General features: G+C 40.0%; 2 protein-coding genes across 2 annotated transcripts in view; both read right to left on the minus strand.

Moving 5' to 3' along the window:
* The window catches only part of LOC109021543, a 2,626-nt gene extending 1,910 nt beyond the window's left edge, over positions 1–716 (minus strand). The window contains exon 1 of the mRNA XM_019004196.2: positions 495–716. Coding sequence (XP_018859741.1) covers positions 495–596 — 102 coding nt within the window. The 5' untranslated portion in view covers positions 597–716. The remainder of the gene's footprint in view (positions 1–494) is intronic.
* A 37,206-nt stretch (positions 717–37,922) lies between these two features.
* LOC109021534 (50S ribosomal protein L15, chloroplastic) lies at positions 37,923–50,375 on the minus strand. The gene is made up of 4 exons (XM_019004187.2): positions 50,243–50,375; positions 49,814–50,162; positions 42,073–42,224; positions 37,923–38,411 (listed from the first exon to the last, which is right to left on the minus strand). The coding sequence occupies exons 1-4, from the start codon at positions 50,291–50,293 to the stop codon at positions 38,187–38,189; spliced, it is 777 nt and encodes a 258-aa protein (XP_018859732.2). The 5' UTR covers positions 50,294–50,375; the 3' UTR covers positions 37,923–38,186.
* Between the last annotated feature and the right edge of the window lie 10,573 nt (positions 50,376–60,948).

A 60,948-nucleotide genomic window follows, 5' to 3' on the forward strand; every position in this document is an offset into this window, starting at 1 on the left:
CCAACATAATAAAAGAGGTTAAAACCAATGGGTTTACATATCAGCAATTTGATATCATCCCTAGTAAAAACCAATGTGGGACATAATCACTTAGCCAACCACACCAAAAAACACGGCAATCTTCATGTTTTGAGCTGACAGGTCACCCCAAAATCTAAGAACAATGATTAAAAAGAAGTCAGAGAGCAACACGTCAAAAAGAAATGCTACTTTTTCCCAGTGAAGAATATAGGAATTCTTACAGAAAAATGATACACAAAACCCTTGAGCAGATACAACAATAAACCCACACCTAAACAAGCAGATCTCTGTTATATAGTAAACAAATCTCGGAAACGAAAAACAAACAATAAGAAAAAACAAACCATTAACGGAAAAAAAAAAAAATCTAATATGCTGAGAAAGAGATCATACAAGAAATGAGAAGAAACCTACTGCAATTAGAGCACAGAAAGAGTAAAGCTTGATAAGTAAAAGGTGAGGAAGTGGCTTACTACGCTTCTTCGTCTCTCAGCAGCAATGGCGAACCCGAAGGCCACTAAGCATAGAACAACCACCAGAAGGTGCACCAGGGTCGAACCCTTTCCTTCTCCCATCTCTTCCCCAAAGAGAGAGAAAGCAGAATATCAGAGAGAGAGAGAGAGAGAGAGAGATCTAAGCAACTCAGCAGGTATAAAGCCACTGAGGAGTGATAAAAAGCGTGAGACAGTGAGGGAACTTTACTAAACTTTGTGGGCAGGCGACAAGAAAAGCAGTGAATGTTGCTGTGTTGAAAAAGCAGCCGAATCTTAGACCCACGCGCATGGAGGGACCGTTGAGACAAGCCATAAGAGAACCTTATCTTGGTTGGGTGGGTGAGCGCGAGTTACGCCACGACAGGACCATGTGAGTGGGTGTTTCAACTTGAAGAACTTGTCTAGTGTGAAATGCCTTCCCATACAGTCGTCTTGACGATGATTATCGTGAAAACTTTTTCTTCTTTTTCTATTATTTGATTCGACATAACTAATTTCTATAGAATCCATCTTGATGAATTTAATTTTAAAATTATTGTATTAAATTTATCATATTTTCAATTCATCTTTAAATTTAAAAACTTACTATTCATTGCTATCTTTTTTTTTTTTTTTTTATATTTAAAAAAAAGCCGGTAGCCATATGGAAGTCGCCCCGTCCCAAATTTATTAATAAACCCTCACTTATAGCGGAAGAATACCGTGGTTACAAGCCAAGTGTGAGGGGGTTTACAGAAAAGAGAAAACAAAAACCTCTCAAATACAAAACCAACCTAAGAACCAAAACAGCAAGAAAAAAATAACAAATAAAACAAAAACTAACAGGCCTATAAAAAAGCCTAAAAAAGAAACACGAAAATGAAACTAAACAGGCCTATAACAAAACAATAAAACATTTAAACAAGCCTAACAAATAAAAACAAAAAAACCAGAAAACACCAAAAACAAACCTGGACCTCAGATTAACAACGCAAGTACGAAATGCCAAGAAAATCCAGCCGTACAATACCTTTTAAATACCTGGGAAAATCTTGATTGCCGTTATACGTGACATTCAAACCCATTTCACATTCTCTAGCAAGAAAATCCGCTGCACTGTTATCTTCCCGCAATTGATGAACCACAACAAAATTAAGCCTCTCAAGTTCCTTGCGCAAAACCTCCCAAAAATCCCAAAGATACCACACAAAGCATTTACCCTTACAAAGCCAATCAACAACAATTTGAGAATCACTTTCAATAATCACATTAATCATATGGAGCCGTTTACACAATCTAATACCATCCAGAATTGCTTTCATTTCAGCGCCATTATTCGTACCCACCCCATAATGGGCAGAAAAAGCCCCTTTTACCAGACCATTCCAATCTCTAATAATGCCGGCCCCTCCTGAATTACCCGGATTACCTCTACAACTCCCGTCGCAATTAAGCTTCACCCAGCCCGAAGGAGGCCTGGACCATTTAACAATTTTACTAGGTCGCATAGAAATGCGAGGCCTCTCTAAATTAAAATCTTCCAAAATCTTCAAGTCGTGCATGGATAAATGACTAACAGAGTTAATATTATTCGCCAAAGATTTAATCCACACCCGAACACTTCTCCAAACAATCACAGCCGAATCATACTTGCCATCCATTCTAGCCTTACAACGTCTCTTCCAAAGGCACCAAGTGATGATACAAGGAATTAAACCAACAAGAGTACCTTTAAAAGAGGATTTTTTTGCATAAGAAAACCAGCCAGCTACTCTATTTTTCCACAGAAGATTGCGTCTACAAGGGATACCCAAAACAGTACTGGCGTACAACCAGACCTCAAAAGCCACTGCCCCCATAGAAAAAATATGGTCAATATCTTCCATACACCTCCTATCACAACAGTCACACGCAGAGGCAAGAGACACACATTTACTTTGAACCTGAATGTCCACAGGCAGACAATCCAACCAAATTTTCCACAAACATATAGAAATTCGCTTAGGAAGAAGCTGGTGCCAAAACCAATCATGCCAAGGTAATTCCTGTCCTCTCTTTCTCACCACCTCCCAAGCTGTACGAGTAGAAAACTTGCCATCAGTAGAAGGCTTCCACACAAACAAATCCGGACCATGAGTAACATTAATAGGCATCTGAATAATATCCTCGACAACCTCCTCACTAACCAGCTCCCTAAGTAAGTCCTCATCCCAAAAATTATTGGACCAACAATCTTGAAGACGCAGCCTGTTATTAGTAATCTCTTCCACCCGTATGGAAAGGGGACCTGAAGCCAACCATCTATCAAACCAAAAAGAAGCATTACCACCACGCACAAGGACCTTCACATTGTCCATAACTTCCGGAAGTATCTTTACAATCGATCTCCAGAATCTAGAATCAGTTGGCTTCACCTTGTAAGTAGAAGAATGGCTATGACGAATATATTTGGCACGAAAAAAATCAGACCAAAGATTGTTAGAAGACAAAATACGGAAAGCAAACTTCAAATGGAGAGATTTTGAACCTCTTTAAGATCTTTCATGCCCAAACCACCTTCTCTGGTAGGCAAACAAATATGCCTCCACGACCTCCAATGATATTTCCTTTTACTATCATTCTCACCCCAAAAAAAATTAGCTAACAAAGCATGAATACGAGACAAAGATATGGAAGGCACACACATAACAGATAATAAGTGGATAGGCATACTATTTAAAACATGCTTAATTAAAATCAATCTCCCACCCGAGGATAACAATTTAAACTTCCAACCGGCAACTTTTTTCCTGATTTTATCAATTAACGGCTCAAAAACCCGGGTTGTCAATCTACCAGAAACCAACGGCACACCCAAATAAATAGTAGGAAACTTACCTTCCTTAAAGCCCGTAAGACTCAACAAGCTCCTCTTACGTAAATTAGAAATAAGCTTAGAAAGAAAAAGAGTAGATTTATCCCTGTTGATTTTTTGACCGGACCACCTCTCATAAGTATCAAGAGTATGCAGTAAATTTTTAATAGACATCTTACTCCCATTAGTAAAAATAAGGATATCATCAGCATAAAGTAAATGAGAAACCAAAGGGGCACCAATTGGGTGGCTAAATTTGCCAATCCGACCATCCTGAAAATTACTCCTGAGCAACCGAGACAAAACTTCTTCCATGAGGATGAAAAGGTAGGGAGAAAGAGGATCCCCTTGACGAAGACCCCTGGCAAACTGGAAAAAACCTTTTAAGGTACCATTCATCATGACAGAAAACCATTAAGACTGCACACAGTTAGCAATAATCTGACAAACAGTATCAGAAAAACCAAAAGCACGGATCACATGCAATAAAAAATTCCAATTCACCCTATCATAAGCCTTAGCCATATCAAGTTTAATCAAAACATTACTACCAACAGATTTTTTATGAAGCGACTAAACCATCGCCTGAGCAAGGGTAATATTTTCAAAAATACTACGCCCAGGAATAAACGCACCTTGTTCATGAGAGACCAAAACATCAAGAACAGAATTAAGACGATTCACAAAAATCTTTGAAAAATTTTTATAAGCCACAGAGCACAAACTAATAGGACGGAATTTATCAAAACCAGAAGGCTCAGGCACTTTTGGGATAAGAACAATAAAAGAGGAAGAATAAAACCTGGATAGGGGAACACCCCTGAAGAAATCTCCAGCAGCTGCTACCACATCCTCTTTGATAATATCCCAGCAAGACATATAAAAGCCCGAACCAAAACCATCAGGCCCCGGGCTACTATTCTTAGGAATAGAAAAAACAGCTTGTTTCACTTCCAATTCAGAAGGAACCGCGCATAACCAAAGATTTTCTTCATTTGAAATTTTCTTTTCAATAAGCCTCGACAAGTCGCAGTGTTCCACCGTAGAGACATCAGAAAGGAAGTTACGGAAATAATCCACGGCCTCCTCATGAACCGCTTCAGCAGTACACAAAACTCTCCCATCGGCAAGGACCATTTTACTAATATGCCCCTTATTGCGCCTCTGGTTAATAACTGAATGAAAAAACTTGAAATTTTGATCTCCCTCAGTCAACCATTTCTTTTTAGCAATTTGGCCAAGACGAGAAGCTTCCATTTTCTCCCATATTTCAATCTCGGTCTTAGTAGCCACAAAATCATCCTCAATCTCCTCAGAAAAACCAGATTGAAGTTGGCTATCTAAAAAATCTAACCTCTCTTCCAGCGCACGAATATTCACATCCACCCTACCAAAAACATTTTTATTCTAGGCACGAAGCGCTATCTTTGTTCTTTTCAGACGAATAGAGAGCTTAAGAAGACCAGACGCCGTATCCTGCTGGTTCCAAGCTTCCTTCACACACATAAGAAAACCATCATGTGAGCACCACATATTCAAAAAACGAAAAGGAGAGGGGCCATAGGACAAAGCTGGATGATCCGAGTATACAACCATCGGGCAATGATCAGAAGATTTACGGCTCAAATAATTGAAATGAACAGAAGGAAAGAGACTGGCAAAAAAATTATTCATGAGCACTCTGTCTAATTTTGCCCAACTTCTGGACACTCCCCCATGTCCATTACACCACGACATGCGCTGGCCAGAACTAGAAACCTCTAACAGACCACAACGATCAATACAATCGTTGAATTCTAACATCGAGATAAAAGGCCGAGGATTCCCACCAACTCTTTCCGAGTCCCTGTGAATAACATTAAAATCACCCAAAACTAACCAAGGCTGATCCAAATCGGTCCACTCCTCTAAATCATGCCAAAGTTCTATTCTATCAACATATGAACACTTAGCATAGACAAAAGTAACAAAAACACGGTGAGCATCCCACTTGAACCAACCAGACACGGATTGGGTCGTACAAAGCACAATCTCAAAAATGTTAGGAATATTCCAGAACACCCATAACTTACCACCCTGATTAGCATTAGAAGCATAATAATTAAAATCCAAAAAACACCCAAGAGAAGCCATACGAGAATCATCAACAAAAGGTTCCGAGATAGCAAATAAAGAAACCTTGAATTTAAAAAGCAGCTTCTTCAAAATACCTCTAGAACTGCCCAGCCCTCTAATATTCCAGAAAAAATGTTATCAGTCATAAATTCAATTTTTGGGAGCGGGTATGAACCCGTTGTGATTTTCTCAATGCCTTATCCTCCTTCATATTTAATTTCTCATTAGCCGTGATATGATCCGCATCCGAGTCATAACATTTTTCTTTTCCCATCACAGCAGGTAGAGCACCCTCTTCATTTTCAGAGTCATAAAACCGCTCCCTCTCCCCATGGAAAATCAGCTTTTTCGAACTCTGCAAGTCTTCCTGCACCTTTTCACCATCAGCCTGCACTTGCGGAACATTGTCACACCAAACTTCCTCACAATCATCTTCACTATCTTGGGCGCTAATATCCTTCAATTGCTGGCCATCATCCATATGAGTAACAGCAGTAGCATGCTTGCCGAACTTCCCAGCCGCAAAGTCCTCCAACGAAAGATTAATACCAGGTTCCTGCTGGGCAACGCACACGGCAAGATGGTTTTCCATCAAATCCGATGGCTGGATATTCTCGTCAGAGCAAAGAGGAGATGATGCCCCCAGCCCACTAACACACACCCCTTCTTTGCTGCCCGTCACAAGAGACTTGATAACCTTAACAGAAAACTCTGCACCCTCCTCTGTTTTTTCCCCTGCATTATTTGATTCTGGTTTATCAGGTTTTAGCTCAAGATTAATTTTCGCATGGTCATCTTCTTTGGTTATCACCATGGCAGAGTTCTTCCGACCCAATTCCTTCCATATCTTTCCATCATCCTTGTTCCCTTCCCCGTTTCTGGACTGTTTCCCGACATGCACACGGCTTGCACGCTGTCCCATTCTACAAGCCACCTCCGTATGGCCTTGCCTATAACATTTATTGCAATAAAACCCTGGTTTCTCATAGACCACCGACTGCCAAATCTGATGCGAACCAAACATCACAGGAAATCCTTTAATTTGCTCGTCTCTGAGATCAACCGCAACACACAACCGTGCCCCTGTGGCTCGGGTTCTATAAACTGTAGCATTGTCCGTTCCGAAAAACTTCCCAAAACGTGTGGCAAAGCTTTGAAGACAATCCAACCTATACAAATGCAAAGGTAAACCAGGCAAAAAAAATCCGTTGAGGAGCAATGGATGGTTCTCTTTTCAGATCGAAACCCACGGACCAGTTGAACAAACGGAACGGAACGCCTGCCACCACCCTGCCTTCACGTGCCCATGCATGTAAGTAGTCTTTTTCATTTGCAAGGTGTAAAAGAACATGGAAATCATCCATAAAACTGATCATCGTCACCTCACTAAACCCCCAAGTTTTGATAATATTCTTCCGTAAAACATCAATGGAAGGTCTGGAGGATAAAAACTTAAGGACCAAAGCAAATTTTAAATCTTCGGCTACCTTTTCCATCTCAAGATCTGAGAAGATGAAACCAAGCTCACCATTAATTACCTCAGGACGCCGGACTGGAAGTTTGAATTTTGGAGGAGGGATAGGCCGCTGCAACGCCTCCGCAAATGTACGCCTCTCGCCGTTCTCGTTACCGGCTGAAAACTCCAACCCCACCAGAGGGGCCCCTACCGGAATCTTGTCCAGCCCGCCGGTCCCAGAGGCCACCGGAGGGCCGTCCATCACTGCCCACGAAGACTAGCGCCGCGCAATAAACCCTAGCAGAGCATGCAGCGGACGTTCACGTAAGGAAACTTTTTTGTGTCTTCATTGCTATCCTTTTTATTTTATTAGAGCATTAACATTAGATTGACCATCATATTCTTCAAATTTTGATTAATATATAGCTTTTTCACATTTAACTAATAATTCAAAACTTAAAGTTTATATTGGATTAGTCATCATACTCTCTATAAAAATAAAATATTATTATTTTTTATTTATATTTTTTTAATTAATTTATATTTTATTTTCATAATCTTCAATAACCTTCAACAAATTATATTCATTTTTATTTTCATAATCTAATAATTTATAATATAATAATCTCATATATATATAGATGGTAAAATCTCACATGAATAAAAATCTCATATCTATAATATAATAATTTCAAAAAATAATTTTAGAATTGCTATAGTTCTATTCATATTTGAAAAGAAGAATAGATTTACTATAGCTTATAGTTTGGATGAAAACAATTTAGCTAATTCAATGTAGAACAAATATATATGATATTTGCTAAATTTGAAGATGAAAAGACATTTGGCTACCAATGCTCTTAGCAAAATCATCACATTTCGTCCATGAATTCGTTTCTTTCTCCCCCTTTCTCTTCGTCTGCCTTTCTACCCTCCCAATAGTTCGAAATCCCCAGATTCTCTTTCTTCCTCTCCGTTTCTTCCCTTCGTTTCCTCTCCATTTTTTCTGCCAAGCTATCCATTCCCTTTGCCGTGAGTCACCAGTTCATCTTCGTCTGACGAAATTAAATCTCCATTAATTGTTGAAGAATCAAACCTCTGGTATGTATGGTCTTGATCGATTTCAACTACTGAAGCCATCTTGGTAGTCGTTGAAAATGACCCCGATGGTGGCGAGGCTACGAACGCAACATTGTTATGCCCCCATGGAATAAACTGAGAAATTCGTGAGGAGAATCATCACATACACCATCAGAGTGGGAGTATGAGAAAAGACCTGCAGAAATAGCCACACAAACAATTTGCTCCACATTGAATTTTTCCTTGGACTGATCTAAGCTTATCATTTCAGTTTTCAACATTGACTTCTGCTCAACCAAACTGTTTGTGATAGGCTAGGAAGAATGAGGAAGAGGAATTCAACAATGGGCCACTCTCTATTCTAATGATGAGTGTTAAAACAACACACAAGTAAAATTTAAGATTAACAGCCTTTTATATAAGTTGCTCACACTTTATTATTAAATTTAGCCGTAAAAAATAAATTGATTGTTTGATTGTAAAGGAAGGCTTGTGTAATGGGTTAAGTACGATGTTATTGGTAAGGGGGTTTTTGGTAAACCCAAAAATTTGGTGGGCTGGGAGCTGACTAGATTGGAGTGCACATTGTTTGCTTAGTAAAGGTGAGTTGATTATCAGTATAGCCTGGTTTGAAAATTTAGGCATCAGGTGCATTTTTAAAATCATTATTCTGTTGGTTTTCACTAGAACTGGATAGTATTATGCAAGTGACCCTGGTCCCAGGTGCATTTTTTTGAAATGGATGATTGTATTTTGGAATTGTGACTTGATTTTGGAAAGGTTAACTTTTTGTGGGCTGATTGATTGTATTGTGAATTGTGACTTGATTTTAGATGGCATCAACTTCAGTTCAGAATGTTGGCTATATTGATCTGAATGTTGTGACTTGATGCTGAGACTTCAGTGTATTGTGAATTGTGACTTGATTTTAATTTGAATGTTGGATATATTTAGATGCTTGTTATTTATTTTGTGTGCATTTTTAACTTGAAGCTATTTTTAACTTGAATTTTAGTGGCATAGGGTATGATGAAAACAACTCCAAGTTATGTGCTTGTTTTTAACTTGAATTTTAGTGGCACAGGGTACCAGATAAAAGATCTTAATAGAATGGCATATCATTATGTTTGGGAGTTAAGTGGGCTTTTGAAATGAGGCTAAATTAGGTAGAATATTTGTATTTCATAGAAAATTAGATAAGTTGAGCTCAGTTAAGTGAGCTTAAATTCTTTCTTTTATATTTTAGATGGTTGGGTTGGGAATTGATTTAGGTAGTATTAGGACATCCTGATTCAAGTGGTTATTGCACATATTGAAGGGGGGAAAAAGAGTTGAGTTAGAGATAGTTTATTGAGAGAAAAATGTTAGTGCCTAGATCAAGTGGAAAAAAGAGGTAATTTGTTGAATTTTTTAGAAGCACTTGGTGGAAGTTCTCTCGCAAAAAATGGAATTTGTTTTGTTTCCTGTACAAGACCTTTGATTTTTGAACTTATATGACTAATGAGACTTGTTTCTCAATTGAATTTTCATGCTTGCTTTGGTTGCCATGATTACGAAAGTTTGGCACTTTGCATCTTTTCATTATCGGTGGTGCGGCAAAACTGAGACCTTTGTTCAATAAAACGTGCTATAAATGTTCAGACTAGTTGGTCTAAATGAGAGAATGCCTTTAGAATCTGTTTGTCAATTAGAACATGTTCCATGTAACCCAAGCCATTTTTCTTGTCTAAATATGAAAGAGAACCAATTCCTGCGCAAAAGAAGTCAATTGTGGCAATGGTACTAGCTCGATCCTTGAATATCAAATGTCTTTTTGTTTATTTGTTGATGTCTAATAGAAAAGAGTGATTCACAAGCTCTGCCATCAGTATAAACACATTCATTATTAGTTCGATTGTTCTGCATAAAAAAGATTCCTACCAGTTACAACAATATTTTCCATTTGCTTTTTCTTATTCAAATTGGTCTTTCATGGTGGTGTTGAAATAGGATGTTACAAGAGCATAACTATGAGGAATTAGAAGAGGAAGAGGACAATGACCTGGTTTTTTGTTCTGGCTGATGAATGGAGGGAGTTCTTTGTTTCATTTGTTATCTATGTTGGAAGCAATTGCTGCTCATGAACGAATGAAAATACTGCAAATTTGTATTGATTTACTGATTTACTACTCCAACATGAGTAACTAATATTTATATGTTTGAGCATCTTCTGTGATTGATACACTCGAAAGTAGAATCCAGTTTGTTGTGATGAGACAATTTGGCTACTGCAATCCACTCATTTTTTAAGTAGGCAATTTGGAGGAGCCTTTACTTTAATTTCTATACAATATCATAACATTTTCTCCAAATTTTCATGCCTGACATTTTGCAAATATTTACCTGTTCTATTACTGCAATGACTATGGTTACTTTAATTAACATATGGTTAGTGTAATTGTAAAATATGAAAAAGAATTAAAAAATTATTATTAAAAAATAATATTATATTATTATTTTGATGAATCTAATGGCTAATCCAATTTGGAGTTATGGATAGGGACGTTTTGGATTTATAAAAAACATGTACTTTTTTATCAAATTTTGAAAATTGATTAGATGAAACCAATGCGAATACTCTAATAATACAAGTGGTTTGGTGTAACAAACTGCATATCGACGTTGACATGGTTTTTCTTTTTATTAAAAATAAATAAAAGAAGGAAAATCTTGAGAGAAGAAGAAGGTTCTCTATCTCACAAAAATTATTTCCGTCTCAATTTGTATTGCTTCATTAAATAGATGCTTTACATGTCAGAATTGGTGCGCAGTTTGATGCGTGAACTTGCTTGCAAGAAGTCTTTTCCCTAATATGTCATGTGACAAGATTTAAAAAAAAAAATATTATGTGTATGTTTTAAATTTTTTTAATGTTAGACTGCATAAGATGACAATTGTTGTCTTTTGATTCATCATGACGATCATAACCATAACCATAAGTTAACAAAGTCTTGATAGAAGGATTTCTTGAAGAGAAGTGCTACATACATAAATGGAGTATACAAAAATAAACCTACAAATTTATGTGGTTTCATGTGATCTGTTAGATCTATTTTATAATAAAAGTAACTTTACAATCTGACGTACTACATCAGTTTATGAGTTTACTTTTGTGTAATCTCTTTGTAGCTAAAGAATTCTTTTTTAAAAAAAACTTGAAAACATTCACACACTCACTGGTGGATGGCCCTCTAGACTATCTTGTGAGTGGCAAAATTGCGCTAATTAAGGTAAGCCATTATTGTCAAGAGCTTAATAGTTTAATGACATATGATCCGATTTTCCAAATGAAGAATTTGAGTTCGAAACTTTCCACCCCTTTATATATATATATATATATATATATATATATATATAAGTTAATCATAATTAAGACTGTTAATTTAGGCTAGATTTTTTCCAATTTGTTTCCGAACTAGAGAAACAATCCAAATAACCGAGCTCACATGGATGGTTACTTGGACCGACAACCGGATTCCCATTCATCCAATACCCAAAATCCAAAGACAAATGCAGGTAAAGAATGCGGGTACCAGATAAAAACCCCATACTCGAAACCCGATTTCTATTTTTAAAATAACTCCACCTTAAACATGAAACAAAGCCTTCAATATGCAGGGCTTCAAGTCTTGTGTGGGGTTGGGTGGTAGTATCATCTTCCCCTAGTTAAGTTGTATTTGAGATGGTTGAGATATGTTCATCTTTCCCTCGTTTGTGCCTTTCCATCTTCACCCATTTTTTCTTTCTCATTAATGATTCCTTCTGTCTGATCCAGTTTTTGCCAATGTTGCACATATTTACACTCGAATTTGGACAACCATGTAAAGTCCTAATTAGCTTTCCTGTCTTCGTTACAAGATTTGCTTTTAAAGAAATACTTTAGATACAGAGAAATTATATAACAATAAACTCACAAGATAACGAGGCTTGATGTGGTATGCTATATTATAAAGTTAATTTTTTCTATACTCGTTAGTATCTCAACCTAATATCTATACTAGTCCCGGTCACCATTAAACATAGAGGCAACTATTTCCTTGTTAATGGATATGAATGCTTCTTGCTGAAGTGTTAAAAATACTAACTTCTCTTGCTTGTATATTAAACAGACTCCTAGTTCCTTTTAATTCTAGGATGCTCACTTATATAAATGCCCTTTAAAAGTTAATACACACACACACACACACACACACACACACACACACACGAAGCTCATAAAATATATATAGGTTTTATCTAAACTCGCTATGTGGTTACAATTTGGGTAATCGGATAATTAACTGAGGTTTTATACCTGGGTATGACCAAGTACGCGCTTGGACATAAAATCGGACTATCCGAACGGCTACCCGAACCACATATGTATGCCCGGATGTGGATCTGGGTATAACCGGGTATACAAAACTGCATCTGGGTGAACAACCTGAGCCATAATAGGGTAGTCATGATCGGACTATCCATGGAGTATCCAAATGGTATTTACGATTTGGTCATCTGTACTCCTCAAGAGTCGTCAATGCATTACTGTCCAAGTTTCAACTTCTTGTTCAAGTCTAATAAAGTGAATGGTGTTTGTTCCTACTACCAAGCTACCATAATTCATCAATTTTAGTGTTTCCGAATTAAGTGTCAGGTTCTCGATTTTCTTTAGATCTTGTGTATGCCACTGTTTAGTGTCCATCTCCTACTATTTTTTTTTTTTATTTTTTTCAATATTTTATTTCTTTTATAGAGTATTTTATTCGTTATACATGACTTTATCCCATTGCTAATAACTCTGATGTCTTGTTCATTCTCTCAAATTTTGTTAACATTGAGAAATATTCAAACCTTCATTCACATAACTTGATTTTTACAATGATGAATGTTACATATATATAGCCATAGAAGGCTAACTTTTATGGAAACTTTGTATGTAAGGGAATTATTTTCTAATTACAAAAATTATGGAACTAATTACAAGGATCAGACTAAGTATGGAAACATTTATCAAAGGTAAGTAGACTAATTATACAAATTAGACAGGTTCCTAGAATTAAGGTGACTGAATTTCTGGAGATGAAGAATCTGAAAAATATGGCATTGTCAATATATGGCAATTGTCAATACTTCCCCTCAAGTTGGCGCATGAAGATCTGTAATGCCCAACGTGCATGAAAAATGATGAAAAAGTTCCCAGCCTAAGGCTTTGGTGAAGATATCGACAACTTGTTCAGTGGAAGAAGTGTGAACAGTTGTAAGGAGGCCCGAGCGAATTTTATCACGAACATTGTGACAATCAATCTCAATGTGTTTGGCACACTCTTGGAACATGGGGTTGTGCACAATGTAGAGAGCGGATTGGTTGTCACAATGTTAGGTGAAGGACTCGAGATGAGAAATTCCAAGATCAGTGAGAAGTTGTTCAACCAGGTGAGTTCACAGGTGGTGAAGGCCATATCTCGATATTCTGCTTCAGTGAAAGACCTTGCTACTGTAGTCTGTTTCTTTTTATGCCATGAGATTGGACTAGTCCCTAACTGAATGAAATATCCGGTGGTGGAATGGTGAGTGGTGGGACAGCTAGCCCAATTAGAATTAGTGTATGCTGTGACATGCATACTGCTAGAGGAAGAGAAGAAAATACCTTGGCCTAGATTGCCTTTGATGTAACGAAGAACACGAGTACATGCAGTCATGTGAGGAACCTGAGGAGCATGTACGAACTGACTAAGAATATTGATTGCATAGATAATGTCAGGTCGGGTGATGGTCAAATAGATGAGTCAGCCAACTAGGTGTGTGTAAGTGCAAGGATCAGGGAGGAGATCGCCATCTTCAGTGCTGAGTTTCAAGTGTTGCTCCATAGGAAAAGGGGCAGTGCGGGCATCGAGTTGTCCACTGTCGAAAAGAATATCAAGAGCATATTTGTGCTGATTGAGAAAGATACATTTGTGAGAGTGAGCAACTTCAAGTCTGAAAACATATTTCAAAAAACCAAGATCTTTGGTTTTGCAATGGGTGGAGAGGAGTCTTTTGAAAACCTTGATTTGAGAGATATCGTTACTAGCAACTAAGATATCATCAATATAAACAAGAGCAAGAGTAATGTTGGTAGAGGTGACAAGAGTAAATAAAGAATGATCTGCTTGAGATTGATGGAAACCTGCATCAAGAATCACATATGTTAGTTTAAAAAACCAGTTACGAGAGGTTTGTTTGAGGCCATAGAGAGATTTTTGGAGCCGATAGACACATGTCTCCCTTTTTATGCAATATTCGGGAAGTGGTGTCATGTAGACTTCTTCATCAAGGTCACTGTGTAAGAATGCATTGTTGACGTCGAGTTGATGAATGACCCAATGTTTGGCGGCAGTGACCGCCAATAAGCAACGAATAGTGGTCATTTTGGCAACCGATGCAAATGTCTCATGATAGTCAGGGCCTTCAACCTGAGTGCAACCCTTGGCAACCAGTCGAACTTTGTACCTTTCAATGGAGCCATCGGCCTTGAGCTTAGTTTTGAAAACCCATTTACAACCAATGGGTTTCTTACCGGGGGGTAGTGTCTCAAGAGTCCGAGTGGAGTTATCGTCTAAAGCATGAATTTCAGCAGACATTGCTTCATGCCAATGAGATTGGCGGATAGCATCAGAATTACAGGAGGGATCAACACAAGTGGTTAGAGCAGTTAAAAAAGTGAGATGATATGGAGAAAAACGAGAATATGAAAGAAAAGCAGATAGAGGGTGAGCAATACCTGAGGCCTGTGTAGCAGGTGAAGATGTTGTGGGCTCCGTGTGGAGTGTAGGACAAACATAGTCATGAAGATAGGCAGGCCAAGTGAAGGATCAAAAGGGATGACAGATAGGAGGAGACGGAGGTGAGGATTGAGGAGGCAACAGTGAGTCGGGAGAAGGAGTTTTTGGAGATGGTATAGGAGTTTCAGGGACATGTAGTGAAAGGACATGATGAGAAGGAGAGGAAGCAGAAATATGTTGGAAAGGGAAGTGGTGTTCATGGAAGGTGACATCACGAGAATAAAAAATGGAATGAGTGTCGAGATTGTAGAGTATGTAAGCTTTACAAGTGTTGGCATAGGGGGAAAATTTGTCGCGGTGAGCACTAAGGGTTTGTGCATAGCAAAGACACCCGAATACGCGAAGATGATCATAGCTGAGTGTTTTATTGAAAAGAATTTCAAAAAGTGACTTATTTTGGAGAATGCGACTGGGGATACAATTAATGAGATATGCAGCGGTGAGTACACAATCTTCCCAAAATTTTAAAGGAAGATGTGCTTGAAAACGAAGACTACGGGCAACATTTAGAAGGTGCCTATGTTTACGTTTTGCAAAACCATTTTGTTGTGGAGTTTCAACACAAGTACGTTCATGAATGATGCCATGATTTTGAAGATAAGTTTGAAATTACTGAGAAAGAAATTCTTGTCCATTATTAGTATTAATAATTTTAACAGTAGTACTAAATTGATTTTGGACAAGAGCAAAAAAATGTGTTAAATGAGTAAAAGCTTCAGATTTAAAACGTTAGGTAGATCCAAGTAGTGCGTGAAAAATCATCAACAATGGTGAGGAAATAGTGAGCCCCACTTAGAGAAGAAGAATGATAGCCACCTCAAATATCACAAAAAATGCGATTAAAAGGAGAAACACTTTTATTTGCATTAATAGAAAAAGATAATCGGGTGTGCTTAGATCGAGCACAAACATCACAATCAGAGAGAATGCATGGAGAATTAAAAAGACTGGGAATAATAAAATGGGAAGGGTGACCTAGACGTTGATGCCATAAGGTCTGATTGACAGTAGATTGGGTAGCTAAAGCAAGAGAAGATTCAAGCCGGTACACGTAGAGCCCATTGCAAAGATCACCCGCTCCAATCGGCCTCATCGATTCCAAGTCCTAAAATAAACAAGTTTTAGATGAGAATAAAATGACACGAGTTATGAAGGGTAATTTGGGGAACTGACAAAAGGTTAAAAGAGAAATTAGGGATAAAATAGACATTATGTAATATGAGATAGGGAGAGAGAACACAGGTTCCCATCCCTTCAACGGGAATAACTTGGCCTTTAGGGAGTTGTATGTTGTGCTAGGAGACAATACTCCTCAAGTCGGCGAAGGCATCACTCCGGTGGCACATATGGTGGCTTGCACCACTCTCCACCACCCAGTAGTGGTGCTGATCGTAGGAAAAACTAGAGGAGAAAGTGTGTTCCTGACGAAATGGGTTGAAGGATTCGAGGAGGTGGTGGAGGATGACGGTGCGAGCAAGGAGTTGGCCATATTGGCAAGAGGTAGGGATTGATTAGGCTGATACCATGTTAAAATTGAGAAATATTCAAACTTTCATTCACATAACTTGATTTTTACAATGAGGAACGTTACATATATATAGTCTCAAAAGGCTAACTTTGTATGGAAACTTTGTATGTAAGGGAATGATTTTCTAATTAAAAAAATTATGGAACTAATTTCAAGGATTAGGCTAAGTATGGAAACATGTATCAAAGGTAAGTAGACTAATTATAAAAATTAGACAGATTCTTAGAATTAAGGTAACTGATTTTCTGGAGATGGATAATCTGAAAAATATGGCAACTGTCAATATATGGCAATTGTCAATAAATCTTGTGCTCATGTTGAACGTTTATTTTTATGTAAAATCAAATTTCTGCGAACCGATAAGGGTGGTGAATTTCGTAAATAATTTTTCTTTTCATTATAAACCATCTTGTCATTGGCCATTGTCTACTATGTCAGGATACACATCAACAAAATGGCATGGTTGAGCGTAAATGCATGCATCTCATTGAGCATAAACACATGGCATAGTTGGCCATTGTCTAATATGTCAGGATACTCATCAATAAAATGGCACGGTTGAGAGTAAACACATGGCATAGTTGGCCATTTTCTTGCATTGCTACATCATTATTCTATTTCTAAGAAATTATGAGATGAAAACTTCCTATTTTCCTGTTATTTAATTAAAAAGGATATTGCCTACGCATGTTTTCTATGAATTTATTTTGCACAAACCCCAAATTATTCTTTTCTATAGATTTTTGATTGTTGGCCTCACAATGCGCATAAAATTGATTTTCGAGGCACAAATGTTTGCATCATCCCTCACAATGTAGTTCTATTTTTAGAAATGTACGTGGTTTTCAAAGAAGATAGGTGTAAAGGACGTGTTTCACACCACCAATCGTATGGATAGTCCTGTGTAAGCTCTGATGCTTAAGTCAGTAACAATATAAGAATAAGTGTATATAAAAATGAAGATGAAAATGTTTGTTACCTCTAACAATTTACTTATAGAAGGATGAGGTGTGATGGCGACTAACTCTGATCACCAGTCTCGTGTACCTATCCTTCGTGATCCCTTAGTAGCTGGAGAAGATACCTCCTGTTTCGTAGGAGTTATCTTACTCATAGATAATTGGGTCCAACTATGGGCCTTATCTCTAGATCTTCGGAATTATCTTATCTCATGACTGTGGTTACGAGCCCCCTGTTCGTGGGGCTCCTAACCTTAAACATCTAGTTAGCCTTCTTAGCCTTAGTGATGGGCATAGCCTTGGAGATGGGCTTTAAGCCTAGGAGTCCAAATGTCCCCTCCAGTTACCCTGTTAATTTCTTTTATGCTAGCACATGGGAAATTAAACAGTTCTTTTACTTATTGCCTACCCCGCTAGTCTATAAGCATTTATTCACACTTTTTCTTCTTTTGGCTATAGTTCATGCTAGGTGGCATGTACGAGCCCTCACCCTTTCTTTTTTGGGGAAGACGTGGCTTGCGTTAACCATAACTGTTCCTGCTAATTTAATGGTTTTCAAAAAGAAGTGTAACTGCCGGCGCATCCAACCTTTCAATTTCCCAAGATCATCATGATTACCTTCTTTGGATTCGCTCACATGCCATTCACTCCCGGGATCCCTCTCGTCACACTTCTTTCGTCTTACCCACATTTCTTTGCACTTCTTTCTTCTTTCGTCTCCCTCGCATTTCTTCTTTTTATTCTCTTTGTCTTCCTTCCATTTCTTCTTCAAGATATTTGCAATGGCAGGTCACGGTTCTTCCAAGATTTCCCCTAATCAAAGGCCAAATCTTCCCTTGCCCGTCACCCCACTTCTTTCGATGGGTACTCGTGGCGTTCGGTCCTCAATGTGGAAAACCTTGTTGAACTGAGGGAGTCATTCCGCATCCTCGAGTCAGTGGATATGAATGTTCCAAAAAGGGGGTGTATTGATGAAGAGGGCTACGGTGGGGATGTAGCCTTAACAGTTTGTGCCATAACCCACGGGCTGCGTCTCCCTTTCATTCACCCAGTGCGTGATGTTTTACATTTCTTGAAACTCGCTCCTACCCAGCTTCACAGTAAGGCATGGCGTGTGCTGATGTGAGCTTGCGTGGTTTACCGTAGCGTCTTGGAGCCTCTCAGGGAGAGGTGCCCTGACCTCACGGCGAAGGCATTTCTCTCTTTCTACTAGGTGGTGTCCCTGTTGGGGAACATTTGCAGCTTCCGCATGAGTGGGCATCGTGTGGCGTCCTTTGAAAGGTGTTATTCCAACACCAAGCAGTGGACTAGTAAGTTTTTTCTAATTTCTGGTAGTGGCTGGGAGTATCCTGCAGATGAGATGCTTATAAGGGATTACCCCGTTTCTGCCAACTGGGGGCATGTCCCTGATGATAAACACCTACTGTTGGAGTTGAATGAGAGTAAAAAAAATCGTGTGAACCTTGTCATTGAATGGGCGAAGGACCACAATCTCTATGGTCTGCGGTCATAGGACCTTCTTTTTGCTTCTACTATTGATAGATTCTTGACTGTGCCTAGTTGCGCCCATGTCAGGAGGAAAAAACTCAAATTGGTTCCCCTTCCAACGAAAAGAATTGCTCCCCAGAATGGGGGGCCTAAAATGAAGCGCCCTTGTAGCGATGGTGCAACGCCTGCTAGTGTTTATGGTTCCCCTGAGAAATTAGCGTAGGGGGTGGATGTGGATGTGGTTGTTCCTAGGGAGGCTATGTCGGCGGCGTGCCCTGTTAAAGCCTCCCCATCAGCGAGCCCAGGTCTTGACGACCTAGGTGTTTTGATGAAGCAGGCTATCAAGGACCTCCCTTAGCCTATGATTTTGGACTCCCTTCAGGGGATGAATCTGTGGACACCTCTTTTGAATTTCCCTCAGTCCTTGTTGTGGATTTCGCGTATGGTGGTGGGATTTATTTGAACGACATATACGCCGCCTTTCCCTTGGGTGTATCTGGGAAAGGGGTGCTTGATTTTCCCGCCCCTATAGTTTTTGATATCGCGACTAAAGCTGAATGTGCGGCGTGGTCTCCCGTGGGGGGCTAGATTCTTCTTTGTACTCCCTGCCTACAACTATTTCAGGAGGTGAGACTCCACCCACATATCAAGATAAGGTGTCCATCCTTTTGTCGACTCCGTCGTCATTTGGCGGGGATGGGGACTCCACCCCTCGTGAGGGCGGTAGTATCTTTGCAGATCTGGTGGGCACAAAAGTAGGCGCCCAGTGTGAAGATCGGGTTGGTGGACAAGTTGGTGTCCACCAAGATGAGTTAGTGAGGGAGCAAGTTGGCGCCCGTGTTGAAGGCAGCCTGTTTGCGCGCACTCCTGAGGTTACCGTGGCCCTAGACCTTACTTTGGGGCAGCCAGCGCGGGCTAAAACCAATGCGATGGGGGATCCCTGTTGGGTGAAGGATGCCAGCCCTCAAGCTTTTGTGCCTTTGTCAGTGGCAGTTGTGGAGATGACTAGACGCCTGAGGAGAATGTTAGCTCCAGTAAGACTCCTTTTCTTTTTTATTTTTTCTTTTGTATGTAGGTGTTTGCTTCTTTGGTGCTTGTATGAGATTTTATCTAACCTTTTTGTGCTTGTGCAGAATGTAGATGCTTTGACGTCTTGGATTGTGGAGGAGAGGGCTTCTTTGGAGGAGGAGGTTTGTGAGAAGCGGAAGTTCTCTTCCTTTGCCAAGTAAGAGAATGACTGTCTTAAGGTTGAGAGGGACAACCTACAAGGCTGTCTGGAGCAGTCTGATGGTTATGTTAAGTCCTTGGAGGCTGACCTTGACTCTTTTTGTGAGGAGTCATCCAGCCTTCCCTCTGAGCTCCTTCGTGTTGAGAGCTTCTACGCTCGCGATAGCTTTGCGTTGCATATGGCAGAGATGGAGAGAGCCACCATCAGGGCGGAGGTGTTGTGCCTTAAGGGGGCGCTGGACTCCTCTGAGCGGTCTCGGCTAGATGTTGAAAGGAAGTACAAAGAGGTTGCTGCTTCTTTGGCTTCCTTTGATGAGAGGTGTGAAAAGGTGGCCAAGGAGCTGGCTCAAAGAAAAGAGGCGTTCTGGAAGGAGCGTCATGAGAAGGACACCAAGATCACTGAACTGCAAGGTGAGTTGGCTCAGGCGGAAGCCAAGTTTGACAAGTACAAAAAGGATCGCGCTTGAATTGACACCGGCCAAGATCAAGTGCAGGAGAGTCTCGCCAAGTTGGCTCGAGAGGTGAATGAGTTGTGGGAGGTGCGAGGAAGGTTAGAGTCTTAGATTCTTAGATTGCATCCCTAACTAGCTGCCGCCAGAGCTGTTTGGGACAGGGCTTTTGGATACGGGTTTGGTACGGGGTTGGCACACTTGAAGATGCACCTGCTGGCCGACCCTCAGACCATCTTGAGGAGTCTAAACTTGGAAGACTTTAAGCTTGATGTCGTTGCTTGTAAATGTGCAGATTCTATGGGTCGGGACGTGATGCCAGACACCTTTCCCTATCCCCCGCCTCAAGAGTGAAAAATATGCTTTTATTTGTAATGCTAGTTGGGCTACTATTTTCGGTTTTTGTGAATCTGGTATTTTTATGAACATTTTGGTTTGCTTTGTGGCCCTCGAATTGGCCTTTTTGCCTGGTATGTAATTTTGGATTTTGGCTATGGATTTATATTGCTTTATTTCCTCTTGTGCTTTTGTTCTTCCCTTTTGGCAGTATGATTCACTGTTTAGGCCTCCACGCCCTCGAGCCTGCCTTTGTATTTGAATTTAGTGGATGGTTGTCTGTAGACTTGGGAATCGTGGGTTCTTCTGACCTCCACACCTTCGTTGATTGCACTAGGAGTGTGCTACCAATGTCTTTCTAACCTTCGCACCTACTTTAGCTAACTTTGGAGAGGGTTGTGGGGTTTTCTGACCTACACGCTCGTTCGATTTCACCATGAGTGTGTAACTCGAATTTTAGTGGCGAACTTTGGTGAGGGTCGTGGGGTCTTCGGACCTCCATGCCCGTTCGATTGCACCGCAAGTGTGTAACTGGACTTTCAGTGGCTAACTTTGGAGAGGGTCGTGGGGTCTTTTGACCTCCACGCCTGTTTGATTGCACCGTGAGTATGTAACTCGACTTTTAGTGGCTACCTTTGGGGAGGGTTGTGGGGTCTTTTGACCTCCACGCCCTTTCGATTGCACTGCAACTTTCAGTGGCTAACTTTGGAAAGGGTCGTTGGGTCTTCTGACCTCCACGCCCATTCGATTGCACTGCCAGTGTGTAACTTGACTTTCAGTGGCTAAATTTGGAGAGGGTCGTGGGGTCTTCTGACCTCCACAACCGTTCGATTGCACCGCGAGTGTGGAACTCGACTTTCAGTGGCTGACTTTGGAGAGGGTCGTGGGGTCTTCTAACCTCCACGCCCGTTCAATTGCACCGAGTGTGTAACTCGACTTTTGGTGGCTACCTTTGGAAGGGTCGTGGGGTCGTCTGACCTCCACGCCCGTTCAATTGTACGGCAAGTGTGTAACTCAAATTTCAGTGGTTGACTTTGGAGAGAAGGTCGTGGGGTCTTCTGACCTCTACGCCCGTTTTGCATAGTAATTGATTAAATACTTACCCATTTCTGTTGCCTTGAGTTTCGAAAAAAACATACATTCCAAAAAGTAAAAAATTGTCTATGAAATAAATGTAAATGCATCAGGAGATAAATTTTTTAAGGATAGAACCTTTTGGGTGCTCGGTGGAACACCCATGGAACACCGAGCACCCAAAAGGTTCTCTTAATCTTCCTTGCCGCCTCCTTTCCTTCAGGGCGTTTCCCTGTCTCCAAATAGTCTTCTATTTCAATGGCCCATTTTGGCATCCCGGGTCCCATCTGTGTTATCGAGATCCCAACGACTGGTACTTCTATCAGCCTTCTATGTACTTCCCATGGTAACTCTGCATTGTCCCTGGCCGATGCCGCCTTTGCTAGCCTATCCGCCATTGAGTTGTTTGCCCTTGAAATTTGCATTATAGGGAAGTATTCGAATTGGTCGCGCAGTGCTAGTACCTGCTCAAGATATTTCTTAAGCTTTTCCCTTTTAGTGGCGTAGGCCCCTGTGACTTGGTTCACCACTATTTGGGAATCTATTTTAACCTCTACCTGATTGGTGCCTAGTGCCTTGGTGGCAGATAATCCTGCTATTAAAGCTTCGTACTCTGCCTCGTTATTGGTCATCCTAAAAGTGAGCATCGCCATATAATAATGCTCATGTTATGCTTCTGTGACGATATGTACCCCTATGTCGCCCCTTGCTCGGCATGCTGACCCATCGACGAAGACTGTCCAGGGTTGGCCTGGAGGGGGAGTCGTGATTTTTGCGGGGAACCCGCTGAACTCAGCCACAAAATTTGCAAGGGCTTGGCCTTTAATTGCGCTTCTGGGCACATAGCTGATTTTGAACTTGCAGAGTTCTATCGACCATGTGACTAGACGCGCAAAGGAGTCTGGTTTTTGTAGTACTCGTCCGAGAGGATTTTCTGTTAGAACTTTTATGGGGTGGGCCTGGAAGTACAGTCGTAGTCTTCTGGCGGCTACTACTAGTGCGAATGCCAGCATCTCCATTCCCGAGTATCTAGCTTTGGCGCCTCTTAGAGCACGTCTTGTGTAGTACACAGGCGCTTGAGTTCAGTCTTCTTCTTTCACTAAGATGGTTGATACGGCTTGGGGGGGTACTACCAAGTACACATACAAAATATCCCCTTGATTGGGCTACCTCAATAGGGGCGGGCTGGCCAAATACTTCTTCAATTCTTCAAAGGCTTGATCACACACTTCATTCCAAGGGTGCACCTACTTTAAAACTTGAAAAAAGGGGAATCATTTATCCGTGGACCGCGATACAAACCTGTTTAAGGCTGCTTATTTTCCTGCTAGGCGCTGAGTATCGTTGATGGTTCGGGGTGGCACCATCTTCAAAATTGCTTCTATCTTCTCAATTTTGGCTTCTATTCCTCTTTGTGAGACTATGAATCCCATGAACTTGCTCGAGTTTACTTCGAATGCGCATTTGGCCAGGTTCAATTTCATCTTGTATTTTCGCAACACCGCGAAGGACTCCTTAAGATCTGTTAAGTGTTGCGCGGCTTCTTTACTTTTCACCCGTAGATCATCTACGTACACCTCTATAGTTTTCCCAATCTGGTGCTTGAACATTCGGTTAACTAGCATTTGGTATGTTGCCCCAACATTTTTCAGTGCAAAAGGCATTACCCGATAGCAGTAGAGTCCTCTGTCGATTATGAACGTTGTCTTCTCCTCATATGCCTTGTTCATCCTAATTTGATTGTATTCGGAGTAGGCATCCATAAAGCTCAAAAATTGGTGTCCAGCTGTGGTGTCCAAGATGATGTCAATTCGAGGGAGTGGAAAACTGTCATTGGGACAATCTTTATTAAGGTCGGTGAAGTCCACGCACATCCTCCATTTGCCATTGGCTTTTTTTACTAGCACCACGTTGGAGAGCCATTCCGGGTAGCGTGCCTCCCGTATGAAGCCAGATGCTAAAAGTCTATCTATTTTCTCTGCTATGGTCGTGCATTTCTCTGTGCTAAACGACCTCCTTTTCTGCCGCACTTTCTTAGCCTCTGGATCAACCCAAAGGTTGTGCTCTATGATTGAATTATTGATCCCGGGCATATCTTCGTGGCTCCAGGCAAATACATCTCTAAGTTCAATGAATAAATACTTCATGGCCTCTCGATACTCTGGTGTGAGGTTCATACCAATCCTTGTTGTGGCGGTTGGGCGGTCTAGGTGCCGTTGCACTTTCTCTAAAGGTTTGTTTGCTTCGGCTTGCAAGAAATCCTTTTCATCCCTAGCTTCCATGTTCGGTTCTTCGCTTACAAGCGGTGGTGGCGGCGCCCGAGAGGGGGGGGGGGGTATAGTGGCCGGTCCCCCCTCGAGCTACCTACCACACATATTGTTGGCACCCTTGTCTTCAATTCTTGGACGTAACACTCTCGAGCCAATATCTACTCACCCCGAATTTCGCTGACTCTTGCTTATGTTGGGAACTTCACTTTAAGATGGTATGTGGAGGTAACTGCCTTTAGATTATTAAAGATCGGGCGCCTTACTATGGCATTGTAAGATGATGGGGCCTTGACTACTAAGAAATCTGTCATGGTAGTGACTGTGTGGGAGCCTTGCCCTATTGTTACTGGAGCGCTATGGCGCCGATAGGTTGGACGACCTCTCCTGAGAATCCATTTAGTGGAGACGGTGATGGTCGTAGCCTGTCAGTACGGATCCCCATTCTAGTGAATGCGTCCCAGAAAAAGATGTCAGCAGAGCTCCCATTGTCGATTAGGATGCGTCTGGTTGTGTAGTTGGCTATCATTAGTGTAACAACCAAGGAATTGTCGTGGGGGTACATAACCCCCTCGCATTCCTCGTCCTCGAATGAGATGGTCAGGGTTGCTTTTGCCCTGGGGTACTTATGTGACCTATCTGCCATGTATACCTTGTGATATCTTGCCCGATAGGCGTGGGCCTTCCTGCCAGATGCCGTGGCACTGCACCAACGAATCAGCTTGCTATTATGTGGATTTCACCTAGGTGGCCTGTTCTTGGTCTCTCCTGGGTCATAGAGAATTATCTCTTCTCCACTCCTCTTGTTTCTGGTGCTTGGGGCTTTTGCCTCGTCTCTCGCGATTCTCTGCCCTTTATGGCTTGATGTAATCAGCCAACATTCTTTCCAGTTCCCCACTTCTAGTCATTTCTTCAATTCGCTTATTTAGGGTGATGCAATCCTCAGTCCCATGGGAGTAGCTTTTGTGGTAAGTGCAATGACGTTGGCCTTTTGATGCAAACCAAGGAGTTGGACATGCTGGTCATACAACTCCTAGTGGCCCAATTACAAGACTTAGAGCCAAAGGTTTCAAGGAAGTACTAAATGGGCTAATCCAAGAGAATTGGGCTCATTCTAAAAAGACCAAGATGAGCTCAAATAATAATCAAGGCTTAGCCCATGTCATCAAAGCACTTGAAGTGTCTAATTAGTAAGCAGAAACGTGACCAGCATGGTCTGACTATTAAAGGGTGTGAATTTGTTGAGTTTCAAGGGTATTAAATAGAAGAATAAACTTGGTCTTGACTGGGTATGTTAAATACATTGAATTTAGTCAGTCAGTTATTTTTAGTTGCGTCTAGAAGTCCAAGAGGTCTAAAAACGTGGGGACTTGTTTATGTTAATATTTGTATTGCTTTTAAAGTTGTAGTTATGACTTTTCCTATTTTTGGAGGGTTGTTCCAAGTATATAGATGGAAATTACGAATTTTAATAGCATATTTTGTCTTCAGAAAATTATTATCTTTGTGAGGTCTTGTGTTCCTCCTCTTGGTTCTTAAAAGAACTCTTTGAACTTATCAAGTTAATCTTGTGGGGTTCAAATACCAAACTTATCACCTTGATTCTTGAGAGATTCTTAGGATTTCTTGGTGTGGCGTTTCAATCCTTCGTAGTCTTGGCTCTCATCTAGTTAGGTGATGGGTCAAGGCTCAACAAATCTTGTCTATACGATCTTTGGGTTCCAAGCCATCATTGTTATCGGGTTTCATCACAAGTGTTGGTGGAGTTCATATCATTTTGGTACTAGAGCTTTGGTTCTAAGATAAGTTTGACTATCTTTTATTCTCGTTTCTATTTCCAATTCCTTGCTGTAAAAAAAAAAGAAAAAAAAAAGAAAAAAAAGAAGTACACGGTTCCAATAAGAAAACTTTGTCCTTTCAATCTTGTTTCTCACCTTATTCAAGTTCTTGACCTTTTTGATGAGTTTTGGTTGTTTTCTAATTTTTGAATTGCTGCTGGATAATTTTGAATTAGTTTCTTGAAGTTTGATTAAGAACTAAAGAAGACACAAAAGAGTGGAAAAAGGCAAGAGTGTGTGAGACCATAAGAGGGTAAAAGCCGTTTAGAGTGAAAACACGAGTGTAAGTGTATCAATTCTTGAGTGAAACACGTGAGGGAGTGCTTGTGAGGATTCTAACATTGTTTTGCAGATTTTAAACATGGCCAATAATCAAGGAGAAGACATAACCGAAGAATTTCGACAACCTTTAGTTCCGAACCTCCAAATGCAAGCGATGTTAGGGGAGATGAGGTGTATGTTGAGGGCTGAATTAGAACCTATTCATGAGGAGGTTGGACAGGGTAGAAGCGGGAATTCCTTGGGGCTAGCAACATGACATCCCCAATAGGCAGCAAGGTGGGCGTGTTCCGTGGCGGAATGTTGAGGAAGAGGCGGAGTCGGAGGAGTTTGATGAGCCATATTTGAACTGAGGCAGGTTTGAGCATGGGTATGGAAATAGAGAAGGTAGGATGGGTAGGCCTAGGAGGGATAATGATTTAGGAAAGATAAAGATTAAAATCCCATCTTTTCAAGGTAAAAATGATCCTGAAGCTTATTTGGAGTGGGAAACTAAAATAAAGATGGTGTTCAATTGTCACAACTACTCAAAGATAAAGAAGGTTAAGTTGGCTGCAATTGAATTTACCGATTATGCCATTGTTTGGTGGGATCAATTACTGATTAATAGGAGGAGGAATAGAGAGCCACCCGTGGACACTTGGGAGCAGACGAAAATGCTTATGAGGAAGCGTTTCGTGCCTAGCCACTATTATAGGGGATTGTATAAAAAATTGCAGAGGTTAATTCAAGGTTCTAAGAGTGTGGATGAGTATTACAAGGAGATGGAGGTAGCTATGATTTGGGCTAATGTAGAAGAGGACTGGGAAGCCACCACTGCTAGGTTTTTGCACGGTTTAAATCGTGAGATTGCAGATTTAGTCGAGATGCAGCACTATGTTGAGTTGATGGATATGGTGCATCAAGCCATAAAGGTGGAGGAATAATTCAAACGAAAGGGATTGGCTAGGAGGGGAAACCTATGGCTACTACCAGCCCGTGGAAGACAGCTCCAAAAAGGGACGAGTAGCTACAAAATAAGCCAAAATTTGAACCCTCTAAGAATTGCAACTCAAAGACTACCACTACTTTAGGTAACACCGAGGCTTCAAGTTCTAAAACACGTGATATTAAGTGTTTTAAATGTTAGGGGCGGTGACACATAGCCAGCCAGTGTGTGAACAAAAGGGTGATGGTGATAAATGCCTAAAGAGAGCTTGAGTTAGAAAATGAGGAAGAAGTAGATGATGATGACATGCCATCTTTGGAGGATGCCAATGATGAGCAAAATGCTGTGGTTGGAGATTTATTGGTAGCAAGGCGAGTTCTCAATGTGCAGGTTAAGGAGGAAGAAACTAACCAAAGGGAGAACTTGTTTCATACTTGGTGCTTTGTAAATAACAAAGTTTGCAGTGTCATTATCGATGGAGGAAGTTGCACAAATGTAGCCAACACTTATTTGGTGGAGAAATTGGCTCTAACTACCTTGAAACATCCTCACCTTACCGTCTTTAGTGGCTGAATGAATGTGGTTAAATCAATGTGATAAGACAAGTGTTGGTGACATTATCCATTGGCAAATATGAGGATGAGGTGCTTTGTGATGTGGTTCCTATGCACGCATGCCATTTACTGTTGGGAAGACCATGTCAGTATGATCTAAGGGTTACTCATGATGGATTCACAAATAAGTATTCTTTCACTCTTAAAAGGCAACCTATTACTCTTTTGCCATTAATTCCAAAACAGGCCAGGGGGTTCAATTAAAGTTACAAAGATCAAATGAAAAAAAAAAGGAGAAAGAAAGGAAGGTCGAAATTGAAAAAAAAAGAGTTTAAAAAAAAAAGGAGAGAAAAACATTGATCAGAGTGAAAAAGAAAGAGAGAGGATTTCGGCCATAGTGAGAGTAAGAGAGGAAAAAATCAATTACATTGCAAAAAAAAAAGTGAGATCAAGAGAGCATTATTTTCACACCAGCCTCTTATTGTACTCATGTACAAGGAGATTTTATGTACTTATGATCTCATTGGTGCTTTGTCAAGCGATATTGTTTCTCTTTTGTAGGAGTTTGAAGATGTCCTTCCCGAAGAGGTACCTTATGGTTTACCACCAATCCAAGGGATTGAACATCAAATTGATTTCATGCCTGGTGCATCAATTCCAAACCGACCTGCTTATAGGAGTAATCCCGAGGAGACCAAGGAACTTCAGAGGCAAGTAGGTGAATTATTGGAGAAGGGGTATGTGCGTGAAAGCATGAGTCCTTGTGCGATTCTGGTGCTATTAGTTCCTAAGAAAGATGGAACATGGAGGATGTGTGTTGACTGCCGAGCCATCAACAACATAACGGTAAAGTAACATCATCCCATTCCTAGATTAGATGATAAGCTGGATGAATTGCATGGTTCTTGTGTCTTTACAAAAATTGATCTTAAGAGTGGATATCATCAGATTAGGATGAAAGAAGGTGATGAATGGAAAACTGCTTTTAAGACTAAATATGGTTTGTATGAGTGGTTAGTGATGCCTTTCGGTTTAACTACTGCTCCGAGCACATTTATGCGTTTGATGAACCATGTTTTGCAAGCATTTATTGGCAGATTTGTAGTTGTGTATTCTGATGATATCCTAATCTATAGCAAAAACTTGGAAGAACATGTAATGTATTTGAAATCTGTTTTGGTTCTAAGGAAAGAAAGGTTGTTTGCTAACCTCAAGAAGTGCACCTTTTGAATGGATAAGCTTGTGTTTCTTGGCTTTGTTGTTAGTAAGAGAGGAATTGAGGTGGACGAGGAAGAGGTGAAGGCAATCCAAGAGTGGTCAATGCCTACAACAATCAGCCAAGTGAGGAGTTTCCACGGCTTAGCTAGCTTCTATAGACGGTTTGTGCGTGATTTTAGTAGCTTAGCCGCCCCTCTTACTGAAGTCATCAAGAAAAATGTGCCGTTTAAGTGGGGGAAAGAACAAGAAAAGGCATTTAGTCCGATCAAAGAACAGTTAACTAATGCACCTTTGCTTGTTTTACCTAATTTTGCTAAAACTTTTGAAATTGAGTGTGATGCTTCAGGAATAGGTATTGGAGCTGTTTTGATGCAAGAGGGCCATCCAATTGCTTATTTCCGTGAAAAGTTGAGTGGGCAGCCCTAAATTACCCCATTTATGATAAGGAGATGTATGCCTTGGTTAGGGCTTTGGAAAATTGGCAACACTATCTATGGCCAAAGGAATTTGTGATTCACACAGATCATGAATCTTTGAAGCATTTGAAAGGACAACAAAGGTTGAACAAACGCCATGCCAAGTGGGTGGAATTCATTGAAACATTTCCTTATGTGATCAGACACAAGAAAGGTAAGGAAAATGTGGTGGTTGATGCATTATCTCAAAGGTAAGCTTTACTTTCCATTTTAGATACAAAATGCTTGGCTTTGAATACATTAAGGATTTGTATGCTCAAGATTCTAATTTTGGTGACGTGTTCAATGCATGTGAAAAATTGGCGTTTGGTAAGTTTTATAGGCATGATGGATTTTTGTTTCGGGAAAATAAACTGTGTGCGCCTATGTGTTCTTTGCGTGAATTGCTTGTGAGAGAAGCTCATGGTGGTGGTTTGATGGGTCATTTTGGTGTAGCTGAGACTTTAGGAATTTTGCATGATCATTTTTTTTGGCCTCATATGAAACGTGTTGTGGAAAGAATATGTGAGAAGAATATCACGTGTAAACATGCTAAATCTAAGTTGAAACACCATGGTTTGTACACCCCTTTGCCAATACCTAGTGAAACTTGGACTGATATGTCATGCCCTGTATTTTTTTTAGTGTATTTGTTTTTAGTGAAGGATTATTTTAATTAATTTAAATATTTTTTTTCTTGTTTTAAAATTTATCGAATTTCTCGTTGGATTTATTTTATAATTTTTTTTAGCTGTGAAATTTACTTTGATGTACTTTCTTGATATTAATTAGTATTTGCATTTAAATTTCACTTTGCTTTAATGAATAATTTTATTGTTGGACTTTAATTATTATTATTTTATTTATTTATTTTTTTTCCCATGCATGACACTACCCTATGCACGTCTTTCTCTTTTCAAACTTTAAGGTTTTTTTTTTCACCCATATAGATATACGTTTTCATCTTATACTTTGAAAACTGTCCTATATCACTACAACTAGCTGCAAGAACCAAACGGCCATCACCTAGGCTCAAAACCTCACTGTGCGCCACCACCTCCTTCACGGCCTCAGCTACTGCCACCAGTGTCCACCCAATCAAGAACAAACCGAGCACACCTCCTCCTTTCCACAACCCAGTCGTGGAGGGTGCACCCTTGCAGAAACCGTAAGTCAAGTCTTCGTGTGATAGCCCCACCGCCCAGTCCGTTGGCAAACTGTGAACCCCACGTAGCCCCGCCGATGCCTCTGTGTTATGACCCCCTTAGCGCCATCCCTGCACCACCACCGTTGCACCCCTTCTCAGCCACCGTGGTACAACTCCCACTGCCTAGCCACACTGCCTCCTCCACAATCAAACAAACACCAATGAAACCTCTGTTTTAGTCCTTGAAAACAGAGCAAATTTCTTTTCTACTTGCAGCTGTTCAACGCAAACCAGCCGAGCGACACCGCCGCCAACCTCTTCCACGTCATCGCCACCGCATTGAGAGTATCGTTGGGCACTGCACTCCATCCAAGTTCATCGCTCTCCTCTCGATAAGCTACCCCCGAACTCAACTCTCCTCTCTGTTCGCTCTCCCTCATCTCTCCCTCTCTCTCTCTCTCAATGTTATTTCATGTCGCTGACCACCCAGTACCTCCCCAATCCGCTGTCGCGAGTTTCCCTCTGGTGAGCAAGGATCCGCCGCACGTCTCCCTTCCCTCATGGTAAGCTTTCTAACTAGAATAGTTTTCACCCGTAAAGCCTTACGTAGGAAGAAGAATGATTATGGGATTTTATTACCATTTTACCCTTGAGTTATTCGCCTAAGCATGTCTTTATATATTTTTTGGGACGTGAATTCACTAAATTTTATCTGTGGGTCTCAACGTTTTTAGAAAAATTGTAATTAAAGTTTTTTAAACTGAATCTTGTTTTTCTTTATATAGATACAAAATTGTATTTTTTTTACAGAAAGTTTTATAAGTGATTTAGATTGTTTCTTTCAAAGGTAAGTAAACAATAATGTTGTATTGTTTTTATTATGATCTAGTTTATTAAATTTTTGATGTATAATTTAAAATATTTTGTTATAATTATATTATTTAGAGTTAAATTTTATATCATAGTCGGAGTTAAATTAAATGGATATTGATGAATTTAGAAAATGTGCCGATATTTTAGGATTACGTGAAGTTAGGCTTTTTTTTGAAGAATTGAAATAAGTTATTTTAGCATCTTAGGCTTAAATATTGAAATATGTGTTCGATTGGAAATTTATGAGAATTATGTGGTTATTTTTATATGTGACGATTAATTATTGTTCAACATTTTGAGGAAAATTCTGAAAAAATTAAGAAGTTCAGGTAAGTGGGGTTCCTATACTAGACTTTGCAAAATAAAATGAACTGAGGTGGAAAATGTGCATGTTTTGTTATGAAAAGAAATCTAAAAACAACCTCAGATAATTGTTCTGCATTACTCATGAGATTCTGTTTAAGAAGAAAGTACTTTCTGTCATGACTGGTGTAGACATGAGCTTACTTTTGGCATTCTATTATTGAACTAAGACAAATGAGTGAATATGAAAATTTGATAAATTTCGCATGTGACGTGAAGATGTTCTGAATCTGTTTTAGAAAATGTGAAATGATCTGAATATCAGTACTCTGTTTTGATATGATGTGGCATCTGAAAAACCTTTGGCATGACTTTCTGATTCTGTTCTGACTTTGATTCTGACTCTGATATGGTGATTTTGATTCTGTTTTGCTCTGATATGTGGCCCTATCACGGGATACAATAGTGACCTCTAGCCCTGTCACGGGAGATAATAATGACCTCTGACCTTATCACGGGATATAATAGTGACCTCTGGCACTGTCACGGGATACAATAGTGACCTCTAATTCACCACAGGATATAATAGTGGTTTTCTGTTCTGAGTGCAATCGCTTTGGTAACAAGGTAATTTATGTTCTGCTTTGCTTTCCGCAGGATGCACAACCCTACAACGGGGGTTAAACATGGTCTCTGTTCTGATATGATACTCTGATATGATATGATAAGATGAAAATATTCAGTCATGTTGTGCCAAAGGAGTCTTTGAATATGAAAAGTTGGTTTTTGAATATGAAATGTTTGAAAAGTCGCTCTGATTTTCTGATAATATGTATTTTTGAGATTTGCATATTGATACTAAAATATTTTGTTTCTACATTCTAAAGTTTGTGAAAATGCTTATGTTTACACACTAGTATATGTCTTCTGCTTATTGAGTTGTTGATAACTCACCCCTTATCTCCATATATTTTTCAGATAATTTTTGAATAGTCCAGCTAAGGATCATGATTATGGAGCATCGGTGAGATGATTATTTAAGTATAGTGGATTACTCATAGAAGATTTATGAGAAGTGACAGATTTTATTAAGAGATTTTGTAGTATTCTGATGACGTTATATTTTGGAGTCTATAGATATATTGATGATTTGTGAGTTCTAAGTTAGAGAGAGTAACTCTTCGATCCCTGTGGGACCAGGCCGTTACATGATATTTCTATGGATTTTGTTTTAGGTTTACCTAAGACTAAGAGGGGGAGAGATTAAGTTTTTGTGGTGGTAGATAGATTTTCCAAGATGGCACACTTCATTGCATGTCATAAAACTGATGATGCATCACATATGGTTGATTTGTTCTTCAAAGAAATTGTTAGGTTACATGGTATGCCTAGGACCATTGTTTCTAATAGAGATGCAAAGTTTTTGAGTTACTTTTGGAAGACTTTGTGGGGAAAGTTGGGAACTAAGTTGTTGTTTTCTACTACTTGTCATCCATAAACGGATGGTCAAACTGAAGTAGTGAATAGAACTTTGTCTTCTTTGTTGCGTGCTATCATTAAAAAGAATTTGAAAACATGGGAAGATTGTTTGCCACATGTTGAATTTGCTTACAATAGAAGTATACATTCTGCAACTAAGTTTTCACCATTTGAAATTGTTTATGGTTTTAACCCATTATCACCTTTAGATTTAACTTGTTTACCTTTGAGTGAACGTGTGAACTTAGATGGCAAAAAGAAGGCAGAATTTGTAAAGATGATTCATGAAAAGGCATGGCTGAACATTGAAAGGAGGACTAAACAATATGTCCATCAAGCCAACAAGGGACGCAAGAAGGTAGTGTTTGAATCAAGAGATTGGGTTTGGTTGCACTTAAGGAAGGACCATTTTTTGGAGAAACGACATTCAAAACTCCTACCTCGGGGTGATTGACCATTTCAAGTAGTGGAATACATCAATGATAATACCTACAAGCTTGACTTACCAGATGAGTATTGTGCAGTGCAAGCTTTAATGTTGCTGATTTGTCTCCTTTTGATATAGGTGATGATTTGAGGACAAATCCTTCTCAAGCGGGGGAGAATGATGCAAACCAAGGAACTAGACATGCTGTTCATACAAGTGGGAATGTAGCTGAATTTGCACAAGACCCTTTGTCACTTCCTAGTGGCCCAATTACAAGACTTAGAGCCAAAAGTTTCAAGGAAGTACTAAATGGGCTAATCCAAGAGAATTGGGCTGATTCTAAAAAGATCAAGATGAGCTCAAATAATAATCAAGGCTTAGTCCATGTCATCAAAGCAATTGAAGAGGCTAATTAGCATGTAGAAACATGACCAACATGGTCTGACCATTAAAGGGCGTGAATTTGTTGAGTTTCAAGGATATTAAATAGGAGAATGAACATGGTCTTGGCTGGGTATGTTAAATACATTGAATTTAGTCATATAGTTATTTTTGGTTGTCTCTAGAAGTCCAAGAGGCCTAAAAACGTGGGGACTTGTTTATGTTAATATTTTTGTTGCTTTTAAATCTGTAGTTATGACTTTTCCTATTCTTAGAGGGTTGTTCCAAGTATATAGATAGACATTACGAATTTTAATAGCAGATTTTGTCTTTAGAAAATTATTATCTTTGCGAGGTCTTGTGTTCTTCTTGGTTCTTAAAAGAACTCTTTGAACCTATCAAGTTAATGTTGTGGCGTTCAAACACCAAACTTATCACCTTGATTCTTGAGAGATTCTTAGGATTTCTTGGTGTGGTGTTTCAATCCTTCGTAGTCTTAGTTCTCAACTAGTTGGGTGACGAGTCAATGCTCAACAAATCTTGTCTATACGATCTTGGGGTTTCAAGCTATCATTGTTATCGGGTTTCATCACAATTGTTGGGGGAGTTCATATCACCTTTGCAATGCGAGAATTCTTCCTTGAGTTTTACATATTTTCCTGTACATTGTGGTTGTTGTGCACCAGTCGACGCCCATGGTCCTGGTGCCTGGTGTATCGGTCTCGCTTGTTATCTTGGTGGTTTCATCCGTTCATTTTTCTGTCTTTGTCTTTAGAACTATTCTGGTTCCTGTTATCTGATCTTGTCTCCTACTTTTGAGGTTCTAGCAGAGCATGCAAGGTATCCTCAGCATTAACGAAGTCATCTGCTGTGTCCATGAATTCCCATAATGTAAACGGAGTTCGTCTGGCCAGCTCAGCCATGAACGGGCTTCGGGGCCAGATTCCTCCCAATAGCGCGGCTAAGTTGATCTTTTCATCCTAATCATCAGTGGTGAACCTCTCTTTATTGAAGCATCTTAGGTAAGTTTTCAGGTTCTACATTTCCTTATGTTTTATGGTTAGTAGATAAGTTGCTGGCTTGCGACGCCTCCTGCTTGCCATAAATTGTGTGAGATTGCTTATCAAGCTCTTCAAAATTGCTAATTGATCTGGGGCGAAGGGTCTCGAACCAACCCCGTGCTATCCCTTTCAGCGTCAATGGGAAGGCGCGGCAAGCCACCTTCTCGGGGAAGTCATGGAGGGTCATGTGGGCTTTAAAGTTCTCGAGGTGATCAATAGGATCTTTAGATCCATCGTACAGATCGATCTGCGACACTTTGAATTTCGACGATAGAGGGACTGCCATGACCTCCTTGCTATAAGGGAGGTCCATGCGTGTGAGGAGTTGCTCCACAGAAGAGGAGCAACCCATCCTCTTCACCATCTTCTCATACTTGTCTACCAAATTGTGCAGCTTATTATGCATCTTTTTCTTCTTTATTTCTTCACTATTAACCCCCCTGGCATTGTGTGCATCTCCTTCAGGCTGCCCATTCTGGGTAGGGGATTATCCCTCTGTTGTTTTAATTCCTCGTTCTCCTTCTGCTGTTGTTCAACAACCGCCATTACTTATTTCAGCCTTTCTTCCGTTTCTGCTAACCTTACTTTTGCCTCCTTCATACTCGGTCTTGGATCTCAGTCGACTTGTGATTGCGTGACGGTTGACATGTAAAAATCACGTTGAAGTTTATAGGGATCCCACAGACGGCACCACTGTAAAGGACGTGTTTCACACCACCGACTAACCCTGTAGTAATGAAGAGATGACGCTAGTCGCCCTGTGTAAACTCCGATGCTTAAGTCATTAAGAATATATGGATAAGTGTATATAAAAATGAAGATGGAAATGCTTGTTACCTCTAGCAAGTTATTTATAGAAGGATGAGGTGTGATGGCGACTAACTCTAATCACTAGTGTCGTGTACCTATCCTTCGTGATGCCTTATTAGCTAGAGAAGATACCTCCTATTTCGTAGGAGTTATCTTCCTCATAGATAATTGTGTCCAACTGTGGGCCTTAGCTCTAGCTCTTCGGAGTTATCTTATCTCATGATTGTGGTTACGAGCCCCCTGTCCATGGGGCTACTAACCTTAAGCATCCAGTTAGCCTTTTTAGCCTTAGTGATGGGCTTAGCCTTGGAGATGGGCTCGAAGCCCAGGAGTCCAAATGTCCCATCCAATAGGTTTACCTTTTATTTACGTATATCTTCATTATGTTTAAGTTTGTCTTCTAATAATGAGGGAAAATACTAGTCTTCCCACAAGAGCTCCTGCTGGGATTTTTTTAATATATTTTTATTTTTTTAATTCGTGATTAAGAAAATAATTTTTTTTAATGATTTAATGATTTTTTTTATTTCTTAAAAATATTTAAATGTGTTAAAAAAATGAATGTAAAAAAATAAAAAAATAAAATATACTAGCGGAAGCTCCCAACGGTGACTGTAAAACCACCCAATAATGAAATCATAACTCCCCAATTTAACAATATTTTGGTTCCCTAATTTGTAACGACTAACGAGTCATTGGGCCCAATCAAGAATTTTTTTTCTTGGAGGACCAACCAACGAAAATATAAGAGCACATAGATTTATGTAGTATTTTTTTTTTTATATGAGTATGCATTGCTAAAGATATATTCAAAAGCTTTGAGGGAAAAAAGTGTTATTGAACTCATTCAAAGTTGATCAAATTAATAAAAAAACCCAACAGTGTTCTACAAATCCATCACAATGCACAAGTGAAGATAAAAATTAAGAGAACAAAAATTAAAATTCTATAAAAAAATGTTGAGAATAGCCATATTAGCAAAAATGTTGAGAATAGCCATATTAGCGACTAAGATTTGTTGCATTCACTCTTATTGTTAACTTAATGGTAACCTAGATGTAACTAACAAAACCAGCCAAAATAAGCTAGTGGAAGGCTTGAAAGGAAAAGTGTAAAACAAATTGGGGAAATGACATTGTAAATTTACCAAATGATTTTTTTTTTTTTAATCTTGAAAATGTATCAAAGAAAAAGAAAAAAATATTGTAAAAAGAGACCAAATCTTCTTGCTATTGAGATGTGAAAAAAAAAAATATGATGAAGTTTTATTGATGAAAAAAATAGATGCAAGTATGGAAAATTTGTTGAGAAAATGAAAGAAAAGGATCTTAGAAATCTGAAAAAACAAATGATACTAAAGACAAAGAAAGGGCGCAAAAAACTTGTTAACAAATAAAAATATTTCAAATTGAGATTAATGTGCTAAAAGCTATTTTGTTTTGGGGAGCCAACTAATCTTATTTTGTGGGCACCAACATCCTTATTCATTGCCGCCAAATTTTTGTTCAACAACACAGGTTTCCTCTCAACATGCTTCTCCTTTATGCATCACATCTCAGCCCAAACCACATCAATCTCCAACCTCTAATATTGCTGCTCCAGCTGATTCATCTATATCACTCCATTATACATTTTGAAAAGGGAAAATACTCTACCACAAAAAAATTACCTAAAAACAATCTCAAAAACTGATGTGACTTGATGTAGTTCGTTAAATTATAAAGTTATTTTTATTGTAAAGTAGAGATCCAACAGATCAGATAAAGCATATGCAAAGAATTATACTCATTGTTACTTTTTGGTCTAGAAAATGATATGTACAGTCCTAGAATGTGCAAACCCCACACCCTTTCTTTGAAAAAAATAATTTGAAACCTACATAAAAAAACCCACTTTTAATGGTGGGCTCCACTATTTTTAGAAAGAATGCATATGACTTGCATATTCTAAAACTATATCTAGCAAAAACTGTAATATCTAATGCAACATTATTAGTCCTGCACTTCAATAATTAGGCCATCTAAACAAGCAAGAGATGGCAAAATTAGCTAACTTTCACCAATTTCACAATGAATGAACAATATTATTACACTTGGAAGAAGTATAAAATGCAACTACAGCATCAAAAAACTGAAGAAGGAAAAACCCAAAAGGAAAAAGGTAAAAAAAAAAAAAAAGGAAAAGATTTGAACACCCAGCATGATCTGCCAATTCCTACTCTACAATTTTCTTGAGAAAGAGTGCTGATGCAGCTGCTGACAGGTGGTTCAAGCAGAAGCTTGTTCAGATGCATCAGCAGCAGCAGCTCTCTTCTTGGCAAAGTACTCTTCGGCACGTGCTAAGTTCTTGGCAACTGATGGCTTTACCCACTTCTTTCGGCCAGGAAGCACAGTGAGGGAACAGCCAGCAGCCTCAAGTTTCTCCTTAGCTGCCACTGAAAAGGCACGGGCCTTTATGTTCAGCTTCATTCTTACTTCCCCATCACCTAGAACCTGAAACCATGAGGAAACATATGCAGAATCCCCATAAATTCTCATCTATTATTAGAGTGAATCTTGCATCACAGTAAGCCACGATTGGTAGTTTCTTTGCCAGCACAGATGATGCAATAGTGATGTTGTTGTCTTTGGGTAGAGGAGAGTGATTCTTGAAATTGTGCAACTGAATTTGCCAACATACTTGATGCGAAACTAGGCAGGAGGCATGACAGAGACTGTAGATGTATAAATATTTAAACTGTATACGCCCAGTGTACTTGGTTACGCGTATTGATATTAATATATTTTTACTTGTAAAAAAAATATTAATAGTTCAGCTGATGAGAGTCGGGGCTCTTTGAGCATACAGCTAGTATCTAGCACATCTACTCTCACCACTCATTAACTATCATTAACTACCAGCCCACTCAAATGTACCAGGTAATTATCAAAACAAACACCTCAAAGATGGCCACCAAAAGGGTTGCCGAAGAACTCAGACCTTTGGGTCAATGCATCATGAGGCATTCTGAACCAAAGTCCATTAACTACTCAGACCACCCCTGAGAGTACAGAATCACAGCTTAGAGCCTAACTCTTCATATACATAATAGTCAAGGAGCTTAAGTGAGTTCATTCAAGAGTCTAACTATACCACAGTGATGCTATATGGTTAAAATTGAATGTCGTTCAAGAATCTAACCACACCATATATGGGGTAACAACTACCTCAATTACTACCTAAATCTGGGAGCTAAAGTGCTATTGTACTATTTAACCCCCCCCCCACCCCCCAAAAAAAATAAAAAAATAAAAGAAAAGACTAATACATTAATACATTCTCCCTAATACCAGCTTGATAAATCATAAATGTATGCAGGTCCTAGTAACTACCAGGGCCTGACAGAGGGACTCTCACATGCTAGGAAAAATAATCAAATCCAGTCATGCCAGATGAAAAAGGTGTCAAATCAACTGATAAGGGTTAATCAAGAGAAAGAAAAGCTGTTTCCGTTTAAAATCCCAATCTCAGGGGTAAACGAAAGTTATACATTAACAGGTAAAATGTGGGATACAAAGAACAGATAAATTATGGGGCTTCCCTATAGAGAGTGAGACCTACCATAGGAGGCCTCATAATCTTTTGTCTCTTTGAACTTAGTAAATTTCATTTTCCTATGAATGAAACATGAAAGGGTGTTTAAATAATGTCCTATATTATTGTTGATCAGTTGGATAGCCAAATGGCCTACACCTCATTCATCAGATCCTAATGTTACAGATTGCAAATTATTGTCTATCAATCCACAGAAGATTTTAAGTCTTGAGAACTCGTAGATACAAAAGAATGTTCTACATCTCGTAAAAAAGAAATTACATATGGTAGAGGACAACTTGAAGTGCACCAATATATGAAATGCTATCCTAGTCCCCTTTCTGAATCAACAGAGCCCTATCCCAACCAGGTGGTACTCTATGGATTGCAGTACAATCTATAAAGGTGCAGTAACATCATTTTAAAAGTTCCCCTCAACATAGCATCGATACTTCATAAAAGCGAGTCTGTTTGTTGGAGGGCAGCAGCCTGGAGTATAGTATGATTGAGAATAGTTGTCACATAGGAAAATCTATTCTCTTGCTTGTGTTTTTCAAAATTATACAACAAAGGAAAAACCCACACAATTTTTCATAAATTTTGGGAAGGCCAGTCAGAACAAAAGAGGGTAGAAGTTTGGGGTGGGCTCTAACTCAATCGAAGTCGGAATCTATAATGCTGACCTTGGACTCTATACAGGGTTGGTGCCAGTTTTGGTCTCCAACTCCCAACTACAAGTAGGATCTAACTCTGGCTTTGCTCCCCATGCTTGGCGTCAGAGCAGAGTGGGAGTTGGTGAACGGAGATCAATATAATACCGATCCCAGAATAATAAAAATGATAAATTCTATTAAAACAAAAAAAGTAAAAATATGGAAGCCAAACATCAGAAGCCAGAATTTTTACTCATTTGCTTGTACATAGAGAAAAGGTACTTTCATGGGTTCCACAAGCACAATGTAAAGTTAAACTTAATTTTGATGGTGCTTCATTCCGTTCTTCTGGTACTGTGGGTCTTGGAGTGATAGTGCGCAACGAAAAGAGTGAGGTTTTGCTAGCTATGTGTCGAAAGGAGGTTGGTATGTTTGAAGTTGATGACGTTGAAGCTAGCTGCACTCCGAGGTCTACAGATGGTTTTACATCTGGGTTTTTCAGCTTTGATTCTGGAAGGGGATTCTTTGGGGCTTATTGATGCTATTCACTCTCGGGGATCTGATTTATCTAGTCAGAATTCTTTGATTCTGCAAACACAACTTCTCCTTTGTTGGCTAATGGATAATGAAGTTTCTCATGTAGGCCGTGAAGGAAATGAGGCAGCTCACTTGTTGGCAAGACATGCAAGAATGATAGATAATACTGTACAATGGTATCAATGTCCAGATTTTATGCTTTCTAGAGTATTGTTAGATGCTGCTGTGTAAGCTGTGTCTTTTGTACACTTTCTTTGGTTATGAATGAAATATTTTCCATTATATATATATATCAGAAGCCAGAATCAGAGTGATACTTGATTACCAGAAGGAAAATATAAACTGATTAAATTGAAATGAAAGAACTCCAAAGATTGGGCTTGAAGAAAATGGAAGAGAGATTTGCCACAGGAATGAGGCAAGGGAGAGAAGTCAACCATGGGAGCCATATAAGTAGCCATTAAACCGAGCCAAAAACAGTGGTGTTGAGGATAGAGTGCAAGGAAGTGAGAGAGAGAGGCATGAGTCTGCGGCGTGAGAAATAAGTGTGGCTAACGAATAAGGGATTTAGGCAGTGAATTAAAACAAGAGATTGTGAGAGAAAAAGAACAATGATTAAAAAGTCAAATGGCACCCTTTTGACTTTTGAGGGTGAGTAAAAAGGCGTGTAGTAATGGGGTGAGGGGGTCTCAAAACCTCAAACTCAGTAATATAAGAACTTACAGATCAATCAGATGTGCTGAACATCATATAGATTAAAAAAATGGTTCTTTTGATTAAAACATGAAATGAATTGATTTTTAAAAATAAAAATGGAGTCAAAGTCACATTTTTTTAGCCTTGATTGGACGAATCAGATTCTAATATTTTTAAAATTCTCAACTTAAACTTGATCTCCAAAAATTATGGTTATGATCAAAGTGGAGTCAAAGGTGAAAGATTTAAAGTCAGAGTTCGGGATTTTTCCACAATGCTAGTACAATTTCACTTTATGGGAAAGGCAAACTATATACAAAACTTTTTGAGTGTTGGAGAGGTCTTTGGGGTAACATCCATATTGCTGCTGTGTGCAAAATTATTCCTCTTTGTATTATGTGGTGTCTTTAGATGGATAGAAATAGTCGATGCTTTGAAGATCGGGAGCGTTCCTTGGATGAGCTTAGGCGATTCTTTTTCAACACACTTTTTTTCTTGGGCTTCTGTTATCGATTATAATGGGGTTATTTTTCATGATTTGCTTGTATCCATTACTAGTTCCTAGTTGTTGTTAGGTGTATTCCTTGTATGCTTCCTGTGTACTTGGGCTATGCCTACATTTCTTTCAGTTAAATGTTTATCTTACCTATTAAAAGAAGAAACTATATACAAAAAATACGAGTATAATTTGTACCTTTAGAGGGAGTTTCCTTTCTCTTCCTGATGGATTAATTAAACCCTTCTTCTTCAATGTCTCCAAAGATACCTCTTCTCCTTCTTGAAACCCAGCGGCTTCTATGTCCTTTAAGTTAACCGGGACATACTTAGGTAAACCAGCATGCATACCTTGTAAGAAAAAAGAAATAAGAGAGAAATACATCAACGAGACGTTATACTTATGCAATCATGCTCACCCACACACATGGAATTGTATTTGTAAACAAAAACAAAAAAAAAGTTATCACCCCACTCCTAAGGATAATAAAAGAAAAGGGTTGGTAGCTTCACAAAGATTTCAATGACAGTTGACCAAAGAACAAAGTCTCACTGCCTTCTTAGTTAAAGATGGCATCACACCAGATAGAAGAAAACTTATCTCGGTAAATTTTGTTCTCAATTCAACATACCTCTCTTAGTGGCATTCCACTGGTTTTATAGGATTCTAAATCAGAGAACTAGTAGAACTAAACATTCTGACCTGACCAGAGACTTGTAATCCTAATAAAATAAGAGACAAACAAATGAACTGAAAAAGACTCCTAATTCTAGAGATAACAAGCTGTACTTATAAAACAATTGTATGGAAAGTTTTTTTCTTTTTTTTGCAGAAGAGGCAGCAACTGGAGCTTCTATAGTTTTTAACGATTCTAGTTTTCTCCCTCTTCAATTATAGGTCCATTAAGAATTGGAACGGCAGAAATTCTTCTTCACCCGCCGCATAAGGTCCAAAATATAGTCACCCTTATTGTTATACCTAGGTTTTATGTGCTTGAGGAATCACCACAAATGCGGTGGCATTTACCTCCTTCAATAGGTTGCCTGGGTCAAAGAAAGACTTCAGGTTTTGGAAATTAGTAATTTATTATAGTTTTGGTATGGGTTTTCTGAAGCATCTTCTTATAGAGACAAAAGTCTTTGTTCTGTCCTTGGAGGGAGGTAACCATTGTCGTATCACAGAGAGGGGCAGGAAGGTCACCAAAGAGATAATCCTCAACCTGGCTAGTGCTCGTTGGCTGGCTAACTCAGTAGAGGAATGTCTACTTTCAGGGGGTAGGAAAGTTTTTTATAAGAATTACCGAGATGGTTCCAAGGCCCTGTTCATTCACAGGCGCTTCAATGCGTATGGGCATTTTCTGGAAGTCACAGATTATGGTGGTGGCTCAGGAGGTCGAGGTCTCTTAGCGATCCCGGAAGGAGTGGAAGGAAAGGGTTGGAAGATTTTTTCATCAGAACTGATGAAAGCTTTGCCCAGGACCAGCTCGACCAACCAGGCCCCTGCTTTTCCTCGGCTGGGCAGAGATGAAGTTAAGGGGAAGGAGAAGGTGGGGCTGTCCTATTCAGAGGTGGTGTGGGGTGGTATGGGCAGCAGTATGGTGGTGTCTGGAAATAACAAAGTAGGGGTTCAATCACGCGTACATGCAGAGAAATATGACAGTTCTGTACCCGTAAAAAATGGGTCAATGTCCAACGTCTGCAATGAGGATAGCCACTTGCAGAAGGCACTGTTGTGTTTGAAAGGGGAAGTTAGCGGGATGAAGGAGGAGTTAAATTCTGTTAGAAAGGAATTAGAACACTTATCATCATTTGTTGTTAAAGGTTTGGGGCTGGGCCTGAGCCCAGGCCTTGTCTCTCTTGCTGGGCGGAAGTCTTCCAAGCCCGTTAGTGGAAAGGCTAAGGTGGGGATGGGCTGGAGAAGCCCAACCCGTATGAGTTGGAGGAGGAAGCAGAATGGGCCTTACCTTGAGAAGGGCTCGTCTTCAAGGCTCGTTTCTGAGGCCCAGTTCATGTCTGAGGCCCGTCTTCCGTCTGTTGAGGGCCCTTCCCTGGTGGCTGGAGCGGAGTCTTCGCCTGAGCCCACGACGGCAACCCGTGCGTCAGGGACGTCGGCGTCGGTTCCCCTCCCGTCGTCAGCCTCTGCGACGGAGTCTCCTGCGACGGTAGCCATTGTACAGGACTTTTCTCTCCCTCCGCAAGTGCTGTGCTGCTCGAAAGTGCATGGGGAGAGCACGGATGGGCCGTCTTCCTTGGAGGTGGCGCAGACTTGGTCGCCGGCAGGGTCTGGCTTACCTACCGACCCGCCGACGGTGGCTCAGAACCTCGAGATGTTAGTTAGCGTAAATAGCTCCAACGCGATGGGGCACGGGGTGCTTACGGGGGGGACGTCATCCTTGGAGGTAGCACAGACTGGGTCGCCGGCGGGGTCTGGCCTTCCTCCAGTGTCGTCAGAGGTGAAGTCAGGTCTGCCGGCGGTGGCCCAGAACTTCGAGTTGAACCCCGAGTTGGTTGGACAGTCGGGGCTTGCTGTGGCTCAGTCACTGCATCCGGCTCCGTCTGAGCTGGGTCCTCTCTCCATGGCAGTGCAGGATGTTGGGTCTTCGGACCAGGTTGGTTGTCAGGCTTTGGAGATGGCAGATGAGCCTAGATTTTCTGAGCAAGCTGGTTCCTTGGTGCTGTTTGCAGCAAACAAGGAAGGGGAGGATGAACCTACTCCTCTCTACTCCTATCATCCCAATGTGTCAGATTGGGTTACCCAGATGGCGATGGATATTAAGCATATGGTAGGGATTTCTTACGGGGACTTCGAAGCTGAATTTTTGGCTTTACTCACAGCCGTTGAGGCTATAAATGTTCAACCCAAATCTGATCAGTCTTTGGCTTCGGCTAAAAAGAGAGAAAGAGAACTTAAAAGGCTATCATGGGCAATGATAGAAGATGAGGGAATGAAGAGCTCTAACCGAGAGCGGAGTAAGGGGAGGGGTAAAATGGTTGTCCCATGAAACCAAAAATAGTATCATGGAATGTAAGGGGGCTGCATGACCCTAATAAGCGGCTCCAAGTCAGAAATTTACTTCGCCAATGGAAGGGAGATATCATATGCTTACAAGAGACTAAGTTGGAAGATATTTCAAGACAAATAATTCGTAGCCTATGGAGAGGACAACATGTTGGGTGGTCTTTCCTACCATCCAACGGTGCTTCAGGGGGAGTCCTTGTTATGTTTGACACAAGGGTGGTGGAAAGGGTGGAGGAGTGTGTGGGTGATTTTACGGTTGCATGTTCTTTTGTTAATATAGATGACGGTTTCAAATGGGCTTTTGTTGGTGTATATGGCCCAAATCTTGACTCAAAGAGAAGACTTTTGTGGGAAGAACTTGCCGGAGTTCTAAGTTGGTGGGAGATACCATGTTGCATAGGGGGGGATTTCAACATTTCTCGCTTCCCAAGTGAAAGGTCGGGTGTTTCTCACCTTACAGCAGCCATGAGAGATTTTTCTGACTTTATCTCAGAACAGGAGCTCATGGACCTTCCACTATCAGGAGGCACGTTTACTTGGTCCAACAACCGTGACTGCCCTTCTTGGTCGAGAATCGATAGGTTCTTGCTTACTCCAGATTGGGAGGCGCACTTCCCCGATGTAGTACAAAGAAGATTGCCCCGCTTATGCTCTGATCACTTCCCCATCTTTTTAGACTGTGGTGGCATCCAAGGGGGTAGAAGGTATTTTAAATTTGAGCATATGTAGCTTAAAACTGATGGTTTTGTGGACAGAGTTAGACAATGGTGGACTTCTTACTCGTTCCAAGGCTCCCCAAGCTTCATATTGGCAAAAAAATTGAAAGCACTGAAACAGGACCTGAAGCAATGGAATGAACAAGTTTTTGGTAACGTGTCCCAGCAGAGGCGCTCTCTGGTGGAGGAGTTACAGGGTCTGGAAGGTGAGGAGGAGGCCAGATCTCTTTCTGAACTTGAAAAAACTCGAAAGAATCATGTAGTAGCTGATCTCGAAAGATTAACTTTGATGGAGGAGATCTCATGGAGACAAAAATCAAGGGTGCTCTGGCTTAAGGAGGGGGATAAATGCACGAAATTCTTCCATAAGATGGCCAACTCTCATAGGAGGAATAATGCTATTGATATGTTGATGGTGAATGGGGAAGTTTCTTCGAATCAGTCGGTAATAAATAATCATGTTGAACAATACTACCAACAACTCCTATCTGAAGAGCACAACTGGAGACCGAAAGTGGATGGCCTATCTTTTTCCACACTAGACCAGCAGAGTGCAGGGTGGCTAGAGAGGCCTTTTACAGATGAGGAAGTGTGCAAGGTTATTAGAGGCATGGCAAGTGATAAGGCTCCTGGTCCAGACGGTTTTACTATGGGTTTTTTCCAAACTTGTTGGGAGGTGGTCAAGGAAGATATAATGAAAGTTTTTCATGAGTTCCATACTTATGCTAGTTTTGAAAAGAGTCTCAACGCCACCTTCTTAGCCCTTATCCCTAAGAAGGTGGGGTCGAGGGAAGTGAGAGATTATCGCCCCATAAGCCTTGTGAATGGGGTGTATAAGATTCTTTCCAAAGTATTAGCAAATAGATTGAGCTCGGTGGTGGAAAAACTTATCTCAAAGCCACAAAACGCGTTTGTCAAAGGGAGACAAATCCTTGATTCGGTACTTATCGCAAACGAAGTTTTGGATGGTCGATTGAAGTCTAATGTACCCGGGCTACTTTGCAAGTTAGATATGGAGAAAGCGTATGATCATGTCAACTGGGATTTCTTACTTTACTTACTTGGTAGATGTGGTTTTGGAGGGAAATGGCAAAAATGGGTTGAATTTTGCATCTCTTCAGTCCGTTTCTCTATCTTGGTAAATGGCACACCGGTGGGTTTCTTCAACTCATCTCGTGGCCTGAGACAGGGAGATCCGCTTTCTCCCTTACTTTTCTTATTTGTCATGGAAGCACTCAGTAAAATGATTGAGGGTCTGGTGGATGGAGGGCTACTCCATGGTTTTGCGGTGGGGAATGGTGTCCTCAACATTTCCCATCTGCTATTTGCTGACGACACGCTCATCTTTTGTGGGGCACAACTTGGCCAGGTTCAAGCCTTGAGAGCGTTACTTCTTTGTTTTGCTGCTGTATCCGGTTTGAGCATCAATCTTGCAAAGTCAGAATTAGTGCCAGTGGGGGTTGTTCCCGATGTGGAGATCTTAGCTACTACTTTGGGATGCAAGATATCTTCGCTTCCTATGAAGTATCTTGGCTTACCATTGGGTGCCTCCTTCAAATCGGTGAGGATTTGGAATGATGTGATTGAAAGAGTGGAGAGCAGATTGGCCGCTTGGAAGAGGCTATATTTGTCGAAAGGTGGTAGGTTAACTTTGATCAAAAGCACTCTTTCAAACTTACCCACCTACTTTTTGTCTCTATTTCCGCTCCCTACAAAGGTGGCTAACCGCATTGAGAAGCTACAAAGGGACTTCTTATGGAGGGGATTGGGGGAAGAGTTCAAATTCCACCTGGTTAATTGGCCTACAGTTTGTAACCCATTGTCTGGGGGAGGTTTGGGGATTCGTCACTTGATGAAATTCAATCAAGCTCTGTTGGGTAAGTGGTTGTGGAGGTACCAAATCGAACAAGAGGCCTTATGGAAGTCCGTTATAGATTCACAGTTCGGGGAAGCTTGGGGAGGATGGTGCTCGAATGAGGTTAGAGGCACTCATGGAGTGGGCTTGTGGAAAAACATTCGGAGTCTTTGGGGGACCTTTCGAGGACATGAACATATTGTTGTGGGTGATGGGTCTCGGGTTCACTTTTGGTCTGATAAATGGTGCGGTAACTATTGCTTACGAGATACCTTCCCTACTATCTTTGCACTCGCTAGAGAAAAGGAGGTATCGATAGCCGAGCTTCTGGTCTTCTCAAACGGCACCCAGCAATGGAATATTGACGTCACTAGGGCAGCCCAAGATTGGGAGGTAGAGCCTTTTACAGAGTTCTTTGCGGTATTATATTCTGCAAGCATTTCAGGGGGCACTGGAGACAAGATGCTTTGGAATCATTCTAAGAAAGGTCTTTTCTCTGTCAGATCCTTTTATGAAAAGCTTACGAACCCAGGTAAGTCTATGTATCCATGGAAGAGCATTTGGCAGACGAAAGCCCCGTCAAAAGCAGCCTTTTTTGTTTGGACTGCATCTTTGGACAAAATCCTTACTATAGATAATTTGAGGAAACGACGGATTATTGTCCTAGATTGGTGTTGTATGTGTAAGAAGCATGGGGAGTCAGTTGATCATTTGCTTTTACACTGTGAGGTGGCCAAGGGCATGTGGGACGATTTTTTCTCAAGGGTTGGATTAGCTTGGGTTATGCCGTGTAGATTGGTGGATTTTCTTGCAAGCTGGAGAGGACTATACGGTAATGCTCAAATAGCGGCAATTTGGAGGTTGGTACCAATATGTTTGTGTTGGTGTATTTGGAGGGAAAGAAACGCAAGAAGCTTTGAAGACAAGGAGAGAACACTGGAAGAGCTAAAAGTTGTATTTTTTAAGTTATTGTTCTCATGGGCGGGGGCCTTAGTTTGTAACGGTCTTAATATCCATGATCTTTTTCTTTCTTTTGTAACTTCTAACTAGGCACTTCTTCATGTATACTTCCTGTGTACTTGGGCTTTGCCTATTTATATGAATATATTATCTTTGGTTACTTATCAAAAAAAAAAATAAAACAATTAAAGATAAAACAACATAAACTGACAATGCATCTTAAAAGATTCCATTTTCAAGTAAAATCACTTTGCATTTTGCATTATCAATGCTATTACTTATTTTTACGGCCATAATTCATATTTTGTGGTTGGACCATAGGAATCTCAGTATATGTAAAGTAATGTGAAGGCACATTACATGATTGTCACATTGTGTAGGAAGGTCTTTCTTCTAAGGTTCTGCATATATTCTGAGTACAGTTACTAAGGGGTGAAGGCATATTACATGTACAATGGGAAGTTAATTAAGAATAAAGCAGCATAACATGGTGGAAAACGACACCCTGTTTAATGAATGGTATTACTGCTTTGAACATCACTAAGTTGAAATGAAAGCTTAAGGCACAAAGTTCCCTGGGAGAGGGTACTTGTGAACTGAAATTTCAGAAACAACATGGTAGACTATTTTTTCAATCTCTATAGCCGGGTTATAATTCAACTTATCACCAAACAAAGAAATTAAACGTAACCCTTTCGGCCATAGCATTAATCGGAACCCACCAACGAAAATAACCACCAGGCCTGTACCCATGTTAATGAGACTAGGCATAATGTGTAATACAGAAAGACAGCCCATGAATCTTTGTACTTAGCAATCTCTATTCTCCAACTATATCGGTTCCTCAAAGCAGCAAAGTTTTCTCTCAGTAAAACACAATTACTCACCAAGACAACACGAGGAGACACAAAATATGTAATCCACAAGACACTTCTAGTTCACTCCTACAGAGCTCTGATTGTATCTTCAAAGAAGGATGGGAAATAAAAGGATAACGAAATAAAAGGCTTCTCCCCTTACGGATTAGCCTTATCTTTCTCTTTCAAAGAACTAAATCAAGGGTAGAAGTTGAATTGTAAGCCTGCCATTCATTAGAAGTGGTCAATATTCCGATCGGTTTTACCAAAGCCCAATACAATACAACAATTCCCCCATCCACGCCAAGTTTGCCAACACAGCATGGAGTTTGCTGTAACTCCAAAATGCCGTAGTACTAGATACCCAAGGACGGATTTTTTATTTTATTTTCAAAACTTACAATGTAACATAATTCGACCTAATTTTACCCACACAAATATACCGAATTTAAAACACTAACACGAGCCCAACATTGATTTCAATCAAAACACGCAAATTCAACCATAAAAACCAGCAGAAGCAGCCATTATACCTCCCGCAATTCCCTTCAACTTGGGTATTCTCCGATAAAGCGGCATTTGGCCGCCCTCAAACCCCTTCCTTACACCGGGCCCGGACCTCGATTTCTGACCCCTCATACCGAACCCGCAGCTGTTCCCTTGCCCTGCCGCTATACCTCTTCCCTTTCTCTTCGCTTTCTTCCTCGACCCCGGCTGCGGGCCCAGATTGTCAAGCCGGAACCGAACGCTGGACAGCGGAGCCTGTGCAACAAAAGCATCTGCCTGGTTGAGCACAATTAATGGTCGCCTTTCTCTGCTCCTGAGGTTTAGCTTGAGTGATTGGAACCGACATGGACTTGGCCTCAACTTCGTAAAACTTCCCTACAACAGACAGCAGAACGATTATTGCGGAGGAATAAACAATGGAAATACCTTCAGAGACAGACAGAAAGAATGAAAACCTTGAAAGAGGAGGGAGGCAGTGTTGTTGATAGAGAGAGGAGAGCTGCCATGGAATAAGGTGTGTGATGTTGCTCAGTCCCAGTGCGAAGGCACGGTTAAACGGATATGGGTAAGGGTAAGAGGAAGGGAAGGCTCTGCTACAGTCGATACGTATACCTTCTTCGTATCTTCCAATGAAATCAAGCCACGTTGTGAGGTAAACTTCTTCACATAAAAAGAAAAATAAAAAAGCAGAAATAAGCCAACCTCGTCGTTCTGTGCCCTTAGCTACATCTTTGGTTTCCAACTTGGCTCCGTTTGATTTCATGGTTTACTCATCTCATTTGATTTAGATTCGTTTGGATAGTGAGATAAGATGAGATGAGATAAAATAATTTTAGATGAATTGAATAAAATATTATTAAAATATTATTTTTTAATATTATTATTGTTTTGAGATATAAAAAAGTTACATTATTTATTATATTTTATATGAGAATTTAGAAAAATTATAATGATGAGATGAGATAAGATAGGTTGAAAATGTTTCTGTATCCAAACAGGGCAATATAATACATTAATTTAGGCATTCTATTTTAATATTATTCTTTTTATGCACGTTGAACGTATTTAAAAAATATAGGCAGAAAACATTTACAAATTATACCTGAGTTGTAAAAAAGTTTGGGCTGCTGAATCATGAAGATATTATTAAAGTTAATAGTTGTGTAAATTTGAAGTTAATACAAATCATTTTGTTAGAAATGAATACAACCGTTTTATTGTTCTAAAGATTTGGGTTAAAATAAATTTGTTTACAGTCCATTGAACATGATTTGTAACAATTTTTTTTTCTTTTTTATAACCCAGTAAAAATGTAGATAAAAATATAAAAAAATAAAAATTGGCAATATATACTATTTCATCATATTATGATAAAAGTGTGACATAAATGTGGTATTTAGAGTTTTCCTCTCGTATAGAGTATGATAAATTCACTAAGTTAACCGAACCTGACTCAAATGCATTGGTTTAGGTAAAGTTTGTGTAACAATCAGACTCAATATTTTTAAAGTTGGAAAATAGATAATCTTATTGGGCCGAAATTAGATTTAGTTGGCCATTTCAAATCAGTTGATGGATTATTATTTATTGAGGTTTGTATCATGTGGAATCCAAATTAAATCATATAATAAATTTTATTTATTTAACTATATTTTAAAATAGTATAAAAAATATGCCATCTATCGGGAGGGAAAAAAAAAGAAGCCACTAAAAAAACCAAACTCTCTCTCTCTCTAGAAAAATCCTATCCATTCTCTCTAAACTCTCCCAGACTCAATTCTAACCCCCCGGGGGAGCCCTCCGCTTCCTTCTCCTCTTATTTTTTGAATAGTATTTTTTTGGTTTTGTTTGTGTTTTTTAGGCTAAATAAGGGAGAATCGCCATTCGGGTCTTTTCAGCTGTCGCCCTTCAACAAGCGCCTCACCGGGACGATGCCCAGCCACCGATCTTCAAAACCACTGAATCAGGCATCCATTAGAGTGGAGTGTAGCCCGCACGCGTGGGTGGAAGTTTCGGATCTCGTTTGCACGTGGCCATCACGTGCCATCGAGGAGACTTCTGCCGACGAGATGCTCAGCTTCTCCGAAATCTCTGACTCCTGGACTTCTTAGATTGATTGTCGACTTTCTTTCTAGAGTGACCAGTATACTGCATGTGCCATTGCCGATGCTATGTGCACTGTTCATCCTTTTAGTTTTTCTATATTTTTGCTTTCCTGTGTTTTGTTGTTCTATTTCTTCTTTTTTACCCGAGTGAGGTGTTGAGCCTTTGGATAGGACGCAATCTAGGGCAAGAGCTATTCGAGAGAGGTGGACGATGCTACGACCAGTGGTCGTATGGCCAGTGCTCGTGCGTAGGTGCTGCATGCGCAATGGAGGCTGTGTCCGTACATGAGCTGGGTGCTCGTACCGTCGGGGATCGAGTTGCCGATGCTTGTGGTAGGCTTGACATCTGGGTTCACGCCAGTGCTTGTGGCTGTGTAGTTGGTTGTGTTTTTATTTGTTATTTTAGTTAGTAATAATATAGAAATAGACTATTGAATTTAGTGTCCATAGCAGTGTCTCGTACTCTTCCTCCCTAGGAGGACAAAGGGGGTCGTGAAGTTCTGTTTTAAAAAACTTTCTCTGTTAGGAGAGAGTTTTTTTAGAAGCTAAGACAATATCCACCACAAAGAAATTTGTGTGTGGGGAAGCCCTAGAGCTGATGCGTAGTTTGACTTATAGTCTGAATTTTCTATGTATTGATAAGTCACAGTTATAATTTCGGTTCATTAATGAAATAAGTCTATTTCCATAAAAAAAAAAGTATCAAAAATATTTTATTGTTAATACATTATTGTTGTCAAATTTTATGTTTTTGACAAATGCTTCGTTTTTAATCCAATTATTATTATTACTATTATTATTATTATTGTTAAAAGGATGAAGATAGTGGAATGCTTTAAACTTCCCACATTCTCCATCTCTCACGGACGAGCCTTCAAAGCATGCTCGTTATGCAGTAATTTGTAACCGTTAGCATTTTTATATATCTTTTTATGCAATTCTCTCGTCATAGCAAGCAATCTTCTCCAAGATTTGTATTCTCAACCATCACCATAACCAAGCTACTAGCATCCTCACAACCTCCCCCCAGCGCCCTGTCGCACGGAGCAACAACCTCCAAGCCATGCAACTAGCAGCTGCCATGAACGTATGCCCAGCAAGCATGCATCAAGCCATTGCAAGGGATGCCAAGCATACAATGAGTCCGCAGCAACCATGGAGAACCACCCCTAATCGTCTGTTAAGAACCTACTTGTTTATAACGAATGAGTGTTGGTGTAATGAGGAAGATGATAAAATGTGGATGAAAGCTGCTACATGGTGAAGGTCAGAATGCACACAACATGTTTGAAGAAATGGCTTGAAGAATTCTGTATTGCCACGAGAGTACTTCGAGGGCTCCCAAACCTCCTTACATAAATCACTACTACAATATTCTCCATCATGCTCTTTCTTCCTCATTTATTCTCCTTTATTCTTTCATTTTTTTTTCTAACATGTAACTAACTCTTACACTTACATATGCTAAATTGACCATGAAAGATTAGAATAAAAACTGACAAACTCAATTCTTGAAACCGAAATAACATGACAAACTTCTTACGTAGGCGCAACCAAAACGCAATGTTTGGCTTTAAGACCAAACGCTACATATTACATTATTAAAGCTTGTCCTAGACTTAAACACACACACACACACACACACACACACACACACACAGCTTTAGATTGCAACGCACTGTTTTACTTGACTTTCCTTTCTACAAGCACGATGTCGTTCCCAGTTCAGCTTCTACACTTAGTGACTTCAAACCCGAGCACTTCACTTTAACCTTTTCTCTCACAGCTGCTTCTTCTCTTCTTTGTTAGGGTTTATCATCACCGGCTTCATAACAAAATTCCCTCCATCAAAGCACCTTGCCCACAAGGTGTGGGTATAAGGCTTGAAGACTCCTTAAAATTTCCTAGCTAGTTCCCTCCGTAGGTACTCCAACCCATTTCACGAAAACTTCTGTAATGGCCCGATCTCCCTGTCGCTTCATTCGCCGATCAAGGACCTACTCTGGCTCCAGTTTCAGTTCTTCCATGTGATCAGTGGGTGGCAAGGAAGGGAAGACTTGAACTTGAGGTCCCAACTTTCTCTTTAGGTAAGAGACGTGGAAGGTTGGGTGGATCCTTGAAGAATGTGAGAGGTTCAACCGGTAAACCACTGACCCCACTCTCTTCTCTACTTGAAAAGGCCCATAGTATCGAGGGGCTAATTTTAGGTTGTGTCTCATTGTAATGCATTTTTGTCTATAGGCCTGTAATTTAAGATAAACCCAATCATCCATTTCAAATGTTCTTTTTGTTCTCTTTTTATCGACAAATTGTTTCATGCGATTCTATGCTTCACTGAGTTGCTTTTTAATAACTGAATTATTTGATCTCGACTTCTCAAAACTTGGTCTGTTGTGACATTACTGATAGTTCCAGGAACATAGGACAGTAAGGTCGGGGGAGGGTGTCCATACACAGCTTCAAAAGGGGTCATTTTTGTTGATGTGTGATAGGTGGTGTTAACCACTCTGCCATAGGTAGCCAAATTGGCCAGGACTTAGGCTTTACGCCTACATAACATCATAGGTTGCATTCCATACCCTTGTTAAGTGCCTTGGTCTGACCATTGGTTTGGGGATGGTAGGCCGAGTTGTAGTCAAGAGAGGAACCTTGGGAGTGAAATAAAGCCTGCCAAAAGGAGCTCAAGAAAATAAGGTCCCTATCCGACACCACGGACCTAGGAGACCCGTGCAGCTTAAAGATATTCTTCATAAACTCATCTGCTACTACTTGAGCTATGTAGGGATGGGCCAAATCTATAAAATGGCCATACTTTGAAAATTGGTCCACCACTACAAAAATAACACTGAATCCCTTAGAATTAGGCAAACCATCAATCAAATCAAGAGATATGTCGATCCAGGGCTGATTGGGCATTGGTAAGGGTTGCAATAACCTGCAGGACAAGTTGTTTCATATTTAACCGCTTGACTGGTCTCACATTCTCTAACCAGCTGTTTGATGTCTCTTTTCATCCATTTCCAATAAAAATCATGTTTAGCCCTGTGATATGTTTTTAAAGACTTGGAGTGACCAGCCTGGGGGTTGATGTGAATGTATTGCATAACTTTTAGCTTGAAATCTGAATCCGGGGCCAAAACCAACCCTCCTTTCGTAACAATCAACCCTTGTTGTAAGGAAAACCCTTTAGGAATGTTCTGATTTTGGTGCAGATTTCTAAGTAACTCAGCCAACTTCGTAGAGTCTAGGTAACTTTTCTTCAACTCCTCAATCCAAAAGGGCATAGGAAAGGAAATCATAGCTGAGCAAACAGTCTCTTGTAATTCCCCTTCCCTTCTTGAAAAGGCATTCACCACCTTGTTTTCCTTACCTTTTTTGTATTCAATAAAAAAGTCATAACCCATCAGCTTTGTAATCCATTTTTGTTGTGTCTCAGTCCCTACACGTTGTTCTAACAAGAACTTAAGGGCTTTCTGGTTGGTTTTTATGATAAAAGGCTGACTAAGAAGGCATGGCCTCCACTTTAGCATCGCTGTTATAAGAGCTAATAATTCTTTCTCATACGTTGAGAATAGCAAGGCCTTGCCGTTAAGGGCCTGACTTAGGAAGTAAATAGGCTGCCCAGGCTGCATTAACATTGCCCTTAGCCCCTTTCTGCTTGCATCACACTCAATCACAAATGGCTTGTTGAAATTAAGAAGTTTTAGGACCGGTGGGTGAGAAACAGCTTGCTTTAAGGCTGTAAAAGCCTTGCTAGCCTCCAAGTTCCAAGAAAAATTGTTTTTCTTGAGTAGTGAGGTGAGTGGAGCAACAATGAGACCATAATTCTGGATGAATTTTCAGTAATATCCCTTGAACCCTATGAAACCTTCAGATTCTTAGGCTCGGGCCACTCTAACATAGAAACAATCTTAGAAGGATTTGCCATTACCTCCTTATCATTTATAATGTGGCCCAAATAGTCAACTTGATCAACCGCAAATCGACACTTGGACTTTTTTGCATACATGCAGTGCTCTTTCAGCGTGTTTAAAACCTCTCTTAGGTGACCCACATGCTCCTCTATAGACTTACTATATACTAGGATGTTGTCAAAGAATACAAGCACAAATTTCCTCCAAAAAGGTTTAAAAAATCATTCACGAGCCCTTGAAATGGGGCTGGAGCGTTGGTGAGGCCAAAAGGCATCACCAAAAATTCGTAATGTCCCTCATGAGTATGAAATGCTATTTTAGGGACGTCACTAGGCACTACTCTCACTTGGTGATAACCCGATCGTAAATCGAGCTTAGAAAAGATCATCGATCCAAAGAGCTCATCCAGCAACTCGTCTATAACTAGAATATGAAACTTTGTCTTCATTGTTTCCTTATTAAGTGCCCTATAGTCCATGCAAAGCCGCCAACTACTATCGGCCTTACGAACCAACAAAACATGGGACGAAAATGGACTAGAACTAGGCCTAACCACCCTCAACTTCAACAATTAAGCCACAATCTTCTCAATCTTAATTTTCTGGTAATATAGGTATCGGTAAGGTCTATTGGAAATTGGTTGAGTGCCCTCCCTGAGGACTATATAGTGGTCATGGCTACGGGGTGGAGGAAGCCCTTGGGGTTCACTGAATACTCCCTCAAACTCTTCTAACAGATCAGAAATTTGTCCATCCACACTTCCACAATTTTTTCTCATTACCCCATCACACATGATTTGCAATAAAATGCCTTTCCAGATAGTCATAGTCGCCTTAGGAAACTTTTCACTATCCTTTACTACCGACAAGTTTAATTTTAACTCCTTGTGGTGACGCAGTAGATGAGCAGGTGCAGGCTAGAGGGGTCGCACTTGCTTCGACTTGCAACTGTGTGTTCGAAAAGCTGGTGAGAGCATTGATCATATTTTGTGCAGTGGTGAAGTGGTGATGCAGGTCTGGGAGTTTGCGAGCACTTTGTTGGGAGTTCTTTGTATGCGCCAGATGCAATGGAAAGCTAGAATATTGGCGTGGTTTCGTTGTGCTAAGAAGGCTTCTGCTAAAGGCGTCTTTATTGGTTTATTACCGTGCTTGATATCTTGGCAACTTTGGATGCGAATGTGTAAAGCTAGAATGGAAAGGGGTACAGGACAGTGCTACTAGTGTATGGTGGTCAGTTAAATACTGGCTTCGTTGTCTTGCTAGAGATCTTAATGTTTCTAACTCCCTCTTTATGCAGGACAAGAAGATTTTGCAGGAACTACAACTAGACCTGCCAGTTCAGCGTAGCCGTCGACATCAATTGGTGGCCTGGCAGAGACCTACGGGCTGGTTCAAACTAAACTCTGATGGGAGTTGCCATGGCAATCCCGAGAGTTCAGGCGGAGGGGGAGTGATTAGAGATGAAGTTGGTACGGTACGAGGAGTTTATTTTGTTCATTTTGGCCAAGGTACTAATAATGAGGTTGAGTTAAGGGCTATTATAGAGGGTGTTGGGCTTTGTAAACGTCTTAATTTGTTTAATGTCATTATTGAAAGTGATTCTAAGGTGGTTGTGGATTGGCTTCGTGTGGGTAAGTGTACGTTGTGGTATTTATGAGATTATTGGGATGATTTACTTTCGGCTCTTGAAGGAGTTAATTTTACGGTTGTGCATCAATTTTGGGAAGCTAATCAAGCAACGGATTTTCTTGCATGACAAGGCGAGTTGGGTCGGAATTTGACTTATGAAGGCTATCGAAATTTGCCACAGACGTTGCGAGGTATACTTCGTCTTGATAAATTGGGCTTACCATGCCTGCGGACTTAGTTTCTTTTGTTGTTTAGGCTTGTTTAGTTTGATTTTTGGTTTTATAGTTTGTTGTATTGTTTATTTTATTATTTTCTTATAGGTTGGTTTTTTGAGATGTTTTATTTGAATAGCTATAAATCCCAAAGGCCCTGCATGTTATCAGGTTTTCATCCGCCACAAGTGAGGACTCTGAATAAAATTAGGAGGGGGTCACTCATGGACAGGTGACCTTCGTCTCTTCTTAAAAAAAATAAAAACAATAAAAAAAACATATCAATCATAAGAAAATTTAGCCCGTTATACGAATTGAGATTTCATGACTTGTTTTAATGGATTTGTATAAAGTAATTTAAATACTTTACTAAATTATAATTTGAAAGTGAAAATATATTATTAGTATTTAAATAATTTTAAGATATAAGCATTCATTGATTTTCGTATTAAACAAAATATTTATTTGATTATTTTCTATAGTATGAGTTTAATTAAGTGAGATATTGGGACACATTTTCCTATACAAATGTAATGACATTTAATATTTCGTATAGGTGACGAGCTACTAAGTGAGATTCAGGAAGCAGCGCAGTGATGTAAGTAGCTTGATTATAAATTAGTATTAGCACATAGTTAGATTATTATTACTAAAATCAGTTCTTGATCATAGCCTCTTTTATGTACCACGTATGTTATGATTTATGCAAGCATATCATTAATCATAGTCCATGATCATGTTAGATTCTGCATCACATTTAATTCAACATTTTATAGTTATGCACGTATTATGTATGTTATGTATCACACGTTGTATAAGAGACGTAAAGTTTTTATGATCCAGTTACATAAGCTTTCTTATGATCAAGTGTAAGATAAGATAAGTTTTATAAGATGGTCATTTAGACACATGGTACCAATACGATTCTATGGGTGAACGTACAAGCCACAGACTTAAATGTGGTCCACCATAGTATGATAGAATACTATTAGAGGTTCTCCTTGTGGCCACAATATGTGGGGCTAGTGTACAACCTCGCATATATGGTTAAATGTGTTGGCCAGTAAAATAAGTTTGATAAGTCATATAATTTAAGATAAGTGATGCATGACATGAGCATATGTATGAATGATCACGAATTTAAATTCTCAACATGAAATATTTTATGAAAAATCATACGTTTATTATGTTTATGTTGTGATTTGTTTCTTACTGAATCTTTGACTCATTTTGGTTTTATTTTATATTTTTAACCACCCAGGTGAGGATGATTAGCACGAGCAGGCAGACTACGCTTAGATGAACCAGTTGACTTTTAGTTTTAGGCATTAATTAATTATTTAGACTAATTTATTAAGTTATGAAATCTCTTGCCTGATTTTATTTTTGTAAGCACGTGACATCCCTAACTCTAGGGAAGGTGGTGAGTGAGGCTTGGCAGAATGCTGGTATAACAGATTGTCAAGCCAAATCCCTAAGGACACAACTTGAACTATGCCAAAAGGGTCTCTTGACCTGGAGGCAAACTCTTAAGCAAAAAGAGGATCAGATCATAAAAAATTGGATACAAATTATTGGGCACCTTCAGAATTATGGTACAGGTGAGCACTTGGCTGCTATGAAACAAATTCAAGAGGAGGTCATATATGCCATTATAGCAAATGATATCAAGTGGAAGCAAAGGGCAAAGCAACACTGGCTTAAGCATGGGGATGGAAACACTTAGTTTTTTTCACATGCAAGCAAGTCAGAGAAAGAAGATCAATGCAGTCAAAAGCATAGAGGATTCTCAAGGAAGGTTTGTCATTGATCAGTTAGAAATTGGAGAGGTATTCATAGGTTTTTTCTCCTCTCTATTCACTACATCCCAACCTTTATCTATTGATCATTGTCTACATGCAATGGACACCAAATTAGACATGGATATGAAGGCTTGGCTATTAAATCCCTTCACTAGGGAAGATATCACTGCATCTATTTTTCAAATGAATCCCTTGGGGTCGCCAGGCCCTGATGGGTTCCCCGCCCAATTCTATCAAAAAAACTGGGAGGTAGTGGGTGAACAAGTTTGCAACTTTGCTCTTAACTTTCTTAATCATGGTGGCTCTCTCAATGAGGTTAATGACACTTTTATTACTCTTATTCCCAAAGTTCAAAGCCCTAAAAGAGTAGTGGATTACAGACCTATAAGTCTATGTAACGTTTTATACAAGGTTGTGTCTAAAACCATGGCAAATAGACTGAAACATAGTCTGCCTCAGATCATTGCCCCCAATCAGAGTGCCTTTGTACCTGGAAGGCTCATATCTGATAACACCTTGGTAGCCTATGAGGTTCTCCACTCTATGAACTCTAGAATGAAAGGGAAGAAAGGCTTCATGGCTCTAAAATTGGACATGAGTAAGGCCTATGACAGAGTAGAGTGGAAATTCATTGAAGCCATCATGATCAAAATGGACTTTCCTGCACATTGGATCCACATCACACAAGCTTGCCTCACTTCTGTTTCTTATTCAATACTTGTTAATGGAGAACCTCAAAATAAGTTTGTACCTTCGAGAGGCCTAAGACAAGGAGATCCCTTGTCTCCCTATTTATTTATCCTATGTGCAGAAGCTCTCTCTTCTCTCCTAAAACATGCTGAGGCATGTGGCAGTTTAACTCCTGTTGCTATTGGTAGAGGTCCAATTAAAGTAAAGCACCTCTTTTTTGTTGATGATAGCCTTTTGTTCTGCCAAGCTAAGTATGAGGAAATTAAGTGTGTCCTTAATATTCTTGAGCTATACGAGAAAGGATCAAGACAAGTTTTAAACAAGGACAAGTCTGCCATTTATTTTGGTAAGAACACTGCCTTGATCAACAGATCCTGCAACTAGCAGGTGTCCACTCCACCTCTAGTTTTGAGAAATACCTGGGCTTACCTACTTTGGTGGGTAGAAAGAAGGTAGCCTCCTTCCACTCACTAATTGATAGAATTTGGTCTCGGGTTACTAATTGGAGGACTAAATTTCTCTCTGCAGCAGGAAAGGAGATATTGCTCAAAACTGTGCTTCAAGCTATTCCCATCTATACAATGGGGATGTTTCTTATACCAGTATCTATAACAAGGAAATTGAACCAGATTCTAAGGAAGTTTTGGTGGGGATACAATGAAGACTCCTAAAAAATCCAGTGGGTCAATTGGGAACATCTTAGTGGCAGGAAGGATATGGGAGGGCTTGGATTTCGTGATTTGAGATGCTTTAATCTTGCCTTACTCTCCAAACAGGGATGGAGGATTCTTCAAAATCCCACATCCCTAG

The sequence above is a fragment of the Juglans regia genome, chromosome 15 (assembly GCF_001411555.2).
Source record: "Juglans regia cultivar Chandler chromosome 15, Walnut 2.0, whole genome shotgun sequence".
Taxonomy (NCBI): Eukaryota; Viridiplantae; Streptophyta; class Magnoliopsida; order Fagales; family Juglandaceae; genus Juglans; species Juglans regia.

What these genes read in the sequence shown, in the direction of transcription:
- LOC109021534 (XM_019004187.2), bottom strand. Translation starts at nt 50,293, where the DNA reads ATGGCAGCTCTCCTCTCTCTATCAACAACACTGCCTCCCTCCTCTTTC. An exon ending in TGCCTCCCTCCTCTTTCAAG is followed by an intron (nt 50,163 to 50,242) that starts GTTTTCATTCTT and finishes TGTCTGTTGTAG; the next exon opens with GGAAGTTTTACGAAGTTGAG. An exon ending in GTTGAAGGGAATTGCGGGAG is followed by an intron (nt 42,225 to 49,813) that starts GTATAATGGCTG and finishes TTTTCTTACAAG; the next exon opens with GTATGCATGCTGGTTTACCT.